Below are 65,184 nucleotides of genomic sequence, written 5' to 3' on the forward strand. Positions count from 1 at the left end.
AATGCGTATCCTATTTACTGCTGCCCTGGAGTAGCTCTAATTTATTGTACACTTTTTGTCTTCACAATATTTTTCTGAGCCAACAGTAAAAAAAGTATCACATGGAACAGTACACCATTAAGGAAAATATAACAAACCCTACAGCCCACCCCCTACTACAGCCAGTGAGAGCCACTGTCCTGCCCCGACTGCAGATGTTCTGAAATAAGTACCCCTCCTCTGATGTGCCTGCCCTGTTGCCATTACTGGCTAACAGTTTTTAACCATTGGCTGACAAAATGAGCAATTGGCAGTGCTGGACCTGCAGTAAAAAGAAGAGTATCAGCCTAAACGTTAAAATGCAGATTTTAGTGAGCACGGGAACCAGCAAGGAAAAGGTCAGGGAAATCTAGGACGAGGAGTCACAGGCAACTGGGCGTTGATGGAAGCCCTTTGACTTTGTGAAGGGCTTCAGAAAGAGCACTGCAGCCTGGGAAGGCTGACCTCAGCTAGAGGACACAGTAGCCGCACGCCAGGAGGGACCTCACGGGGGAAGAGCAATTGCCTATGAAGATGAAGGATGGATGTCAAGGACTGGGGTGCCATGGGCTCAGGAAGCACTCACTGCCCCCGTTCGGTTTGAGCTCTCATTTCCAGGAGGGAGTCTCTTCATCCCCAGGGCAAATTATGAATATGGGGACATTATTTCAATGTTGAAATTTCTTCAAAGTTAAATGCAAGCATCTTTGTTTTCCATATTCATTTGGTCACCTAATATCCACTGTGTCCTTGCAAAACATGGAGGATACCAAAGCAACAAGACAAAGAATCTACTACTCATAAGAAGCTCACAGTTCCGTGGCGGCAGGGTACTAGATATTTTCCTCTGCCCTCTCCACCCACACTCCACCTTTCTCCACCCTGCCCAGGGCCCCTGGAGGCTGACTTTTATGGACAGCAGTGACTAGGCTCCCTTGCCCTCCAGCTTCAGGTTGGGCTCAGTCAAGAAGGTAAAGGACAGGAGGAAAGACTGGTAAAGCTTGTTATTGGCTCCCTCCTTGCCCTGCTGAGGCTCGATGGTGGCTGCATCCCCTATGGCCACAGCCACTGAGGAGCAGCTGTCTCCCAGAGCCATGGGGTGAGCCAAATACCAGTAGCCATTCCTTCCCGTTGCTCCCTCAGTCCCAGGGCCGACAGTGGCTCCCACCCTGTCTGGGAGTGCTTCTTTACCCCCCTCTTGGTCCTCCTTGACCCTTCATTAAACTTCCATTTATTTCCTGCATGCTGATGCAGAGAGGCAAGTTGGGCAACAAGTCAATGTCACAGAGTCAAATGTGCAGTGAAGGCTCACGGGAAGGAACCATCAGTCCTACCTGGGGAGGGCCAGTGGGGCTGTGGTTTATAAAGTCCTGTTCCTAGCTACCCTCGCAATTGCCCATTGAAGTTATTTTCCAGCAACTGCAGCGGAAAAACCTAATGACAGCACTGGGAAGAAAGTTCCACGGCCGTGTGACTGACTCCATAATGATGTTCTATTTATCAAACAATGGTACTTTGTTTTACTTACATGGATGCATCTAAGGTTATGTGAGATACACATAGAGCAAGGAAAGCTATTTTCAAGATTCACTTTCTAGTTGACTCATGACAAAAATGGCTAACAGTTATTGAATTCTCACTAATTATATATAATACAGTACACTATAGTAATTATGTATGGAATTACACATATAGATACTTTGCATAGGAGTTTCTTACCACATAACCATGGGATAGTACTGTTATTATTCCTTTACAGCAGGGGAAACTGAGGCTTAGAGAGAGTTAGTGACTCATTCAAAGTCAGACAACTAGTTGGTGACAAAGTAGGGATTCCAAGGCCGTCTACCTCCATCTATGCTCCCCAATAAAAATTTTTCTCAGGTTGTATGTATATTAGTTAAGGTAACATTCAATGCTATAACAGATAAGTTCCCAAATCTCAGGGACTACCCATACTGGCAGCGTATGTCACTCATCTCCCACTCATCTCAAGTCCAGCTGGCAGTGGTTTATGCGAGAAGGGTCTGTTCCATACGCCGTCGAGGACCCAGGCAGATGAGAGGTCTGACATCTTCAACATCTACTTCCAGAGCTGCCCTGGATGTTGAAGTCCAGGCAGCAGACAGAGGAAGTGAGGCAAAGGGAAGACTGCTATGGATCAGGCCCGGATGTGCCAGGCAGAAATTCTTTCTGCATTCCATTGGGCTGGTGGCAAATCCATTACGCGGCTGGAAAACGGAGCCTGGCTGAGTGTCCGGGAGGAGAGAAAAAGGATTTGATGGATGGTTAGGCACCCTTTGCTTCAGGTCATAGCTACCCAACTGAATAGAAGTGTTCTCAGGTAACAGGAAGCTCTGTCTGAGTCAGAGGACTGTAGAATTCAGCCGAAGATCAAGTGAATTCCACAATATTTAGTTTTCACTATGCATGTTGAATCCGTCAGGATCCTGTCAGGAGAACAGAAAGCATTTTAGGTCTTTCAAACTGTGAGAATTTAATACAATGAACTTATAAAAGGTCTTGAGAAGCCACATAGGGGGCAGAGAGACTACCCAGAGTTTAGAGAGACAGGAAGTCACCATCATCCCCAGGACGAGGAGGGCAACAGGAAGAGATGGTGTTATCAGAGCACTGAAGCTGGGGCTTTCCAGTGGGAGATGCCCAGAGGAAAGAGGCGCTGATGGGCAGGAGGCAGAGACATAGCTGCCACTGGAGACCCCACCAGTGACAGAGAGAGAGAGACACGGAGGGAGGTAAGGTAGGAGGAAAAGAAGGAAGAAGGAAGGGCGGATGCTCACCACACAGAGAGAAATGCTCTGGCTTCTCTCCTCCTCCTTAGCCCCAGTCCTTCCTTTCTTGCCTCCCTTTAGCTGAACGTATCCAGAAACCAGTCGACAAAAGAGCCTGAGAAATATAGGCGCCTACAATACAAAGCAGAGCAGGGAGAGGGCAGAGGACAAATCTAATAGCAAACAGGCAAGTGAACAGCAATAACACCTAAACTCCCTCCAATGTACCCTTTAAACCTAAGAGCAGAGAGATGTACTAAAATTGTTTAGCTGTATCTATACAGATAAGGCAATACGAAGACCTAGTTAAAGCAAACTGCCAATAAGTCTGGGTTTCTTTTTTTGTCCTGACGGCTCTGTTGTGTCATACCTCAAAGTCATGCAGAAAATCAGATTAAGTTATTATCAGGGGAAATAGTAAGCACAACTTTCCACCTTTTTCTTCTAATAAATCAGAAATATAGAAAACTGTATGGAAGGAAAGAACCCATTCAACATTCATCCATGTATTTATTAAGGGCCAGGCTCCCTGCTATGGGCCAGGGTAGGTCTACGACGTAGACTGTTACCTCTTTCCTATTCCTGCCATTCCTAATTTTCTCCTGGTTGTCGCTGATGCATAACGATAACTACATCCATGCTTAGAAATCTACGGTGCTCCACGTTTGAAACCTTAAACTCTAATGTCCTACTCTCTGACACTCTCCTATCTTCCCAACATTCTCATTCTTGACATTTGAAGATGCAGCAAAACCTCCAGTACCATTATCCCTCTCTTTGCTCCAAATTTTTCAACTACCATCTTTTCCCACAGCTTCTCCTATAATCCCAGAACCAACGGTTCAACCCTCAACCACTCTCTCTTACTACAGAGAATAATAGGGTTTGTTGTTGTTTGTTTTCCTATTCAGTGTCTAAATCCCCTTCTAATTGGGAGGAAGCCCTAAGGTGAGACTCTGCTGGGACATAAAGACTCATTCCCAGTATGGATGCTGAAGGAGTCAGATACTTATCCCTTCTTCCTGGAAGTAGATATTGGACACATGACCAAGGGTTAGCCAATCGGATGCTCCTGCCTGAAGACTCAGCGCTTGACCGCTAGGACAAATGGAGAGTTTTGTATGTTTTCATGGCTGCCGAGTCCGTGTATGGCAGGTGTAGAGGCAGGGGAGGAGCCCCGCTGGGCATGGGGCCCCTTGGCAACAGTGGCAGCCACTCTAGCAGGGCATCCTGGTCATTCATTCCTGTGTTGGCTGTCTGATCTCCCGTGGTTCCCATCTGTGGTTTTTAGCTTGATTCTCTAAACTTCCCTTTGATCTATGAGCTATTCATTATTTACTGAAGTTAATGGTTCATTTCCATTACATTCAACCAAATGACTGATACATTTACCATACTTCTACTCACTTGTTCCTTTGTCATTCTTTTCACCTCTCCACAAATTCTAACATTTGTTTACTGACTCAATCCCCACTTTTTCGCTCCCACATTCTGACTTTGTATTAGTGCCAGGAAAGAAAAAATCACTATCTAGACTGGAACAAATTCATGGTCTATAACCTCAGCCATAGTCCTTCAAAAATATTTGGCTCCTTACCTCATTCCCTCAAAGCAGCTACTTCAGTTCTTAGAGATTCTTCCCAAGTTCGCCCTCCATCATCTCTTCTCCTCCTCATTCCCAAGTACTTTCAACAAACAACTGAAGTCATCTGCTGCACAGAAGAAAGAGAGGCCATGGGATGCAAACTCAGCTGAACAAACAATCATTTCCTAAATGGTTACAGAGGCAATCATTACATAACTACTATCTCGTGCTTCTCTTTTTCACCTCAAGATTATTTTCAAAAAAATTCCAAGTATTTACAGAGACCACATAAACTTTTTCTGCCTAGAGAATATGTCAATATTCGTGTATTATGTGTGTGTATATACACACACACATATACGTACACTACATACACACATGTATGTATATACACCAACATGTATCAATATTTTTTCCTTGTTGTTGGAATAAACTCTTTCCCTTTCTAATTTTCTATTTTGTAATATAAATGGAGCAGCTATATTTGGGCTTCTGCAACTGATGTTGTTTCCTTTATGTTTATTTCCTCAGGGTATACTTTCAAAATAGAATTAGTGGGTTAGCGAGTATGAAGTTTTTAAAGAGCCTGCGATACATTGGAAACTTATTCCCTGGAAAGACGTCCCTTCTGCAGTGAGAAAGCATGTTCTGTTTTCCCCTGGTGACCATGTAGCCCTGGCTCCATTAGACATTATACGAGGATGAGTCAAAAATTATCCACACTCAGGTTATATTAAAACTTCTGTTGGCTTCACTGTCTTATCAGTGCTTTCTGTTCAAGGCTACTGTCTCCCCAGTCACTCCCCAGTCATATGTGCGGGTGTGAATGTATTACATCAGTTCATTTGTAACTGCGGGGCGAGCAAAAATGGATGTCCCATTTGTGATTTGCATGAAAGAAGAGCAGTGTGCAGTGACTCTTTTTTTGTGCTCTGAGGGTGAGCACGTCCACACATTTCTGCCCATGCTATCGACACTCTGCAAAAACTTCACTTTGAGGTGTTAAAGCACCCTCCCTATAGTCCTGATCTTGCTCCATCAGACTTTCACCTGTTCGGTCCCCTGAAAACAGCCCTCCAAGGACAAAGGTTCACTTCTGATGAAGAAGTGAAGACAGCGGTGCATTCATGGCTTGCAGCTCAGCCTAAAACATTTTTTAATGAGGGAATACGAAAGCTTGTTGACAGATACATGAAGTGTATTGAAAAGCAAGGAGATTATGTTGAAAAATGATGTATTTGTCTTTTCTAAAAGTTAATTAAAATAAATTCTACAGCCAGAGTATGGATAATTTTTGATGTACCCTCATAATTTTTTTAAATATTTATTTATTTATTTATGTATTTATTTTTTATTTATTGGCTGCATTGGGTCTTTGTTGCTGTGCACTGGCTTTCTGTAGTTTCCGAGAGCAGGGGCTAGTCTTCATTGTGGTGTGTGGGCTTCTTATTGTGGTGGCTTCTCTTATTGCAGAGCATGGCCTCTAGGCACACAGGCTTCAGTAGTTGTGGCATGTGGGCTTAGTACTTGTAGCTTGTAGGCTCTAGAGTGCAGCCTCAGTAGTTGTGACTCACGGGCTTAGTTGCTCCACAGCATGTGGGATCTTCCCGGCTCAGGGCTCAAACCCGTGTGCCCTGCATTGGCAGGCAGATTCTTAACGACTGTGCCACCAGGGAAGCCCTCACCCTCATAATTTTTGATAATTTTTGCTACCTTATTTTATGTTCCTTCTTTCTGTTGGCCCATAGACTCTTTCCATGAGGCAGTGCACTATCTTCTGTTCTGGAGGAGCTTTAAAGGCCACTAAAGGAATTCTACCTGTTGACTTTTCCATTTGTATGCTTGCTGTATTTGAATAGTAAACCTTTTACCAGATGTCATCATTACATTTGTTTCCTCTATACTATTAGTATCTTTCAATATTTATTTTGATACATTGTGTGTACACAAATTTTAGTTTGACCCCTCAGGTTTGAGGGGTCATACATTGCATACGTACATTGCATCTCTGGTCATAGCCTATACTTCTCGAGATTCAAAGATGTATTTCTCCTCCACCGCTGGATTAAAATGTGGCATTCCATTTTTCCGAGGATTTTTTTCTTTAATAGATTGGTTTTAATATTTAACTCTTTGACCAATCTGAAGTTTACTTCGATATATAACATGAAGTACAGATCCAAGCTAATTTTTCTCCCTACTGTTTTCTGCTTGCCTGATAACATTCATCAGACAGTGATTCATCCCTCATCTGCACCATCAGCATCTTTTAAACTCCTGACAATGATTTTTCAATCCAATATTTTTCACTGTGTAGAGTAGTGACTTAGTGTAAGAAGATAATGTAGATAATTCAGACCTGAAAATTCCCCTCTGAGAAGCTGGGATTTTTGGCTTCAAAAAACCACATGAGGAGCACATGGAAACTTAGGGCTATGAGGAATTTTAAAACTATTTTGTCTAACCCCTTCCTCGTAATACAAATGAGGAAACAGAGGCACCAATGAATTACATGTGATACAAGGGGCTCTGCTAAGGGCTGTGGGAAAACGTAGAAATTTTAAGAATGTAACTAGAAATTGAGAGGAATTTCAGATGAAAATGCCTGTAAGCATTAAATAATAGCACTAATACAGGTATACAGCTAATAATATACAAAAATACACAGGCAAGGATAATTATAATAAATATACAGCTAATAAAAATATACAGCTAATAATAATGACCGCTGCTATTCATTGAAGATCTGTTGTGTTCCAAGCACTGTGCAACTCTTTTAAGCCCCATGACAACCCTAGAGGGTATGTATTGTTATTCCCATTTAAATACCTAGCAATTTGCCCAAAGTCTGCCACCAAGTGGCTAGAGCCAGCTCCCAGCTCTCTCTCTGACTTAAAGCTTTTTCCTCCTACACAACACTGCCTCCCAACTACCCAGAGGTAAAAGCCTAGGCATACCAAATGACTGCTAAAGAAACTATCACTTAAGATAAAAGTCAGTCTTCTACTTAAGTTCATTTGCAACTGATTAAGAGAGTTGCTTCAATTACGAAAATTGTATGATTTGGGGAAAATGAAGTGACCACTTTAGAACTCAGTTTACTCAGCTGAGGACAGTTGCCCTCAATAGACAGCAACAGACAAGATGATCTCTAAAATCTCTTCCAGTTTTAAAATTCTAGGATTCTAATTTCTCCTGTCCCCTTTTCATTACTCCATACAAATTAAAATGATACAGTTTTTTAAAAAGAAGTACAACCCATTTTTTACTCAATTAGCATGTTTTTCTGTAAAACAGTTTTAGGGCCAATAAAACCTCTACTAGAAATTAAGTTTTGATAACCATGAAAGAAAAGGAAAATAATAAATTAACAAATATTTTATAATTTTTTAAAAACTAACAAATAATGTAAAAAAGGAATTCTTTTGAAAGTTTACTTTTAATACAATGGTGGTATAAGATGATCTGGGAGAATAAATACTATGTTTGATTTAAGGTTATAATAATAATAATAGGGCTTCCTAGGTGGCACAGTGGTTGAGAATCCGCCTGCCAATGTGGGGGACACGGGTTCGATCCCTGCTCCAGGAAGATCCCACATGCTGCGGAGCAACTAGGCCTGTGTGCCACAACTATTGAGCCTGCGCTTTAGAGCCCGTGAGCCACAACTATTGAGCCCATGTACTGCAACTACTGAAGCCCACGTGCCTAGAGCCTGTGCTCCTCAATAAGAGAAGCTACGGCAATGAGGAGCCCGCGCACCACAACAAAGAGTAGCCCCCACTCACCGCAACTAAAAAGAAAGCCTGTGTGCAGCAAAAAAGACCCAACACAGCCAATACAATAAATTAATTAATTAATTAATTTAAAAATAATAATAATAATAATAATCAGTACCTGTTTAGTGAGTTAACAAAGGAACAAATTTTATTTAACTAAAATGCAATGCCTGGGCCAAAAAAATAGATTTTTATTAATTCCACTGTATTTTTAGCATTTGCTGACAATGGTAATTTTTGTATAAATCATTTTCATAGACTACTATAATATACACATTAAATGAAGGCTTATGTTAAATATTTGGGCAAACCACAAGATCTTAGATCTGGACAGAGGTTTTCTCTTTGAATGGAAATAGAATTCTGAAATACTTGCAAGAAAGTGTAAGTTATTGCCAATGACAAGAAACTCAGCCTTTCCCACCTATTGGTGTTATCACAGGTCCAGGAAGGCATCCTAAGATAAGCATTTCTGTAGTTGTACCTTAAATCTTCCAAGGAAGGAGTCAAAGGAATTTTACATATTGGTAAGAAACAGAAATTAGGAAATAAAGGAAACAGGGATTTTTTTTAATGAAGGCAAGTCATATTATTAAATTAAAATAGACAAAAATGCTTCCCTGGAGACTTCCAGAAATAAAATACTTTGTACTGGTTAAGATAAGACATAAAACACCTCACAAAGTGCCTCTTAGTCCTGTGATTCTATTAGTTTCTGATACTCATTTTTACCACAAGTCCTATTTTCTATTCAAAATCTTTTAACAATATCGGACATATTGCCTGAAGAGGGCGCCCTTTCCCATAAAACTAAGATTCATTTGCTAAACCCCTAATATGTAAACAAATCTGTGAAATAAAGCACTATGCCAACTTCAAATTTTCAGTAGCGATCCTTTTTAAAAATTAGTAAAACGTACATTTATAAGTGTATATTATTTGTGTACACACCTTAAAGCATGAGAAGAAAAGGCACTCCTACATGCCCAGCATGGAAATTTAGGAAATAGGAAAATTCCAGTAACTTGGAAGCCTCTTTATGCTTTTCCCAATGTATTTCCATCTCTTCTCATCCCTAAGGGAACCATTTTCTTGAATTATGCATTTATAATTTCCTTTATAGTTTAAAGCCTTACTTTATAGTTTTATCACCTATGTATCGTTTAATTCTGCCTTTTTTTTTACCCTTAATATAACTGTATGAATTCATACTGTATGAATTCTGTGACTTGATTTTTGGTCAAAATTAAGTGTTTGAGATCCATTCACATTGATACATGGAACTGTATGTAGTTCATGCATTTTCAGTGCTGTGCAGTGTTCCACGCTATCAGTATATCACAAACTATCCCTTATTGTCTGTGCTTTGGCGGTAGACTTTTTATTTTGTTGCAGTTACAAGTTGCACTGCTGGAATCTTCCTGTACCAGAATCTCACTATACCTGTGCAATAGTTCCTCTAGGACGATCTGCTGTTTGTTTTTGTATGGCCCACAAACTGGGAATGATTTGTATATTTGAAATGGTTGAAAAAAAGAATATCTGTCACATGAGACCATTGTGTGAAATTCAAATTTCAGTGTCTACAAATAAAGCGTTATTGGAACATAAACACACCCATTCAGTTCCATACTGCCTATGGCTGCTTTCCAAGCACAGCAGCAAAGTTGAGAAGCTGTGCCAAAGATCTTCTGGCTCACAAAACCCCAAATATTTACTATCTGGCCCTTTACAGAAAAAGTTTACACACTCCAGCTCAATCTTATGTACCTAAGAGGGAAATGCTGAAGCTTAGTCTGTGTGCATTTTCTATTTCCCTTGTTTTCCAAGGTGACTCTACCCATACACACTCCCTTCACCAGTGTGTGAGCACTCTCAAAGTCCTCATGGTGGAGACAGGAGAAATAGACCTGCTACAGAACTACAAAATCTACCTTTGTGGGTACATGTGAGTTGTGGTGGTAATTTGCTACAATTGTGATAAGCCAATAATAATAATTTTGTCTGTACCTTATATAACCTTCTTCAGTTTAAGCTTGTTTACTGAAACAAGGTCTTGGACCATTGATATTTTCTTTTTAAAAAATCTAGACCACATCCTCACATGGTATCTTTGCTGCTGTTGTTGTTAAGACTTATTTTGTTATTTATTTATTAATTTTATTTTTGGCTGTGTTGGGTCTTCGTTGCTGTGCACAGGCTTTCTCTAGTTGTGGCAAGTGGGGGCTACTCTTCATTGCGGTGTGCGGGCTTCTCATTGCAGTGGCTTCTCTTGTTGCGGAGCACAGTCTCTAGGCATGAGGGCTTCAGTAGTTGTGGTGTGTGGGCTCAGTAGTTGTGGCTCACGGGCTCTACCGTGCAGGCTCAGTAGTTGTGGCACACTGGGCTTTGTTGCTCCGCAGCATGCGGGATCTTCCCGGCTTAGAGATTGAATCCATGTCCCCTGCATTGGCAGGCGGATTCTTAACCACTGGGAAAGCCCCTCTCATGGTATCTTGACCAAGACCATGCCCTGGAGTTCCCAGCTCCTCCACCTAGGGAGAGCTTATCTGGTTAAGACCGGTCATGGGCCTCCTACAAAGCCAGGATGGTACAATGTGAATTGCATGTGATTGACACAACTGCCACGTGCTCCATGTGTTTAACCTGCAACCTTCTGCTTCTGAGATCTAGTAAAAAGCTCTAAAGTGCCAAGTCCCCGCAGTGCTTGTTGCAACTGATGTGTCTTCGTGTAGCAAGGATGTTAACAGGTGATTGCTGAGCACTTGGAATGAGGCTTGTCCAAATTGAGATGTAATGTCAATGTAACAGACTCATCAGATTTCGGTGACTTAGTACGATAAAAAGAATGTAAAATATGTGTTGGTAATAGCTGCTCAACTCAGGTAATGTGTTATCCAACAATAGAAAACTAATACAGTGGGAAAAAAGAGGAAAATGTGATGTTTCAAGATACTCGTAAGTTATTTTATTAACATTCTCTTAACGTTTATATTTTTATTAGCTTGGCCAGCACTTAATTTTTTAGTAGATATTAAGCATATAAAACTATCTTCAGACATTTAAAAAAGAGCTGTTTTAGTTCTGGAGATGGTTGTACTGGTAGCACAACAATGTGAATGTACTTAACACCACAGAAATGTATACTTGAAAATGATTTAAGTGGCAAATAATGTTGTGTATATTTTACCACAGTGAAAAGGAGCTGTTTTTAAATAATTATTTTTACTTTCAGAGGGGAGAATAGTATTACCAGGTTGCCTAATAGAAATAGATAACCATTAGGGCAAGAAAAATTATTACTTATTTTTACTGTTTCAGAAAGTCTTTAAGGATTAAAAGATGGCTACAGGATTAATAACTGAATCAGAAACTTCACTGTTTGCTAAGTTGTTCTTTACAAAAGCCATTGAAAGAGAAGTTTTGCCTCCTGTCTCAATACACATCTAATGCTGTTATTAAGAAGAAACTAAGTCTTCAATATCTGAATAAGTGGGGTAATGCATAAGAATAGACATCACTTGTAATAATGTGAAACTCTAGAAGAAAAATCCCATATGAGGCACAGTCCATTTACTTTCCTTAAGGCAAAATGAATATTTTAAAACAGAATGCTCAAAACCTTGCTGGATATGAAGCCAATATGAATGAAAGCTTCAATATGTGAATTATTGTTGAGGACAAAATAGGTGACGTTTGAGAAGGGGCAGGAATCGTAGGCATGGTCAGTGCCCAGATGTCAGCTCCTGTTCTGGATAAAGTCTATCTAGCTCGTGTTCCCCAAGCTTTGCTGATCATCAGAATCAGAACCACAATGTCTTGAGATGCACATTCCAGTCCCATAGAAGGCAATGATCTAACTCTAGCTCAGTTTTGAGTGGGTGTGTATGTGCCTGTGTGTGAGTGTGTATGTGTGTGAGAGCTTTGTTTTCAGGGCTCCAGGTTATTTTGGTTTGGGAATCACTAAACTAGGAGGCTAATGGCTTCTTCCTGTAGACTGGAAATCTCAGGCAAATATCTGGCATTTGTGTGCTCTTTATTCCAGTGGTCATTTCTGAGCTTTCTTACTTTCTTCTCAGCAGCCTTGAGAAGGCTCACCATTTCTCCTGAAACACTTGCCTCCCTGGCCTCCAGGACCCCCACACCCTGGGTCTCCTATAACAGTTCTGGCTGTGCCTTCTCAGGTGTCCCTGAAGACTGGGGTGCCCCAGAGCTCAGTCCTTGAAAGGAAACTGAGTCAGCTTCACCTCAAAGCCTCTTCTTCAATACAGATTTTTTTTGTTTCATTTAGTTTATGTTTGTATCAAAGGTACACATGTATGTAGTTTAAAGAGTTACATAATTCTACCAGGCTTATTATGAAAAACAGCAGCCTCTGCAACCACCACCATGTCACAATAATGCAACTTCATTTAACTCTTTTAACTGGTTTTGTCTTTCCCTCTACAGTTCCAAATAACATGCTTATATAGGTACACTTTGATTTTTTTTTTTAACTTTTAAACATAAAATGATTTCTCACCATAGGAGATGATGGTTTTACGTTTTTTAAACACACAGGCAAATACACACACACACACACACACACACACACACACTCCTCTCAATATCCCACCCTCCCAATATGTTGTAAGTTTGGTGAGATCAGTATTTGGAGTTTCCATTTATGGCCACGTAGAATGTAAACTCTGTTGACAGCCAATTCCTGTAGTATTACTTTTTTTTCTGTACAATTTATTTCCCTAGAGCTTCTAATTACCTTTCTTTAAATTTGCTTACATTTCTAAGTATTTGTCACTAATTTATTCCCAACTTTTCCTCCAGTTGAGTAAGTCTCCTTTCAGTACAATACAACGGGAATTTTATCACTTTCACCTTTTCGAAGCCGTCTCTCCTGGTGCCTTCTGACCTGATCTGGTCTGGGTGGATTAATACCCAGGCCAGCGGCACAGAGGGCATTCTCACGGCTCCCTCAGTGTCATCCTAGAGATAACTTCCATCTTTCCCTCATGGGTCACCTGCCTCTCGGATCCCACATCTTCCTCCAAATGGATTCACACCCTTGCTTGGGCAGAACATGCAGAAATTTCACTATGATGTGAAGTGTGGGTCTTTTTAGATGTATTTTATCAGGAACTCAGTGGGCCCTTTCAACCTGGAAAATCGTGTCTGGGAAATTTTCTTGAATTATTTCTTCAGTGATTTCTTTCCCTCCATTTTCTCTTCTTTTCTGGAATCCTTAAAAAATTTACTCTTTAATTTCTCATTTAATTTTTTTTTCCTTCTCTTTGTTTTTTTGTTCTACTTTTTGGGAGCTTTCCTTAAGTTTTACTACTAGCCGTACTCTGGGATTTTTTTTCTCCTATTGCGTTCTTTTTGGGGGTTTTTTTGGTTTTGTTTTTTTTGTTGTTGTTGCTGTTGTTTGTTTGTTTTGACTGTGTTGCATCTGCATTGCTGCACACGCGCTCTCTCTAGTTGCGGAGAGCGGGGGCTACTCTTCTTTGTGGTGCTTGGGCTTCTCATTGCCGTGGCTTCTCGTTGCAGAGTATGGGCTCTAGGGCAAGTGGGCTTTAGTAGTTGCAACACACGGGCTCAACAGTTGTGGCTCATGGGCTCTAGAGCACAGGCTCAGTAGTTGCGGCATACAGGCTTAGTTGCTCTACGCCATGTGGGATCTTCCTGGACCAGGAATTGAACCCATGTCGCCTGCATTGGCAGGCAGACCCTTAACCACTGCACCACCAGGGAAGTCCCCTCCCCTATTATGTTTTTAATTTCCATATTTTCTGGTCCGTAAATCTCTTATTTTTAATCATCCTGGTATGACTTCATAAATGCAATTTTTCCTTATGTTTTATCAAGATATTAATCCCTGTTTCGTATAGGGTTTTTTTTTGGTTGGTTGGTTGGTTGGTTTTACTTTTTCTTGTTTATTTTGGCCTCTGTCTTTCATATTGGAGGATTGCTCAAAATCTGGTAATTCTGGGCTGACATCTGATATTTAAGAGCAGGGAACAAGAAACTAACTGGAAGTTCTATGCGCTACATGAGTTTCATCATAACGCCACTTAGCTACCCATCTCATTGGGGAAAGCTCTCAATATCACTAGTTCTTCTTCTTTCTCCTTGATTATATTCTCCAATAAGACTCACCATTCTGGGAAGACAGATTGGCAAGATTCCTGGATCAATATCAATATTCAGTAAATCGTTTTTTTTGAAGTATAGTTGATTTACAACAGTGTGTAACTTTCACGTGTACAGCAAAGTGATTCAGTTATATATACATGTATTTTTTTCAGATTCTTTTCCCATATAGGTTACTACAAGATACTGAATATAATTCCCTGTGCTCTACAGTAAATCTTTGTTATCTATTTTACATATAGTCATGTGCATCTGCTAATCCCATACTCCTAATTTATTCCTCCCCCTCCCCTTCCCATTTGGTAACCATAAGTCCTTTTTCTATGTCTGTGTCTGCTTCTGTTTTGTAAATAAATTCATTTGTATAATATTTTTAGATTCCACACATAGGCGATATCATATAATATTTTTTTCTCTGTATGACTTACTTCATTTAGCATGATATTCTCTAGGTCCATCCGTGTTGCTGCAAATGGCAGTAATTCATTCTTTTTTATGGCTGAGTAATATTCCACTGTGTGTGTGTGTGTACCACATCTTCTTTATCCATTCATCTGTGGATGGACACTTAGTTTGTTTCCTTGTCTTGGCTGTTGTAAATAGTGCTGCTATGAACATTGGGGTGCATGTGTCTTTTCAAATTGAAATGGAGCAGAACTCTATGGTACCTCCCCATACATCCTCCACCTGCCTTTTGTCTCTGGAAAAACTTTAGCCAAAGTAAGTTGAATCCGAGAAGTGAGAAAATACAGAAGCAAAGGAAAACTGTCAAACAAGATCAAATAATAATAGTTTAGTCATTAAGCAAAGTCAAGGACCTTTAGCTCCTCCTCAAGGGCTATAGATAATATTCTGAGCCATATCCTTTGAGCTGTCTTGTAGATACTGAAACCTCTAGTAGGTGGAAGAAGTTAACTACATGATGACTAGACTGTAGCCATGACACAAGCTGCCACAATTCCAAGAACTATCAAAGAAATGGAAACAAACTGCCCCGGGAACTGAAGACTAATAGCACTTAAAACAATCAAGTCAGTGGTTGAGAATCCGCTTGCCAGTGCAAGGGACACAGTTTCAATCCCTGGACTGGGAAGTTCCCACATGCTGTGGAGCAACTAAGCCTGTGTGCCACAACTACTGAGCCTGTGCTCTAGAGCCTGTGAGCCACAACTATTGAGTCCATGTGCCACAACTACTGAAGCCCACACACCTAGAGCCCATGCTCCGTAACAAGAGAAGCCACCACAATGAGAAGCCCACTCACTGCAACAAAGATTGACCCCCACTCGCCACAATCAGAGAAAGCCCATGCGCAGCAAAGAAGACCCAACACAGTAAATAATTAGGTGATAGATAGATGATAGATAGATAGATAAGTAAATAAATTTAAATTTTAAAAAAATCAAGACAACACTGATCAGACAACTGCATGAAAAATTTCAAAATAACTGTCAGATCTGATGTGCTATTTCTGCATGTAGTGCCCTCCCTCCATCTGTAAAAGCTCTTGCCCACTGACTGTCAGTGGCGGGGAGTTGGTCTTTGGATGTGAGTCTGCCCTGCCCCACGATTGCCGGCCTCCAAAGTAAAGCAAGCTTTCCTTTCCACCAACCGTGGCTCTTTATTGGCTGTAGAGCAGTGAGCAGCAAGACCCCAACTTTCGGTAGCAGAATTAGTTTTAGTCATTTCCAGATATATGTCCAAGGAATGGGATTGCTGGATCACACGGCAGCTCTATTTTTAGTTGTTTAAGGAAGCTCCATACTGTTTTGCATAGGGGCTGCACCAATTTACATTCAAACAGTGTAGAAGGGTTCCCTTTTCTCCACACCCTCTCCAGCATTTATTATTTGTAAACATTTTGATAATGGCGATTCTGACCAGTGTGAGGTGATATCTCTTTGTAGTTTTGATTTGCATTTCTCTAATAATTAGTGGTGTTGAACATCTTGTCATATGGCTGTTGGCCATCTGTATGTCTTCTTTGGAGAAGTGTCCATTTAGGTCTTCTCCCTATTTATTGGTTGGGTTTTTCATTTTTTTGATACTGAGTTACATAAGCTGTTTCTATATTTTGGAAAGTAATCCTTTGTCAGTCCCATTATTTGCAAATATTTTCTCCCAGTCTGCAGGCTGTCTTCATTTTGTTGCTGGTTTCCTTTGCAGTGCAAAAGCTTTTAAGTTTGAGTAGGTTCCATTTGTTTATTTTGCTTTTATTTTTTTTACTTGGGATACTGATGTAAGAAAATATTGCTACAATTATGTCAGAGGAAGTTTTGCTTATGTTTCTTCTAGGAGTTTTATGGTGTCATGTCTTCAGTTTAGGTCTTTAAACCACTTCGAGTTTATTTTTGTACATGGTATGAGGGAATGTTCTAATTTCCTTGATTTACATGAGGATGTCCAGTAAGTAATTTTTTACTATTCGTCCTACCTTCACTTTGGTATCTTGATTTTAACCCATATCTGGGTTCCTCAGTCAAGAGATTTTAAACACCAGAAAATAAACCTCCTTGCTTGTGTATGTGGCAAAGGGCAATTAACATTGGCATGGAGGGCAAGATGTAGAGACATCTAACTGCTTCTTTTTTCTTTTTTTTTTGTTTGGCTGCACTGGGTCTTCATTGCTGCATGTGGGCTTTCTCTAGTTGTGGTGAGCAGGGACTACTCTTTGTTGCAGTGTGCGGGCTTCTCAGTGTACGGGCTCTAGGCCCACGGGCTTCAGTAGTTGCAGCACTCAGGCTCAGCAGTTGTGGCATGTACGCCCTAGAGCGTGCGGGCTCAGTAGTTGTGGCGCCTGGGCTTAGTTGCTCCACGGCATGTGGGACCTCCCCAGACCAGGGGTCAAACCTGTGTCCCCTGCATTGGCAGGCAGATTCTTAACCACTGTGCCACAGAGAAGTCCTAACTGCTCCTTAAACAGACTTTCAACCAGTCTTTTCTCTTTTTAGCCCCATTTTTATTTTTATCTGTAGAATTATCTGGGTCTAGCCATTCCTGAGTCTTTAGGGTTCTATGTGAAAACTGGGTTATTCCTGGCTATTTCCACTAGTTTAGAACTCAGATGCCTCCAGGCTGCTACATGGGCCACAGTCTTCGAGCTGCTTTCCAGCTTCCAGCACGTGTTGGTGTTTCGCACCCCTCTCAATTCTCTTTGTCCTGGTAGATTTAGGGCCTCCTAAAAGTGTCCCTTTATTCACACCTTAGTGTGGTTTTAGAAGGTGTGGGAGTAAAGTATGTGGCCAACCCGCTATTCTTGGTGCAAAGCCTCAATCTACTTCTTACAATTAACAAAACTAATATTTTAATTTTATTTGTCAGGTTGAGCCTGTGATCTGAAGTTTAGTTACCTTTCTGAGCCTTCTTTATTTTCTTTTTCTTTTTCATTATAACATCCCCAGCATCTAGCCTTCCATGTGTTACACATATTCATGTTTTACATAAATTAAACCATTCACTATTTTAGCACACTCTTGTGAAAAATAACAACATTTTAAAAGGTAATTTTACTGTTGAGCATGGAATTTTTTCTCCATTACTAAAACCAAAAACTCATACATACATACATAGAATTGTAAATGAACATTAAGACATAAAACCAAGCAATGGGAGATTTGATATACAGAAATCATAAAATTCACTGAAAACCTTTAATTATTTAGGTATCCAACTATATAATTATCTAGACTTTAATTTGAAAAGGAGCCTGTCTAGAGCAAATTATAGTTGTCAAACCACATTTTAATGATTTCATCCAGTCAGACTATGGCACAGTGTTTTTCAGAATGTGATAATTACCAGTATTCAAGAACTGTGGAATTTTTTTCCCTTTGTGCCTTTTGCAGAAGTCTTTTTGTCTGTCTGCTAGTCTGAGGGTATTTTAAAAAGCAAAACATGAAAAATTTAGTAGTCAAAATGTTTCGATTATTTAGGGTACATGGTGTCTAGAGTTTGTTGAGAAACATTGTGGTTTTGTTTTGTTTTGTTTTGTTTACCATTAAGAGGAAGCTAAAAGCTCTGATTGTCCCTCATCAAGCTAATGACTTGGGGGAAATGTCAAATATGATTAGGGAACGTTCTCTAAGTACTTTTATCTTCATATGGTATGGAAAAAGTTAGAGGGGCTATCTTTTAAAATCCAAACATTCCTTTATTCCAGCCATCCTCAAAGCAGACAAAGGCCAGGGTGGATTAGTCAGTTTTGCTGCAGTAGCAAATGACCCCACAAATCCCAGCGGTCTGCAAATATTTCTCTCTTGGCCACATCACATGGCAGGTGATGGGCCAGGTGCTACAACTCGCTGCTGTGGCTTCTCATCCCCAGATGCAAACGGAAGGAGCAGCACACTTGGGACATCTGCTCAGTGGCAGAGGGAAAGAGAACTGCCTGAAAGAGATGGTGTCTCTTCAAATATTGTTCAGATGAGACCCATGTCTCATCTCCTCACCTTCCACTGAGCAAAGCAAGTCACACAGCCAAGCCCCACAGTGATGGGGAGGGGAAGTTACTCCTCCAGCAGGAAGTCCCTGCAGGTTGCAAAGTAAAGGGTGGATACATGATGTTCCTATAAGGAAGGGGAGGCATGAGTCATCGAAAATGATAACCTAATCTCTACAGGTAGAAAAGGAGGGGGGCTAAAATCATTGAAGGAAGAAAATGAGATTAGATTAAAACGGAACAGCGATTAGGATGGGGAAGTTTATAAATGAAAAAAAATTTTTTCTGGAGTTAAACACAATGGTACTTCAAGGAATTTAAGTCCAGATTGTCCGCCTTAAACTATGATTTGTGTGTTATCTTTGCAATATAATTTTACTGGGGGCAAGTACTTCTTTTATCATATACTCTTGGTCTCCTTTCTTATATTGTTTGCTTCAACAAGTACAAACTAAATTCCATATTAATGCAGGGAGAATTAGAAATAACTGAGGTGAGAAGGCAGTAGATAAAAGTAATCTTAATGAAAAAGAAAAATCCAGTGTATCTGCAACTTCTTTTCGAACACAATAACTTATCTAGTGGCTACCCAAACAGAAACTGTGGATTCCCTGCGTTCTGACTTAAGAAGGCTGAATGTTCAGTTGCCAAAACAGTGGTTGTTTCAGAAACATCAGGAATTATAGGATGTGCGGGAGAAAAAAGATACAACTTTCCCTTCCTACTCATTCTCTTAAATTCAACACTTCCTAGAGATGCAGTTTTTAGTATAAGGTTTGGTCCTAAGTGGAATGAGTATACTAACAGTTTAGAGGATGCTGAAGTTTTCAAACGAGAATCTCTTAGGAGGATTTATCCTCACACACTCTGATGACGTGGTCAGGTGTCTCCTCCTCTGACCAAGGCAGAAACCAAGTCACATAACACTTCAACGACAGTGCCTTCCTAAGTTCACCAGCTCACTAGTGCCTGGTCAAATATCCAAACACCCGAGGCAAGAGGATGCAGTGATGCTGAACTAGTCACTAACCATGTGATGAGAATAATGCCTCATCCCCTGAGATGTGGTTGTGACAGGTCGGGGGGGTGCAAGATGTGCTAGACAACTGGGCAACACGAAAAGGAAAAGAGAAGCGGTTAGAGGAGGCTGGGCTGAGGGAACACTAACCAGCCCTGACATTAACTGTTTAATGATTGGAAGGCCTAGTGGGAGTTCAAGTGCAAAGAATTATTAAAATGAGTCATGGGAGAAAACTAGCCAACTTCAGGAATTTATTTAATGAAAATAGGCATAAACAAGAGGTATTTGCATTTTTTTCACTGAGACAAACTCCAGCTGGTCTGCAGAAGTGTTTGCTGTTGGTGTACTTTGAGTTTATGGCCAGTAATGAGCATATTGATAAAGTTTATCAACACATCTACTCATTTTCTCATCAGCCTTGAAATCAGGGCCACTTTTCTTGGTTAAATTCAGAAACGTTAGTTTGTTTTAGATAAAAAGTTTGTATGGGTACTATATCTGTATCTTACACCTATCTGTCTTTTTTTCTTCATAAGTGTAAGGAGACCCAATGATTTATTCTTCAACAAACACTTATTGAACATCTATTATGAACTAAGCACTGTTCTAGGTGCTGGGGACTCAGTCGGAAAAAAAGAATTTACATTATAGCATGGTTGACAGACAGTGTTAAAAATCAAATTTATAATATCATAGCAGGTAGTAATAAACACTTTGAAGAATAATAAAGTGAGATAAGAGAGGGGTGCAGACCCCATTTTAGGAGAAGCAAGGTATGTTGGTGACAGCTTATACTGATTCATTAGAGGTGACCAGCAAATTTTTAAGAATTTTGCTAGCCAGATGTTAAACACAGCCATTGTTAGAATTTTAATTTTAGAAACTTCCAAGTAAATACATTATAATTAAAAGAGCGTAATAAATACTCAAAACTCACCATTTTCTATTTATTTCACTGCTTGTCACTACTATCTATGCTCTGTAAGTTATTTTTTTTTAATTTTATTTATTTATTTATTTATTTATTTATTTATTATTTTTTGGGGGGTACACCAAGTTCAATCTGTTTTTATACACATCTCCCCGTATTCCCTCCCTCCCTCGACTCCCCCCCCACCCTCCCTGCCCCAGTCCTCTAAGGCATCTTCCATCCTCGAGTTGAACTCCCTTTGTTATACAGCAACTTCCCACTGGCTATCTATTTTACAGTTGGTAGTATATATATGTCTGTGCTACTCTCTCTCTTGTCTCAGCTTCCCCTTCACCCCCCACCCCCCTCATATGTTCTGTAAGTCATTTACGTCTATTCTGTCTGTGCATGGGAAACGTTACATTATGACATGCAACTCCACATCTCCTCCCAACTCTTTGTCCAGTGGCATCATGTCGGTAGTGTGGAAACAGCCATGGTGAGTGTACTTACACCATAGACAATGGCAAATACTACAAATCAGGGCTTTTTATCCCAGGAGCTAGTTGTTAAACATTTATCAGCACTATACAGAGGAGAGTCTTTCTAATGAGGTGCCAATTGAGCAGAAACCTGAATTAAATGTGGATATTTGTCATTGGGGTATCTGGGGGAAAGCAATGCAGGCATAGGCCTCAGATCAGCTCTTGATTGATACATTTTCAAGGATCAGCAAAGAGAATAGCATGGCTGATTGAAGTGAGTGAGAAAAGTGGCAGGAAATCAGGGCAGGGGGATAGGTTAAGCACAACTTTGAAACCCCTGGTAAAAGATACGGTTTTTTGTTTTTTGTTTTTGTTTTTGAAAGTTGTAATCTGTATTTTGATCGAGGACCATATAGTGTATTTTGAAAGGCTTTATTTAGGCTATGTGATAACTTAATACATACTAATAATACTGGTTTCTAATGTATTTTATTTTTTTATGAATTTATTTATTTGTTTATTTATTTATTATTGGCTGCGTTGGGTCTTCGTTGCTGCACGGGCTTTCTCTAGTTGTGGTGAGCAGGGTCTACTCTTTGCTGTGGTGTGAGCGCTTCTCATTGCGGTGGCTTCTCGTTGCAGAGCACGGGCTGAAGGCCCGCAGGCTTCAGTAGTCGCAGCACATGGGCTCAGTAATTGTGGCTTGTGGGCTCTAGAGTGCAGGCTCAGTGGTTGTGGCGCATGGGCTTAGTTGCTCCACGGCATGTGGGATCTTCCCGGACCAGGGTGGGCTTAGTTGCTCCGTGGCATGTGGGATCTTCCCAGACCAGGGATCGATCCCATGTCCTCTGCATTGGCATGCAGACCCTTAACCACTGTGCCACCAGGAAAGCCCCAAAGATATGGTTTTAATTCCAAGTACATTATGAAGCCATGGGATGACTGAAAACAGGAGAGGGATGTGATCTGATTTCTATTAGAAAGAAAACTCACTCTACTATATGGAGGAGAACAGACTGTTCTAGCAGGTGGTGGTTCTAAATTCCAACTGAGTAATAGCTAAGAATTACTCCTTGCTTGTTAGAAATACATCAGAATCATTGCTATTTGCAACCATCGTAACATTTAATCACAGGTAACACTGAATGTGTGGTAGTGCCCATGAGCGTTCATCCCTATCCAACTTTCTTCTCCTTCCTGGGCATGTAGATAGTCTACACTTTCCATTACTCTGGCAGTTCAGTGGGTACATATGATGCGTTCTAGCTAATAAAATATGAGTAGGATGATATGTGCCACTCCCAGACAGAAGCATTTAAGAGCCATGAGTGAACCCCACACTCTTCCATAGTGACTGCGAGGCCACAACTCGGGATAGCGAGGCCACAGCTCGGGATGGAGAAGCCACAAGCTGGAAACATTCTGATCCCCGTGTGACTACATGGAGTACAGCATCCACTGACTCATCCTGAACATGAACATGATCCGGAAACAGAAAGCTTTGTTTCACTAAGTCCTGAGATTTAGGGATTAATTTATTACTTCAGCTTAGCCTAGGCTATCCTGATTAATACAGATTGTCAAGTTAGTAAAACTTTCATGATAACAGCTAATCTTTATTGAGTGTTTACTCCATGCCAGGCACTAGGCTAAGCATTTTACTTGTAGTTCCTCATGTAAGCCCCACATCACCCCTATGAGCTGGACAGTATTATAGCTTCTACTTTAGAAAGAAGGAGACTGAGGCCAAGAGAGGTTAAGTGACTTGCCCAGGGCCCCAAGAGAACAAAGGGTAGAACCAAGACCCAGTCCTGACTCTAGAGTCTTCCCTTTTCCTACATGAGGGAAGAATAAACAGCCTCCTGACTGCAGTCATTTCTTCACCCATTTATTGGGCATTTGTAGTGCTGGGCTCTGGGTAGGCAAAGATAAACAAAACACCATTCCTATCCTCAAGGACACTAGTGAGGGAGAGATGACAAAGAGGAAATTATAATGTGATGAATTTACAAGCAATACAAGAGACAGAGGAACATGTTAACAGACACCGCAGAGACGCAATCAGCAAAATTCAGACTGTGGGAAACCCGACAGGACAAACAATCCAGTTTCTTCAACTAATAAATTACAAAGAAATTTAGTCAGAACCTACAGATTAAAGGAGATCTACAAGCCTTATTAACCAATGGCAAGATTGTTTAGCTCCTGATTCAAGCAAACTATTAAAAAAAATTAAGACACTTACTAGATAGGTGGAAATTTGAACACTGAATGGACATTTAGTGATTTTAAGGAATTATTAACTTTAACTTTAGAATGTTTAGGTGAGGGACTTCCTAGGTGGTGCAGGGGACAAGGGTTCAAGCCCTGCTCCGGGAAGATCCCACATGCACGTGGAGCAACAAAGCCCGTGTGCCACAACTATTGAGCCTGTGCTTTAGAGCCTGTGAGCCACAACTATTGAGCCCGTGTGCTGCAGCTACTGAAGCCCATGTGCCTAGAACCCATGCTGCGCAACAAGAGAAGCCGCGGCAATGGAGAGCCCACACACCACAATGAAGAGCAGCCTCTGCTTGCTGCAACTAGAGAAAGCCCGTGTGCAGCAACGAAGACCCAACACAGCCAATAAATACATAAATAAATAAGTTTATTAAAAAAAAGTTTAGGTGAGATAATGATTTTGTAGTTGTTTTTAATGTGTCCTTATCTTCTAAAGACACACACTAAAAAACTTCCAGATGAAATTATATGACTTCCGGAATCTTCTTCAAAATATGGGAGATGTGGGTACACGAAACAAGATTGGTGTGGATGATCATCGTTGACCTGGGTTGATATTTACATGGGGATCAATTTTAGTAAATATTTGAAACTTCCCAAAATAAAAAGTTTTAGAATAGCTGTTCCTGGGCTGGATTCAAAAGAACTGGTAGAATTGCTGACCAGGTGTCTGGGGAAGTTGGGAAGGTTTCCAAGGAAAAATGGGACATCCACGAGAGAAACAGGTCTTAGGCAGCAGGAGAGCATGCACAAACAAATTAAATTATTTTAAGTATCACCTAACGTTATCGATGCCAGAAATGGTTAATATTTGTTTTTCATCAAGGAACAGATGCTATCACACGGAAACAGGTTACCAGAGCTCAAGGAACTTCCTTCTATGGACATGTGTAGAAATGGGCTGAGTGGAGCTGGAGATCAAACATTGGATTAGCAAATCAGGAGACCAGTCACGAGAATCCTGGCTCTGTCAGTGAACAGCTGTGTGTCTCAAAGAGGGGCTTGGAAATTTTCTGTCTCTGTTCCCTCATCTATAAAGCAAGATCCAAATTGTTCCCAAAGAACTCCTCCTGCTCCAACATTCTATTATTCTATATGGGCTTCCACAGACATGAAATGTTAATTTTGGGATCATGTGTGAGAATCAGCTGCTTCAGGTCACTGTAGCATCCTTGTCAGAACCGAAAAGACCTCCAGTGTGGGCATCTTAGTTACAGGAGACCCTGGGAAAGTCTCCTGGACATAGAGACCCTATGACACAACCTCAAGGGACTTTTGCCGCTTCGCATGGGAAGCAGAGGGAGTAAGAGTGAGGCTGTTGTGCATTGTTTTCAACACAGTACCTGAGATCTTAGTGCCCTGCATAAGTTAGGGGAGGAGGATTTACTTACAACTTGGCAATTTCCTTGTGAAAAGTTCTCCTAGGCTTGAAAACTCCTACTTGCTTTCTTTCCTTGAATATTGAGCACTGAGAAACCTGCCGTTTGGTGTCCCAAATGGAAGTTGAAATAGTTCTCATGGGATGTCTCCATGGGCCCATAATTTCTGTGCTGAGGAATATAACGAAAAGTGTCAAAATATCCCCTGGCCACCCCATTCCCCACACCTTTTGAACTGTAGCAGACACTCAGCTGCAGCCACCCCCATTATGGAGGGTGTGGTTGGATTTCTGAGGCCCAGAACCCCCTCCCCACCCCTACCATGGCAGAAGGCTGGAAGCTTCACAGCCGGATCTGGAAGAGCTCTGGGATTTGGAAGGGAAACAAGGGCAAGTGAGACCTAAGTGGAAAGGGAAGGCTGCCTGCCATTCCAGTAAACAAGGAATGTTGCCCGCCATCAAGCTATTAGCCATTTCCTGCCCCCAATCCCCCAGAGGGCCCCCTGAGGGGAATTCAGAATGGAGAAAACCAGGAAACCCTTTGTGCTTTGAATACAGGCCCCAGACAGTTAAGATGCATATCTAAGGACTAATTTCAATGAGCTCAGACTTTTGCATCTTCCCGCTCAAGCGCTAAAATCAGTACCTTGAGATGTCTGTTTCTTGTGATTAGCAAAAAACATTCAACTATGTGTTTTGTTTTGTTTCGTTTTCCCGCAAATTCCTACACATCCCGGCTCCCCTCCTCACCGAGTCGGAGCAGGTCCTCAGAGCTATCTGAGGTGATATCGCCTGGGCTATTGTCCTCAGTAAGGTCCCCAAATAAAACTTAACTCACGACTTTTAGGTTGTGCGTTTTTCTTGCGTTGACACCTGTCTGGTCTCAGACTCTTTGTGTCCCACACTTTCTGTCCTAGGATGTTGAAAAGAAGGTTGGTCTGGGGCAGAGAAAGGAGACAGCCCGAGTGCGGCAGACCCGCAACAACCGGACAGATGGAGAGACGGAGGCTGCCTATCCTTCTTCTCTTTCACATCCCTGTGCTCCGGTTTCTTGGGGCTTTCTGTTGGGGGAAGCAGCACACTTAGAGGGTCTCTACCTGGAATGCGTTTTCCAGTCTGCCTCCCCCAACAGTAACTGCCTCTTTCCTTCCTGTTTCCTCACAAGCTTCAGGTGCTATGAGAAGCTTCCCCCACCAGGACAGCCCCCTAACGTGCACCCTCATGGAATCTCCCTGCTTTCTTTCCAGCATTCTTATCAGTTTGTAATTACATATTAACTGATATGATTACATATTAACTGATGTGATTATATGATTATATGACTCATTAGACTTTGACAGCTATCATAGATCCTGGATATATATTGTTTTCTTTTTTAAGATTGAAATAGAATAAATAGGTAAATAAATAAATGAAAGAAATAGAATACACAGAAGATGCACAAGTCACAGGTGCCGCCCAGTGAATTATTACAAAGGGAACACACCTGAGCAACTACTGGACAGTCCCAGCATCCCAGAAGGCACCCTCTTCCTTCCCAAAGTAACTACTCTCCCGATGTCTGCAGATTAGTTTTGTCTGCTTTAAAAGTTTTAAATCTTAAGACTTGAAAAAAAAAGATATAATTTACAGTGAAATTTACCCTTTAGCATGTACAGTTCTACGAGATTTGATAAATGTGTGTTGTGTTTATCATAACCTTAGCCAAAATACAGAACAGTTCTACCATTCCCCAAATTCCTTTGTGCCCTTTGTAGGCAACCCCTCTCCCCACCCTTAGCTCTTGGAAACCATTAACCTGTTTTCTTTCCCTATATTTTTACCTATTCTAGAATTTCATATATATGGTATGAACCAGTTTTGGGGGGTGGGGCCCCCTTTCATTCAGCATAATGTTTGTGAGGCTCCTCTATGATGTGTGCAATAAACAGTTGATTTTCACTGCCATGTGAATGCACAGTAATCTGTTTACATCATTGTGTGAATCTACTACAATGTATGTATCCATCATATTGCTGATGGACATTTGGGTTGTTTCCAGTTTGGGGCTGTCACAAATAATGCTGCTAGAGACATTCTTACACATACCTTTTCATGCCCACTGCATGCTTTTCCTTTATGGCTTAGTGATCCTCAAGTCATGAAGATGAACTCATTAGTTTCTAGAAGTTTCATTGTACCTTTCACACTTAGATCTACCATTGACCTGGAATGCATATTTATATGAGATGTGATGTGAGGTAGGGGCTCAAGTTTCTGTCTTCTTCCTCCATAGATGTCCGGTTGACCTATCACCACGAATTGAAAACGAGCCCTTTCCCCTTGCTAGGCAGCGCCACCGCTGAAATAAGTGAACTGCCCATATACTTGTAGATTTGTTTCTGGGCTTTGCATCCTGGTTCACCATCTGTTTGTCTCAGCCCTCCCACTTTTTCAAGATTTTTCTCGGTTATTCTAGACCCTCAGAATTTCTCCATAATGTTTAGGCCCCTTTATCTGTGTTTACCCGTGCTCGGATCCCAGCTCCTGACCCAGTGCCTGTAAGAACTGCACGCACAACTGCTGTACGAGTGGGGGAGACCTCGCGACCTTTCACCACCCCCACCTCCACCCCGCGCTTGCACGCCGCTGCCCCCAGAGGCGCGCGGGTGCGCTGCAAGGAGGCGTGCCCCCGGGCGGAGCGCGTCACTTTCCCCCTGCAAGCGGCTGGCTGCCCAGCAGGTTCTCCCCGCCCCGCCCCCGCCTGTCCCCGCCCAGCCGGAAGGACGATCTCGGCGCCTCTTGAACTTGGTGGTGGCAGCGCGGGGATGGCAGTGGAGACGGGGGCTCCGGGAGGCGGCGGCTCCGGCCTGGGCGCCCGGCTGGACCAGGAGACCGCCCGGTGGCTGCGATGGGACAAGGTGAGGGGCGCCGGGGGCGGGGGCCGGGAGCGCCCGGAGGCGGTGCGGGGTCTCCTGCCGGCTCCCCGGGAGCCGCGCCGCCTTTCCTGCGGCGGGTGCAAGTGCCGGCGCTTCCTTCCCTCCCCTCCCACCCAGCCGGGCCGCGCGGGTCCGACCGGAAGACCGAGGAGGAGGACTGGGCGGCGGCCGGGGCTCCTCGGTGCGGCCGGTTTGTGACACATGTGAAGTTTGTCCGGGAAAGGTTGTTCCCGGGACGAAACCAGTCATCCGGCGTGTCGGGATTGCAAACTCGGGAGCGGGGAAGCGAGCGGGGGTGGTCTGAACGCGGGGGGCGCTTAGGGGTCTCGTCTAATTGAGGCGAGCGCGCGTTCCTGCCACTCAGACCGCGGGCTCGTTCTCTGCAGTCCGCCGTGCATCCCCCACCGACCCCAAATTGTTCCCACCTATTCTTCAGACTCCTGGGAACTTGGCAGATCAGCATTCCCAGGCGCTTGGTTGCAAACGTGGGTCCGCTTGGCTTCAGGCGTTTTTCTCAGGTCTCTGACTTTGTTGGGAAGAAGAGGGGGAACCTCCTGGACACAGCACCCTAGCTTTCCACTCTCTTAGATGTTGGAGCAAAGAGAGAAGCGGGGAGCCAGCTCCGAACATCACTCCCTGTCTCCTTTCTAACCCGTCCCTCGTTTCCTGCTCGTTCCGTCGTGTACCCTATTTGTATTACCGGAAAGTTCCTCCCTGCTCTCTTCTGCTAAACTTGTTTCTCGTGTCGTTACTCACGTTTCAGGTCTGAACTTAAATGTGGCTTATGTAGAGAGGCCTTCCCTGGCTTCCAAGCGTAAATTATTTCTCCCTAATACTTTCCCTACACAGACTGTTATTTTCCCTCAGAGCTCCTAGCAATTGGCCCAAAACAAAAACACTTGCTTGTGGGTTTGTTAATATGTCTCCAGGACTGAGATCCGCTGGCTCGCACCTGTTTTCCTAGGAGGGCCCAGCACTTAGTTTAATATTCTGCTGTCCTGCTTTGAAATTCTTAAAAAAAAAAAAAAAAAATTGAACGAGGAGTCCCTTTTTTTTTTTTTTGCACTGGGCCCCAGCACATCGTGTAGCCAGTGTTGCTCACTCTTTTACAAACTTCCATGATCCATTGTCCTGCACAGTGCATAGTAGAGACAAATACTTGAGTCAGTGAGGAAGATTGTAAGCCCTGTCTGCAGGGTCCAGGCCTTCCTCTTCACCCTCGGGCCCCCCACTCCACATGAAATGCCAGCACATCCTGTTTCTGGATGCTATTGGCAACTACGTGGGTGGGTTTTTTTTTTGTAATTCTTTAGCAGAGGAGAAGGTCTCCATTACTGATAACTCATTGACTGGTGGTGAGTAGAAATCTTTTAAAGCCAAAGTTGGTAATGATTAGTTTAATAAAACTTTCCCTTTGAAGAAATAAAAACCCAATTTCCACAAAATATTGTATCTGTGTATACAGAGAGTACCTCACTGGATAGAGGTGAGGGGGTGTTGTCATTTTCATCTTCTTTTGGGGGGGGGGAGCTGCATTGGGTCTTCGTTGCTGCACGCCAGCTTTCTCTAGTTATGGTGGTGGGGAGGGCTACTCTTCATTGCAGTGCATGGGCTTCTCATTGAGGTGGCTTCTCTTGTGGAACATGGGCTCTAAATGTGTGGGCTTCAGTAGTTGCAGCATGTGGGCTCAGTAGTTGTGGCTCTCAGGCTTAGTTGCTCCTCCACATGTGGGATCTTCCAGGACAAGGGGTCAAACCCTTGTCCCCTGCATTGGCAGGCAGGCAGATTCTTTTTTTTTTTCTTTAAGAACTTTTATTGAGATACAATTGACATACAGTAAACTGCATATATTTAGAGTGTACAATTTGATTTTTTTTTTCTTATTAGTGACGTATATATGGCAATCCCAATCTCCCTATTCATTCCCCCCCAACTCCCCCTGCTTTTCCCACTTGGTGTCCAAATGTTTGTACTCTGCATCTGTGTCTATTTCTGCTTTGTAAACCGGTTGATTTGTACCATTTTTCTATATTCTGCATATGTGTGTTAATATACGATATCTGTTTTCCTCTTTCTGACTCACTTCACTCTGTATGACAGTCTCTAGGTCCATGCATGTCTTTACAAATGTCCCGATTTCATTCTTTTTTTTTTTTACAGCTGAGTAGTATTCCATTGTATATATGTACCGCATCTTTTTATCTATTCATCTGTTGATGGGCATTTAGGTTGCTTCCATGTCCTGGCTATTGTAAATAGCGCTGTAGTGAACATTGGGGTGCATGTGTCTTTTTGAATTATGGTGTTCTCTGGGTATATGCCCAAGAGTGGGATTGCTGGGTCATATGGTAACTGTATTTTTAGTTTTTCACTCCATACTGTTCTCCATAGTGGCTGTATCAATTTATATTCCCTCTAACAGTGCAGAAGAGTTCCCTTTTCTCCACACTCTCTCCAGCATTTACTGTTTGTAGATTTTCTGATGATGCCCATTCTAACCGGTGTGAGGTGATAACCTCATTGTAGTTTTGATTTGCATTTCTCTATTAATTAGTGACGTTGAGCAGCTTTTCATGTGCCTCTTGGCCATCCGTATGTCTTCTTTGGAGAAATGCCTATTTAGGTCTTCTGGCAGGCAGATTCTTAATCACTGCACCACCAGGGAAGTCTCCTTTTCATCTTTCAATTGCAGCCACTCTTGTTCTTTCCTCTCTCAATTTCTTCTTTGTCTTGAGACAGGCACCCAGAGGCAACTTTCCGCCAGCTAAAAGCATTGCAGCCCTCTGGTCTGATTGCCCAGGGGTGACAGGGCACCCAGCAGGTACCCTCTGAGCATTTCCACTGTGCCCTGTTCCTCTGGGTGCTGATAGATGTGTCACTCCCACTTAACGAATCTGATCTCTGCTGACCTTTTGATTTTTTATTCTTATCTTTCTGCCTCCTTTGGTTTCTCGCAGGCTATTTGGTCTTTTATAGATATCAAAGGCCAATTAGGATTTTCCAAATCTGCACTGTGAATGAAAGAATCACCGTATGTTGGGTGTGACCTTGAAGTCCCTGTGTTTTCTCACTCACTCAGCAAATACTTATTGAACCTCTTTTACATTCCAGATCTGAGCACTAACTTGTGGGCACCTGACACTGTGATAGGTCAGATAGTTCTCTGTGGTCAGTGGCTATTGCTTTTAACCAAAATGGTGGGCTTTTACTTGTTTTCCTCTTGAATCTGGAACAATCTGGAAATGTGGGCTTAATTCCAGAAAGCCAGTGTTTTATTGCAGTAGCATTTCAGAGTTTAATTATGTGGCCACTTTTTTCCTGCATGGTCATTTCCTGAGGTGATGACTGTAAGATAGAAATAAAGTACTTACTCTATTGTTACCCTGAATTCTTAATTTAAAAGTTTGATATGCAATTGATGTAATTGTCATTTTTCTCCATTCTTAACATTTTCTGCAACTATTGTACAAAAAAAGGGCAGTTTAAAATGAACTTAAATGATTCATGTGTCTCTTTGAAACAGTTAAGGTAATAAAAAAGGTACTAAGTTAATGCTTATCATGCAGTTTAAGCAGGACACAGTCTCTTGAGGCTTCCCCATCTATAAAATGGGGTTTTTGTTATTTGCCCGCCTCTTATAGTCATTGCAAGATTCAAATTTGACCAGTTACGTGAAAGTATTGCACAACTTATAAATCACTACCAAAGTAAGGTTTTGATTTAAATTATATACGCTTATCACTCTGGGAAAATTTAAAGACATTAGGGAAGAAAATGAACTTTTGATTACTACTAGGTGCCAGACAGAAAAGGGTGTTTTATAGTAATTTAATGTAAACCGCCTCAAAACCACCTTGTAAGGAAGGTTATAGATTGTTCCGCTTTTAGAGAGGAGGAGGCTGAGAATTCAAGAAGCTAAATAATCTGCCCAACAGTATAGCGTTGGTGAGTGGTGGCGTTGCTGGGATTCCATTCTATGTCAGACCCCGAAACCTGTTATGTTCATTGCATTTCTCCAAAAGTGCTTACCTTTGTAGGGAAGAAGATAATACTTACATTATATAGGAAAAACTATTTGCTTTTACTCACCAATACTTCTGACACCAAATGTGTAAGTTTCCATTTCTCAGTGGATGCCAACTGGGTGTCCTACAATTAAACTCAATACAGAGTTAGCGCAAGCGCTGCAGCTTCAGGGTCAGTCCCACAAGATTGTCCCCACTTCAGATACCCACGAAAGTCCCAGGTTGTCACCTCTACTTCTGACCAACCAGTGATAAACCTGGGGTCTCGTGACCCCCTTCTTGGGTTTTGCGGTTGGCTAAGACAGCCCCCAGAACTCAGGAAGGCACTCTGCTTACTATTACCAATTTTATTATGAAGGACACAACTCAAGGACAGCCAGATGGGAGAGACCCACAGGGCAGAGTATGGTGGAAGGGGTGCAGCGCTTCAGTGCCCTTACATAGGCATGACTGATGGGTGACTGAACTTAATCTCCAGCCCCTTGCCTTCTTGGAAGTCAAGGGGTGGGGCTGAAAGTTCCAGCCATCTAATCACTTGGCTGGTTCTCAAGAGTCTCCTGATGAGGATAAACTCAGGTATGAATGAAAAGGGTTTATTATGAATAACAAAAGATGCTCCTTGCATCCAGATCATTCAGGAAATTTCAAGGGTTTTATGACCTCTTTACTGGGAACTAGGGACAAAAACTAAGTATGTATTTCTTATTATATCACAGTATCACGCACTGTAATTTTTAAAAGACCAACTTTGTGTTTCAAATTTCAAAAGCATCGGAAAATTGAAAAGCATTTATATGTATGTATATAAGTATGCATATATGCTTTTCAAATACATACCTATACATATACATATACATATACATATATATATATATATACCTATACATATATATATATATATTTTCTCCTCTAAGTTAGAATTATTGTGGGTTGTTTTTTTTTTTTCCTGATTTCTCATGATGTTATCCACCTGGCTATACTTGGTGTATATATTTCTGTTTTGCAGAACCCTTTAACTTTGTTGTCAGTGAAACAACTAATTGCAGACAGTGATAAAGAAGAACTACAGAAATGTTTTGGGGCTCGAATGGCGTTTGGGACAGCAGGCCTCCGAGCTGCCATGGGAGCAGGAACTTCTCGTATGAACGACTTGACCATCATCCAGACCACACAGGTACCACATTTTTATATTTCTTAATTATTCTTAACATAGTCCCAGTGCTAAAAGATAAACTGAAGTATATTTAAAAATTTAAGAGTTCATTTGAGCGAAAGTCTATTTGAATGAGGCAATTCCAAATTGGTTAGGAGCTGTTGAAGAGAAAAAAGTTTTCCTCTACCCTTACAGATTCTTTGGCTGGTCTGTTAATTAAAGTGGCATAAGACAGATTAACAGGAGAAAACAAATTTAATTACGTACTTATGGGAGCCCTGTAAAGATAGTGAGACCCAAGGGTAAGTTTAGCAGTTGAGGCTTCGAAGTGAAGAATGACAGTAGAAGGATTTTTCAAACATAAACACACACACAGACACGTATATGTATAAATGTGTGTATATGTATGTATAAATATATATGTATATGCGTATATGTGTGTGTATAAATATATATGTGTATGCATATATATGTGTGTGTGTGTATATATATAAATATATCTGGTTTTATAGCTCTGTTTTTCACAGGACAGTAGAAGAGCGGATGTTTGGTAATTAGATGTCCGCCTGCAATAGAGATAGGTCTTTCAGATTAAAAGTTATCTCTGATAGTAGTTCTCGTTCTGGGTCAGGCTCCGTATCTAAATTCTTCTAGGTAGTTAAGGAAGAGGTGAAAGTTTCTCTTCAGTCTGCTGAGTCTTGATTGCCTTCAGTTCAAAACAATCCACATGCCAGAGCGACGTGTTTTGGGGTCACATATCCTGCTCCCCGTCAGAGCGCTCCACTAACAAGAACTAGGGGAGAGACTTGTAGAAAAGAGGCAGAAGCAAAGCAAGGAAATGAATCGATTGGCTACAGCTCAAGCGAGTACCATATTTGGGAAAGCCTAGCTGGCTGTTTGTGGTTGGCTGTCCTTAAGTAGCGATTTCTTAACCGTGAGGCTTTTATAGGGTTAGCTTTTGGCTTGCTTAGTAGGCTCCTAAGGCATTCAGCCTATCTCAGCCCAATGGCCTCCTTGTTCAGTTAAAACTCCAGGCTCCCTTTGTATTTGACAGACTTAATTTGTTGTAATTAAGGATGAGTCTTGTGGGTTTGCCTGGGCACAGGGAGTCACACATTTACTCCATGAAGTGAGGCTTGCGCAGTCAGCTGAAGCAGTACGATTTCAGAACTCAGGCAACAGTTCGTTCATTCATTCATTTATTCATTCAGCAGAGATTTAGTGGGTGCCAGGCATCGGGGATATAATAGTGATTAAAACGGTTTCCCTCACGGAGCTTTCCTTCCAGTGCAAATCCACCAGCTGAGCTGACCGACTCCTGTATTCTTTTTTTTTTTTTTTTTTAACAATTTGGCATTTTTTTTCTTATTAATAATGTATATATGGCAATCCTAGTCTCCCAATTCATTCCCCCCCAACCCTTCCGACTCCTGTGTTCTTATTTTTGTTATGGTTGTACAGATGCAAGCATTGAAAAGCTTTTCTAACAGCCAAAGTAACCAAGAGTTATTGGTTCTCTTTAGTTTTAATTTATAGTATAGGCGGAAATTATCGCTGAGTTCCCTTGCCTTCATTTGTGAATTTTACTATCAGAGTTTAGACCCAGCTTTTAGGAATAAAGATGAAGCCTTTGATAAAACAGCTGCCACTGAGTGTCGAGAGTTCTGTTTATGAGGGAAATGAAGTGGAACACATTGTTCTTCAACTGCTTAGACATGAAGGTCACTTTAATTCTAGGAAAGAAAAGGCTGGGAAAATTGACTACTGGTGATTACGTGTACTTGAGGTGTACCTCCCAGCATAAAGGCAGAGATGGGCATGTTCCAGCAAAACCCTAAGAAGGATATCTTGCATAAGGGTACAGATTTTTTGTGGGAACCACTGGCTACACATTCCTGTTAAGCATTAGGGCTCCCTGAGACCTTTTTGGAGGGAAGGCTTGGAATAAAGCAAGCCTGGGAACCCTGTTCTCGTTTATGGATGACATGGGATCATGCTGATGGATAAGGCTGTCCTCTGCTCTGGCGACTAAGGCTGTACGACAGATCACCCAAAATATAGTGGTTTTAAACAATCAGCCACAGTTATTTTGCTCACAGATCTGTAACGCAGGTAGAGCTCAGTGGGGACGGCTCACCTCCACTACATTTGGCATCACGTGGGCCAGCTTGGAACCTGGAGTCTTCAGAAAGCTCCCTGCTTGCTGGTCTCTGGTGTAGACTCTCAGCCTATTGGTGCCCCAGATTCATCTGGTTGTATTTAAGAAGCAGATGAATGTGAGTCAAGAACAACCCAGTGGGAAACAGGATATAGACTAGAGGGAAAGTTTTGTATTGTTTGCCTCCCTGACAGACGCTGTAATTTCCTGTTAGGTTACTTAACTGAGCCATGACACATCAGTGGCAGAGAGCTCATTGTCTTCCGAAATAGCCATTCTATCTTAGCATCCTTCTCATTAAAGAATGGTTTCTTTATTTTGAGCCAAATCTGTCTTTCTGTGGCTTTTGCAGAATGATCGTAGTTTGACCTTTTGAAGCTACGTGAAGTGTGTTTCTTGTGCTCTACGATAACATTTCCATCCCTCAGTGAGTCTCTTCTCTGCAAAAAGCATGCCGCCTTCCCTTTGCCATGATCTCAGGTCCTCAGCCTCAGCAGGCCCCAGAATTTTTTAGAGCAATTTGGAGATGATAGGGATTTTAAACTAAGGCTGAATGCTTTTTTGCCCCCTTGAACACCGAGGCCACAATGCAGGGGTCGACCAGGGCCAGGGAGAGGGCCTGTCACTGTTGTAAGCCTTAGAGTGTGAGCATCTCGGTACCTTCAGGGGTATACGTGTGTCCTTATTACCTTGTATCCCGCAGCCTCAGAAGATATGCCCAATGCAGTATTTTTGTACAAGAAAAACTGAAGGCTTTTAACTTTGGCACCACTCTGGCAACAGAGCTGTGAGGTATCGCCCTGCCAAAAATGAGTTACAGTTACTTTTTATAAAACTTCCTCAACCAAAGTGAAATGCGTAGTATGAACCATCATTATAACCCAATCAACCAAAGTTCTTTTTGTTCTGTATTAAGACCTATTTTGTCCAGTAATCTAAACCTCTTGAATTCAAAGTTCACTGTTTTCTAATCCTCCATATTTCAGACTGATGTGATGTTATTGCACCCACCAACATGCAGGAATTGTGTGTTCCACCACTTCTAAGAAGGTGGGAATAGCCCAAACTGTGCAGTTTTTGTTTGTATAATGGTGGACTGATAGAACTTCCTTAAGACCTACCTGCTTGAAAAACAATATCACAAACAAACAGAACAAGTTTAGATCGGTTAACTGTCAAAATCTCATCAAGTGTGTTGAATTTCTTTTACCTACTGGTGTACAGAGCAGGTGGAAATGTCTGAAACACCTCTCCGTCCTTAGACGTGTTAGACTAGTGCAAAATGAATACAGGCTTTGAAGAAAAATGACAGTAAAAAATAATGTTCATAACAGCAGACACGTAGTGCTTCCTTGGTGTTGGATTCTCAGCTCTTGGCATGTTTTAATTCATTTAACCCTCATACAGCCCTTTGAAGTAGGTACTGTTTTTTTAAAATAATTTTTTATGGTTTATTTATTTATTAATTCATTTATGTATTCATTTATTTTTGGCTGCATCAGATCTTTGTTGCTGCGCGGGCTGTCTCTAGTTGCGGCGAGCAGAGGCTACTCTTTGTTGCGGTGCCCTGGCTTCTCATTGCAGTGGCATCTCTTGTTGAGAGCATGGGAACTATGCATGCGGGCTTCAATAGTTGCAGCTCTTCGGCTCAGTAGTTGTGGCACATGGGCTTAGTTGCTTCGCGGCATGTGGGATCTTCCTAGACCAGGGCTTGAACTCATGTCCCCTGCATTGGCAGGCGAATTCTTAACCACTGTGCCACCAGGGAAGTCCCTGAAGTAGATACTGTTGTTATTCTCATTTTACAGAAGAGGAAATTGAGGCACTGAGCGATTAAGGAACTTGTCATTTGCTCATAGCTGTTGATGGAATACAGACCCACAGAGTCTGTGTGCTTTTAACCTAGCAATGAACCACCTCTAACCAGACCCAAGCACAAATCTAGGCTCTGTTATTTGTGTATCTGAAACTGGGCAAGTCACTGAGCCTCTCTGAGTTCTAGCTTTTCCATTTGTAAAATGGGAATTCTTGGCCAAGTTCTTCTGAAATTAGTGCTAATAAAAACTGTCCAACACATTACCTGATACATGCAGATATAAAATAAATAAAGCTGTTATTTTCCTCTTGTTCAGTTTGCTTAGTTACTAAGGGATTTCTCTCCTCTCTACTACAGTGTTCTCTTGTGGAAACAGAGAAAACTTGAACAATATTTGGTGTATATATATGTATATACTATATATACAGTATATATATATACACATATAGGTGTATTTTGGGTGTATTTATATATACAGTATATACAAGTATATATAAATACATATAATTCTTGGTGTGTGTATACACGCACACACACACGTACACAGTTATATAGTGTGTGTGTTAAAACATATAGTATACTCTTTTAACCCATGGGGTATTTTTTAGGGATTTTGTAGATACCTGGAAGAACAATTCAGTGACCTTAAGCAAAGAGGAGTTGTGATCAGCTTTGACGCCCGAGCCCATCCAGCAAGTGGAGGCAGCAGCAGAAGGTATGTAAAGATATTTAGGAAACTGATTTTTTGTAGTGTATTTTGTAGTTTTATTTGTAATCGCCATTTCAATATGTTGACTTTAAATACATCTGTCAGCTACATTGCTTCACTATACCAATGATGGGTAAATCCTGTTTGCCACTATTAAAAATTCTAATTTTATGTTTGGGTTAAGAAGATGAAATTATTTAGACAGTTTAGAACTTATTACCTATCTAAGGGAATTTTTTTTAATGGCAATTTTATTTCTCCCTCTCACTTTCTTCCCTTTGTGTACCTTTTTTTTCTTCCATTATTTATAAGCCTCAAGAGCTCCTTCCCATTCTTAAATGCCCATTGCAAGCTGCATTCTTGTAGCATTCCCACAGCAGTAAGACTGTCTTATGTAGCTGTAGGCAGATGGTGATGGTGGGGGTGGGGGTGGGGGTGGGGATGGGGATAGACTCATTTGAGGGCGAATGTGAGTTAGGTACCTAGGTATTCACGCATGTAGCACTCACAAAATCTGTAGAGTATGTACTTTTATCTCTGCTCTAAGACCATAAAGTGAGTGAAGGCACCCCAATTTAGCCATAACCCGGGGTCAGCAAACTCTTTCTCTGAAGGGCAAATAATAAATATCTTTCCCGTTGTGGGCTGCACAGTCTCTGTCACAACCACTCAACTCTGCCACGTAGTGTGAAAACGGTCATGAACAATTCATGACTGAATGGGCATGGCAGTGTTCCAGTAAAACTTTATTTACAAAATGTCTGCAGTTTGCCGATTAGTGCTCTTAATCACGTTCTATGACTCTCTTTTTTTTATTTGAACACTTCCTCTATTATGATGAATTTTTTAATCACTCCAGAGTATAAGTATTAGTAGTTTCTTAGATTGGAAGAACATACCAATGTTTAATATTAATGGAGAGTCTCATGACTTTACAGTGTTGGATGAGTTCCTAGAGTCCTGATCTTTGCGTCTCAGTAGCTTCTAATCTAAGAGAGAAGCATTGATGGGAACATGTGTGGCTGTGAGGAGGAGAGCATGGCCAGGGCGAAATACCAGATGACATCAGCTCCTAGATTGAACTCAGGGTGATGTAAAATACTGGGTCTTCAGCTGCAGGCTTAAAAATGTGATTTTTGTCAATAAAACGAGAGAGAAGCTGTATCTCTTAAGGACTGATGCATATGAACTACATTCACGAGAGAGTGATGTAATGTAAACCACAGAATACAGTTTGTCAGTTTCAGTTAGTGAATTTGCAGTTAGAATTGCATCATAAGCACACTTTACCAGCAGGTCAGACCATCTGGTCAAAGCATGCGCAGAGCATATTGTGGCTAACTGCCTGTTTAGCTTCTCAGATTTCTTCTTTTTAGGCTGACTACCCTGCTTTAGGTTGACACATTTTTCATATATGTTAACATTGTCAATTAAGGTGCAGATGTTTCTTGCTCTGGCCTCTGGGCTGTATCAGTTCCTTAAAGTGACGGATGTTACTGATTCTGTTTGTTTATGGTTCAGGTCTCAGAGTTTGATGGAATGGGATGGAGTGGAGCTCAGCTTCGCTCCCTGTCACCTACAACAAGCAAGATATTTAGAGGTTGTAACAAATACGAGTACTAACCAGTGTATGGTAAAACACTCATGGTGAGCAAATGGACATTTTCTTAAAGAGTTGGAAAGTATCGCAGGCTCAGAATTTTACCTAAGGAAATGTTGATTAGTTCTTTAATCTTCCAGTTTTAAATATCTTGTGGGGAACATAAGCAATAACTGTTAAGCATGTGCAAGGACCCGTTGAATCTTTTTTGTGCACATTTGTACCTTAGTTCATATATATATCATGTGTTTGTCATATATATGTTAGGTGTCACCTTTGCCAACTTTAAGAAAGAGCCTTTAAAGTCAGCCTGGGGACTTCACTGGCAGTCCAGTGGTTAAGACTTTGCCTTCCAATGCAGGGGGTGTGGGTTCCATCCCTGGTCGGGGAGCTAATATCCCACATGCCTCATGGCCGAAAAGCCAAAACATAAAAACAGAAGCAATATTGTACAAAATTCAATAAACGTTTTTAAAATGGTCCACATCAAAAAAATCTTAAAAAAAAAAAAAAAAAAGGAATTAAAAATAAGTAAATAAATAAAGTGAGCCTGAACCCATTATACACATTTCATGAGGGTAAAAGTAACTTCTGTAACTTCTAGTGAATACAGTGTGGATTTAATTCAGATTTTTATTAAAGTTGTTTTTGCTAAATTTGGTTATTTTTATGACTTTCCCCTATGAGGATGCATTTTTTTTGAGGCATTTTTTTTTAATTGTCAATATCATTTTTCTGTATTGCCCCAGCCAGCTCCCAAAATAGCATTCCATGAAGTCAGTGCTTGAGAAATATTTGAGAGAATGATCAAATATTTTGTTTGTTTAATCCTGTCATGGTGTAGTGATGTTCACTGAAAGTAAATTGCCCATTTCTTGTGATGAAGTACTTTACTCCATGCACGAAGAAAGACTTGATGCCGTGTTCTGTGTCCTGCCCTAAGTCAGGTGCTGTGGAAATGGAGAAATATGTCAAAGTGTCAAAGATTTAAGTCTTCTTCTAAGGGCTGAATGGAACCAAGATGTATATATGTCATATACATGTCATATACATATATGTGTTACACATATCTCACACACACACACACACACACACACACACACACACACACCCCGTGTGTCGTATGTTTTGTAGGGGACAACATCAAATCAAATACTAGTCTTCATGGCATATACTGGATAGTGACAGCTTTAGCCTGGGGTTTCTCTGTCCCTGCACTGTTGCCATGTGACTTGGTGCTGGACCAGATAACTCTTTGTTGTGGGTGCTGCCCAGTGCATTGTGGGATGCTGGCCTCCATTCACTAGCTGCCACCAGCACTGTATCCTGGTGACAACCAAAAATGTCTCCAGATAATTCCAATGTCCCCTGGGGGCCGCATCACCCTTGACTGAGACCCCCTGAGATGGAAGAGAGCTGAGAGACCTGGGTGCAGGCCTGGCTCAGCTGCTCAGTGGCTGGTGGACATGAGACAAGTCGTCTGGCCTTTCTCAGCTTTAGTCCCATTTCTGTAAAACAAAGGAGTGTTGTGAGATACCTCCTAAGTTTCCTCCAGCCTTAATGTTCTCTGCCAGCAGAAGTATAATGACGTTTTCCTCGATCTGGCTGCCGTTCTCCATCTAAAGAAATGGTTGAACCTTCATTTCCTTTTTTATTGTCACCCACGGTCCTGATGGCTCTACTCTCCTTTTCTCCCCGTCTCTCTGCATTTCCAGATTTGCCCGACTCGCTGCAACCGCGTTTATCAGCCAGGGGATACCTGTGTACCTCTTTTCTGACATAACCCCAACACCCTTTGTGGTAAGTAACTGTTTCCTTTTATAAGTTCCTATCATGGAATCAGGGATGAGACATGGCCGGGTTTCACAGTCTTCATTGCTCTTGGGATTCAGGTTTTTTGAAAGATAGAGGGCTCCTTGCTTTTTATCAGGATTTCTCCCTCCTCTCCAGGAATGATCCTCCCACATTCTAGTAATATTTCTCTGGTTTTCAACTTTTGATTCATCAGAATTGATTTTTTTTTAAGTGTAATTTTTCTTTTGCTTGCATTCAAAGGATATTTTAGCTAGTTAGCAAAATGCCTTTTGTTTGCTTGTCTGTTTCCTTTTTAATTTGGTTTGTATTCTTTTTTCCCAGCTATTGCAATTAGGAAACTTCTTGGGTCTAAATCTCAATTCACCACAAACCATGTCTTATCATGAAAATTTTTGACAAGTTGGTGCACCAGCTTTTTATATAAATGTTTCATTCTAAATCCTATTCATGGCCAGTACAAGAAGCATACTTGGCATGTTTTAGTAAGATTTTTATCCAAGTTTTATTGTAGCAGAATCTGAAGAAAAGGACAATAGGGACTTCGACAGCTGATGCTTTTAGGTAGATAGAACTTTTAAGAGCGGGGCCAGATGCTAAGAATACGTTTTTAGAAATTAAACCAAAAACGTGATTTGAATGCAGTTACTTTCATCAAGGAGAAATGAGAGCGTGTAAGTAAAAAAGTAAACTCCACTAGCTTTGTGTTTACTGTCTCTAGTGCACTGACAGGTAGGTGCAGCCCCTCCTAGATTGTAAATACCCCAGTAGACACTCAAGGCCACATCCAGACGTGGCTCAGGCTTTTTTGTTTGATGGAAAAATTGCAATGTGTTCAAGCATCTTTGGTCTTCTGTATTGTATGTGTTGATAGCTATTATTTTTAGACATGAATTAAATGAGTGTCTCCTGGTCATTTGCCAAGTCGTAGAATGATTCTCCCTTTTCCTTTGCTCCAGGAAACCTGGGGGATGTGCGATAACTCCTAGGGGAACAAGTGACCATAGTGATTCTTGGTGGGAGGGTGGAGGGGGACAGACGGGTAGAAGTTCAGGATGCCTCTGTAGAGTAAATCTCATGTGCGGCCTATAGGGGGCATAAGCCTACCCTCTCCCCATTTGGGGATGTAATCGTGTAAAGATGGGAGCTAAGTAGGAATACAAGAGAGGGACAATTAGCCTTGGAGTGGGGGATAGAGGACAAGCTGTGAGAGCCCTCTCCATTTCTTCCACATTTTCCTCAACCTTTTCCTTAAAAGCAAATCAAGGGAAGAAGAGCAGAGGCAGTTGGAGGGAATAAACTGAATCCCTAAGCTGCTGTCCCAAGCAGAAGGGGTAAAAGCATGTGCAATGGAGAATCAGGCCACCATATTGTTTGGAGAGTTTTCTAGCTCTACCAAGAAGACAGAACGAGAAGACACCTAGGGAAATACTCACCTTTCTTATCTGAATTCTGAGCAGTGAGTTAGTTCTAAAGGTAATCTGAGTATACTGCTTGGATGTGGCACAAAGATATTGTATGACCCAGTGTGATGTTTATATACTATGTTTATTAAAAGGGAACACGGTACAACGTGTGATAGACCTTTTAAGTATATCTGATTTTTTGGTTTAAAACTGTTCTCCTTTCCTACTTTATCACAGCCCTACACAGTATCACATTTGAAACTTTGTGCTGGAATCATGATAACCGCCTCTCACAATCCAAAGCAGGATAATGGTTATAAGGTATTTTTATTTTTCTCTCCACACGTATGTCCTTCTATATGAATCCTGTGCCTTTACGGTTTGGGAGCATAGTGAATGGACGAACTCTAAACCATCTGGATATGTTCCTGCGTTCTCCAGGTCTATTGGGATAACGGGGCTCAGATCATCCCTCCTCATGATAAAGGGATTTCCCAGGCTATTGAAGAAAATCTAGAGCCATGGCCTCAAGCTTGGGACGATTCCGTGATCAGTGGCAGTCCACTGCTTCATGACCCAAGTGCTTCCATCAATAAGGACTACTTTGAAGACCTTCAGAAATACTGTTTTCACAGGTAAATGGATTCAGCCAAATTCTGTTTTCATTAAATTTTCCTCCTCAATTGGTACATGTACTGTAGCTGCATCTGACTTTAGAGGCTGTAGTTGCGGGGTTGGCAACTTTTCTTAAAAAGACAGTGAATATTTTTGGCTTTGTGAGCCACCGTGTGGCAACTACCCAACTCTGCTGTTGTAGGAAAGCAGCCATAGACCACACGGAAATGAACGAGCGCAAACATAGCTGTGTTCAAAAAAATTGTTATTTACAAAAGCGGGTGGCTGGCGCGTAGGCCGTGGTTTGCTGACCTCCGTCGTAGGTTCATATACATATATGTGTATATGTGTGTGTGTGTGTGTACACATGTGTATGTACATATTTATGTATGTAAAGAAAACTTGTTGAAAGTTGTCAAATAGGAAACACTGAGTTTTTTTAATCTTTTCAAAAATTTTCTGTGCATATGCAAACATACATACATGTAATATATTTCAAAACCATAAATAAGAATATAGGGTATGTGTAGCTGGTTCTCTGCCTTTCTCCCCCTGGTTCCGTTGTCGTGGGTACCTTTCTGTATTAGCCCCTGTTAGTCCTGACTCTTGTTTTAATGGCTGCTGTATCCGTCTGTTTAACCCCATGATACAGACGTGATGCTCACAGGTGGTAAGAAGAGAGGACCTGAGTAAAGGGTTGCCTGCCCTAGCATGCTGCGGGTCCCACCGCCCCTGACTGTCCCCCTAGCAAGAAACCACTGATGGGAAAGCAGCAGAATTTCTGGGTTCTCTCTGATACTGCATTTGTTGGGATGCCTGGGAGTGGCGGCTCCCGTGTGGAATGTGGGACCCCTGTACCACCTGAAGGGAGCCGCCTTGCCAGATCATCTGATTTTTTTTCTCCTAAGCAAACTAGAAACTTAGATTTTTGTATGTGAAATCTAATTTTTAAATGTTGGGGACCATTTTAAAATGGTCTGTCTTCCAGACAAAACACATCTGTGCACCTTCCCTCTGTCCCTCTGATCAGACTTCACAAAGACTAAGGGTTTCAGTGTTCTGTTACTCCAAATAGCACTGGATGGAGTCAGCAACTTTGAGTACAGTTCCTTGAGTGTGTGTGCGTGCGCGCACGCGCACGTGCCCACAAGTGTATTCATAAGATACATTGCAGGCATCAGAGTTACATATGCATTTACGAAGTTGATAATGGTTAACAAATTGCTCTCCAGAAATGTTGTACTAGCTGAGATTCCCACCAGCAGTGTATGATAATAGTATATGATCCATACATTCTTACCTACATTGAGTATTATCCAGCTTCTCCTCTTTCCCAATTTGCTACATGAAAGTAATACCTAACTTTATTTGCATTCTTTAATTATGAATATTTAAAAAAATTATTTAACCTATATTTTTCTATGTATTTCTTCATCTTTTGCATTTGTAAAACCTCTTTGCTTGTACAAAATACTAGCCCATTTATTTCAAATATTGTTTTCCCTTCTGTTGGTACCTTTGGACTTTTTCATTGAAACCTTTAATTTCTGACTTCTGGGTTTTGTGTCACTATAGATAGATTTCACTATACCAAGATTATTTTTTTAAAAAAGCACAACTGTTTTTGCTTTAAGACTTTCATGTTTACATTTTGCAATGTTTAAATCTTTCGTGTTGTTGGTGATTTTTAATTTTGTATGAAGCATAAAGTGGGAAAGCAGATTAGGTTCTTTCTAAAAAGTTTGCAATTGTACCAACATATTAAACTGAAGAATCTATTTTTCTTTGAGTAATTGGAAATATCACCTTTAATCAAACAGTTTCTAACATGCTTTGAGTGCTTATTACGTATCAGATAACTGCTACAGGCCCTTCACTTGTACTAATTAATTTAATCTCATTTAATCATCACAGTAATGCTGAGGGTAGGTTTTGGCATATTGCCATTTTATAGATGAGAATACTGTGACACAGAGAGGTTAAGAAAATAACCAGTAGTCACACAGCTAATAAGTGACAGAGCTCTAAGATTTAGCGTCTGTCTCTAAATCATGTTAACCACTAAGCCTTACTGCTGCTCATATATATTTCCCATTTCAAATTGGATCAACTTCTGGACTCTCTTCTGTTCCTTTAACCTGCCTTTATATATCTAGGACTAAACCATTCTCATTGTGATAGTTTTATAATTCACTTTAATATCTAAGAGATTTTTTCCAGATTTGTTCTCACTCATCTTGCATATTTATTTTTCTAGATGCATTTTATTTTCAAGGGTAAGTTTGTTTTGAACTACTATTGGCTTAAGGAAGACCTTGTTCATTTACTCATTGCCAGAAGAGGTGGATAATAACCTAAGAATCTAGCAGTCAGATCATTGGAATTTTAATTAACACCTCGTGTTTACTTTTCCATAACGTCTGCTGTTAATTTTTTTTTCTCTTTTTTCAGGTTTGTTAATAATTTATTCATCGCCAAATTGGTTATAAATCATGCGTCCTTGTCTAACACCTCCCATGGCTGTGGTGTTGCTGCCCTTTCCCCTACAGATTAAGGTTTTTGTCTCATAATAGGGATGCGGGAGGAACATCTGGGTGGGGTTTTGTGTCCCTCCCATGGTGGTGGATGTTCACTTCCCCCCAGCCCAGATCACAAGAGAGACTTTCTTTTTTTTTTTTTATCAAACACACACACACACACACACACAACTTTTATTTATTTATTTATTGGCTGCATTGGGTCTTTGTTGCTGCCTGCAGGCTTTCTCTAGTTGTGGCGAGTGGGGGCTACTCTTCATTGCGGTACTCGGGCTTCTCATTGCGGTGGCTTCTGTTATTGCAGAGTACGGGCTCTAGGCGCACGGTGGTTGCTTCAGTAGTTGTGGCATGTGGGCTCAGTAGTTGTGGCTCACGGGCTTAGTTGCTCTGCAGCATGTAGGATCTTCTGGACCAGGGATCGAACCCGTGTCCCCTGCATAGGCAGATTCTTAACCGCTGCGCCACCAGGGAGGTCCCAAGAGATGCTCTCTTAAGGACTCTCCCCAACCGTGGGGTCTGGAGAAGAATCTGCTATTAATTTTGATGTTCACTTTTATTCTACATCAAGTCCCTAGATCAGGGCACTTTGCCAAACAGAATTGTTACTCGACAAAGAAAATGTTTTATTTTATGTGCATCCACGTATGGGATGTTCCATCACGTTGTGTTAAAAGGGACATTTCGAAAATCATGTATGAAGCTAGTAAAGAGTATTTACTGGCACTGCCATGGGTGGGTACTGCCACTGGGCCAGCTGTGAAAGCTGTAGCATGAAATAAGATCCAAAAGTAATCAGATTGGTGAAAAATAACTGCAGAGTAAAATTTAAAACTTGAATGTGTTGGGGGACTGCGTATGTTTGGAATACAGTGAATGAGTTTTTTGTGTGTGTGGAATTAAATATTCAATTGTCTTATACATTCTTATTTCTTCGATATCTTACATTCTTAAGAATCTAGTTCCTTGATGTTTTGCAAACCTTCCAGTTTTGAGAGCCAGATATTTGTGTGTTTTATCATTTTCCATGTGTCTGATTCTAGGGCTGTGAACAGGGAGACCAAGGTGAAGTTTGTGCACACCTCCGTCCATGGCGTGGGTCACCACTTCGTGCAGTCGGCTTTCAAGGCTTTTGACTTTGTTCCTCCTGAGGCTGTTCTCGAGCAGAAGGATCCCGACCCTGAGTTCCCAACAGTGAAATACCCGAATCCCGAAGAGGGCAAAGGTGTCCTGGTAACCTGGTTTTGTTTTTTTGTTTGTTTATTTGTTTGTTTTTTAATTATAAAATTTACCTTGAATATAATTCAAAACTATTACTATTGAGTAAAATAAATATTTATGCATTTTCATTGCATTGAACATAAAAGTAATTTGATCATTGTAAATATTTATATTTATTAGTCATGCATTTCTTAAAGGAATTTTCCAATCAGATATCTTAGCATCAGGATGTGAGAGCTGAAACTGCTCTCAAATTTCAAATGATGTTTTACATTCAATTTAATTAATTTAATTTTAATTTAATTTACTTAATGCCAAAAAGAAACAGTAATAGAATGAAGATTTATCACATGATTTTTATTCCTCAATTGATATTCTTCTGATATGAAGAAGTACTATTTAAATTATGGTTCCTTTAGCCTTTTTAAAGGTTAGGGTAACAGCGATATTCAGAGAGTCAGTTTATTTTGGTTTGTCTGTTAGGTTGATCACAGGGCCAGGCCTGGAAATACCAGTCCAGTCACACACACTGTCACATGTGGGACGAATCCCATGGGCATGTGTGGGTCATGAGTTGATGCTTTCATTATTGGACCTCTGAGTTAAGAAGTAATATGTGACCAGCCAAGACCAGCTCCAGAAATAAAATTCAGCCTTGGTTTGGGGAAAGACCTCTTCTAGTTCCTAAAGACTGAAATGTGCTGAATTCTTGATTGGAGTGATCTTTTCTCTTCTTACTCTTTTTTCAGACTCTGTCTTTTGCTTTGGCTGACAAAACCTCGGCCAAAATCATTTTAGCAAACGACCCAGATGCTGATAGACTTGCTGTGGCAGAAAAGCAAGACAGGTACAATTAATTGTGATTACCTACATAGGGGAAATATAAAAGGTGACATCTTGGGCAGTAAAATGTTTCTGGAGAGACCAGACCTATTTGGAAATATTTCCCATTTATTTTGCAAATGACCATCTCACTGAACCTCAGTCAGATCTTCTAACATAGAGCAAGTACTGATCCCGGGCCACACGATGGTCAAGCGTAATGCAGAGGAAATCAGCCCCATATTGTGTTTGGAACTGAAATCACTATTTGTTACTGCCCCCGTTTTATCATTGCTTTTATGATAAATAATGACTCAGTGCCTAATGTGGGCAAAGTACTTTGTGTGTTGCTGGCTTTACAGTTCAGCATTTGACAAAAGGTTTGGTGAGGAACTGGACCTTCAAGGCAGTGTTGAATTCAGGTTGAGCAGACTAGAGAGGATACCTGAGGGGCGCTGACGATGCTTAAGGCAAGTGAGACTGCAGAGTTTGTTCAGAGCCGTGGTAGGTAAGGGTGGGGGAGTTGAAAGCAGTTTGGGGTGTCAAACAGCATATGTGATGTTTGGGAGATGGTGGGGTGCCACCAAAGGGTTAGGATTTTCAATTATGACAAAACAGATTCACTTCTATATCAGTTTTTAGAAACTTAAGCTAAGGTGCTACATGCTGAAATGTAAGGTGCCACCTCGACTGCAGACAGGAACATGAGTTGCAAGGCTGTTCTCTGGATCTTAAGGAATGCTAAGCAGTCTCTCTCTCAGGATCAGCAATGCTGAGCAGAAAGTTGAGATATGCAAACTATTACACGTGGGGGGCATCTTGCCAGCATATTTCTGTTATGTTTGAAACCAAAGCCTTTGCCAGAAACTGAGAGAAAAGCATTTCTGTGTCGTCTCTGATGTACTTATTTTATATACTCTTCAAAGATAGGGGGTTTGTCCAGGCGAACTGGCTGCTCAGATGTTTGTGGAGTGACAGTCACACTCCTGGCCTGTTACTTAAACAAGATTAACAAGAACGGTCCTGCAGAGGCTACTTTGAGCCTTGTTTGGCTTAATTGTTCTGTCTTTGTCACTTGCAATTAAGCAGTCTCTCTTAAGATCGCTGCTGCGGTTGTTTTTTCTTTCAGTGGTGAATGGAGAGTGTTTTCAGGCAATGAGTTGGGGGCCCTCTTGGGCTGGTGGCTCTTTACTTCTTGGAAAGAAAAGAACCAAGATCACAGCGCCCTCAAAGACACATACATGCTGTCCAGCACCGTCTCCTCCAAAATCCTGCAGGCCATTGCCTTAAAGGAGGGTTTTCACTTCGAGGTAAGGTGCTCGTGAGACTTGCTCTTTTCCCTTTCTTTTGCTCTGTGCAAGGTCTAAGGCATTTCTTTCTCTCTTGGATTATCCTTTTAGGAAACATTAACTGGCTTTAAGTGGATGGGAAACCGAGCCAAACAGCTAATCGACCAGGGGAAAAATGTCTTATTTGCATTTGAAGAAGCTATTGGTAAGAGCTGATCACGATGGTCGTGGGACCAGTTAGTTTTTAGAACACAAATGAATGGGGAAAGATTTGGGTTTGGATTTGGGTTCAAAAGATTGACAGTGAAACAGGAACACACAGTTCGTTTTGCTACTGTGATGCTCAGCAAATGCTGAACTGTCCTACCCCAAAGTTGGTGTCGCAGATATTTTTTTTGGCTGAAAAGAATGTCTCACAAATAACCAAACCATTCACGTGAAGAAGTGAATCCTTTGCCCAGGTAATTGTGAACAGAGATGTTCTGTACACGGCTATAGTAGCTTCACGATCCTCCTGTTTGGGGCGGTGTGGAGGTGTGATATTTCCTTACTATGCTGTTGATATCCAGGCCGAATAGAGTTCCCTCCCCCTCAGAGAGTGCCCTGCAGAGATCTGTCCAGAAGAAAGAAGAAGGCACGGTTGTGGGACTTTTATCATAGTGATTTTCACCTTCACCTGAAAGAACCAGCCAGGATGATGGAAAAACACTTGTCTTAAGTGATCACTATAAATGAGCAGAAAGGAGAGCTGCCAATGGAAACGTGAACTGCAGATGTTTGTGCTGGGGGTGTTTTAGCCCTTTGTTTAGGAAAAGTTATTATACATCATGCTTATTAGATAATATATACTCTTCTGGTTCATACATTCCCTGCAGCATAGACACAGGCTCATCATTGAACGAATTCATTAAATTTGTTTCACTCTTTTGCTGTCAGAACTGGCAATCTGGCCTTCCTGTAGCTTTTTATTAAAAAAAAAAAAGATTTTCTTACATTTGTTGATCAAATATTTATTGCATATCCATTGCATGCTGACTCTGAAAGAAATGCATGACACTGACCTTAGCCTACAGCAGTTTATATAGATCTGGTTAGTAACCACACAAAAGAGTGTAGGCTTGGTGTCGGGATGGATCATGTAACTCGTAAGAACTATGGAGATTCGAAAAAGACAGAATAAGCATTGACTAGAATAATTGCAAACAGTTCTGTGTGAGCTGGAGGGATTTCGGCCAGACCTGGAAAATGAGCACGATTTGTCTAGGAGGGAGGCTCTCCTTACAGGTTATTCAACAAATACTTCCTCTTCTTTTTCTTTTTTTTAATTAAACATAGTTGAATTACAATATTATATTAATTTCAGGTGTACAACGTAGTGATTCCATGTTTTTATAGATTATACTTCATTTGTAGTTATTATTATTAAAATATCGACTATACTCTGTGCATTGTACAATACATCTTTGTATCTTATTTATTTTATATGTAGTAGTTTTTACCTCAACAGATACTTCTTGAAGGCCCGCTATGTGCTAGGTACGGGGCTGGATTCTTAAATGTAACGGTGGTGAGTGAGAAGCATTTACATACTGGACAACCTCGTAGACAATAGTCAGGGTGCATACAGACATGTGCACGCACAGTGTGTAAAGGAACCCACTCAAGGTGTGTGTACAACATGTGTTTCTGCAGGATATATGTGCTGCCCTTTCGTTCTGGACAAAGATGGAGTCAGTGCCGCAGTCATAAGTGCAGAGCTGGCCAGCTTTCTAGCAACCAAGAATTTGTCTTTGTCTCAGCAGCTAAAAGCCATCTATGTTGAGTAAGTTGCTATTGACTCTATTTAATTGAAGTAATTTTTTTTATCGGTTTCAACTGTACAACACAGTGATTCAATGTATGTCTCCATTGTGAAATGATCCCAATTAGTACACTTAATGTGCATCCCCACGTAGTAATATTTTTTTAATGCTTTACTCTGTTCTTATGCTTGAGATACTAATATTCTTTCTGATGTTCTTTCTTTGGTTATGAGTTCTGTTTCTTATAAAAACTAAATAAGGGATCACCTTTTCCTTTTGATACTTAACTGCTTAGTAGTAATCACCATTCGTGATGACATTGATTCTTAAGAAATGAGAACGTTAGTTGCAGAAATGGCTAAGGGAAGAATATGATTTTTAAGTGTCCAGTGTCAAAAAAGACTAAATGTGTTCACGAAACATCTATTTAGTCTTCATAGAAATGATTCAACTCTGCCGTTGTAGTGCAGAAGCAGCCAGACACAATACATAAGGTAGTGGGTGTGGCGTGACTATGTTCCTGTAAAGAAACTTTTACTTACAAATACAGGCTGAGGGCCACACAGCAGTTCAGCGATCCCTGGGGTAGATTGTTGGGCCTCCTTTTTAATGTTGGACCTCTTTTTTAATGCTGAATTATTATTTTTAATGCTGAATTATTATTTTTAATGCTGATTCCTTTGAAATCAGTCGTGGTTATTTGTTTTAGAATATACTGGTTGATACATGTTCAGTGTACACTGTGCAGAATTATTTGTTCCTTATTTGGCATGTAATTGTGTTTGTATTGATAGGTATGGCTACCATATCACCAAAGCTTCATATTTTATCTGCCACGATCAGGGCACTGTTAAAAAATTATTTGAAAACCTTAGGAACTACGATGGGAAGAATGCTTATCCAAAAACTTGTGGCAAATTTGCAATTGCTCACGTTAGGGACCTTACAACTGGCTATGATGGTAGCCAACCTGATAAAAAAGCTGTAAGTAATGTTTTTTATCAATTAAGCTCTTCTCTGTTTACTTTTTGACTATGAATAGCTCAACTTATTTCATCATGTAATTAATTGAAGCTGATTTTAGGCATTTTTATAAATAAGCTATAAAAATATATGGATAGTTAAAAATCATGAGCTGAAACTAAAGGGGTGCTCCCTAGTCATCTAAGCCAATGCCGTCATTTAACACAGCAGGAAATCGATACACGTCATCCCTCGGCATCCGAGGATTCCACATCCGCAGATACCGAGGGTCGATCGTACTACACTATTTTACATAACGGACTTGAGCATCTGTGGATTTTTGTATCTGCGGGGGCTTCCGGAACCAATCCTCCACAGGGAGGAAGGGACGACTACTTAAAAGTGTAAGACCTACCTGCAGTCACACAGCTAATTGGTGATGCTGGGGACAGACTCTGGGTCTTCTGATTCTAAACCCAGCTTTTCCTCTCGTTCAGCAGTTGAACTTGAAAAAGCATCAGAATCACCTGGCGACCAGGTCAAAGCACTGAGTGCTACGGCCCACGCCTTGTTTGCCTTTCTAATAAGCTCCCTGCTGATGCTAACGCTGATGCTGCTGGTCCAGCTTTGAGAACCACTGCTTGCTTCCTCCTTAGCTTTACCCTGTTCTCTCTCTATATAAGAGTTGTCAGCTGTAAAGCATGAGTTTGCATGCTTCCTACCATGTGGATCCCCCCACAGGAGTCAAAAGAAGGCTCAAATATGGCAGAAGAGTATTGCCAACTGTAGCAGGGGGTCGGAGGAAGGAGAGTAAAAGTATCCTTATGAGATGCTGGACATTTACCTTGATATTCACCTTTTCATATTTTTAAATTTGCATCTGCACACAATATGTTTTTAAAGGCAAATAGTATTAAAAGAGTTCTGATGAAACATGGCAGTTCCAGCTCCTGCCATCTCATTGCCATGCGCCAAGACAGCCACCTTCCCTCTTAGGTGTTTCTCCTGGTATTCGCCACCTGATTTCTAAAGAATGTGCTCATGTGGTGATGCTTTGACTTCTCAGGGTTAGACTTTATTCATTTTCTATTATGGAGATAGGGATTTAGTTCTTACGCTTCCAGCATTCACGACTCTTCTCCCCTGTCCTCACAGTACATGTATACCACAGCTCTTGGTGACATCAGATTCCATGCTTGTGTTATTATGACTAGTAACGATGGCTTTTTTGCTTAGCCAAGTGGTGTACTATGATCAGTTTCCCCTTACTTTGTATAAAGAATTATTTTTCCTGTCATTAATAGCTGCTTTGTTCTTTCACTTGCATGGATTTCTTTGTAACCCTCAGCAGTTCTTCCCACGTCGTTCGAATACCTCCCAGTAGGATCTTCCACCGGGTCTGTTGGTTCCCTCTTGTGTCCAGTGGCCTCCCTCCTGGTCCCTTCCTCTGGGGCGGGCCTGCCACTCTCTGGGGTGAACGCCCAGCTGTCATCCTGGGGATGCCCTTCGCCACTCTCTGGGGGTGGATCCCTTGCTCCTGGACCCCACGATTTCCTCTTTTTATATTTGTCTTCCTAAATCACATCCTCTAGTAGCTTCCTAAGAAGAGGTGGATGGGAGGTAAAATTTTGGAGGCGTCGAGGTCTGAAAATGTCTTACTCTACCCTCACACTTTATTGACTCACAGTTTTGAAAGCATTGCTTGCTCCGTGTCTGTCAAGCCGTCGAGCATCCATCACTCGTTCACTCAGGAAATAGTTGGGACCTGCTGTGTGCTGCAGTCAGGGATGAGGACACCATGCTCATTCAGTCCTTTCCATGCAATTTGTTTTTTTCTTTATGGGAAGATATTAGGAACTTTCTGCTACTCTTGGGGTTCTGAGATTCCAGTGACATGCTTTTAGTGTGGGTTTCTTTTCACTCATTTTTCTGGACACTTGGTTCGTCTTTGTTGGTCTGTGGAGTCATTTCTTTCAGTTTTGAGAAATTCTCCTGATTTTTGTCAAAGAAGGATGCTGGATGGTTGTTTTTCAAGTAACCTCTTCCCTTGCCTTTTCTGTTCTCCCTTTCTTAGTAAGTCCTTCTTGACAAGTTCTTAGATGCTGACTCTCCTAGAGTGATGTTCTACTTTCCGTGTTTGTTTTTTCCCACTGTCCATCTATATCCTTCTTTCCTACTTTTGGGGAGATTATCTCAACATTAACTTTCACTGCGGCTTTGAACATTTCAGCTCCTTTTCTCTAATTTATTAAAAGTAACATTTTAGTCTTGCTTCATGTGTATTATATCTTATCTCTCTTAAGGATATTAATTATAGCTTTTTAAAAATATAGATCTTTCTTCCTCCGTATTGTCTTTATTTCCCTCAAGGTCTTCTGGGGCCGCCTCACCCTCACCCTAATCTCCTGCCTGAGGGTAATAAGCACTAGAAGTGATGGAGAGGTGCTTCGGACCTGGGAGGAGGGCACCGAGCATTCAGTGTGTGGACTCTTACGCTAAGTTTTCTCTATGCCCTGCCCTCCATAGTGCCTGGTGTCCTCAGCTTCTGAGCCCTTCTGGTTCAGTTGCCCCAGAGATGTAAACCATCTCCTGATGAGGTGGTTGGTTGACCTCGTGGGCAGAAGGCGGGGATTTGGGAGGATCTGATAGCTCCTTTGTCTCACCCCTGCCCTTTGCAGTACCTGGTGCCCCAGGTAGTAAGCTTTGCCAAGGCTCTGCAGAACACACTGACTTGGTTCTTGTCTGCCTGCTGCAGGGGCTCCGCGGTCATTGTCCTGAGTTCCAGCAGGTCACTTCTGCCCCTCCGTCTGGTTTCTGATTGCCACGATTAGTTGGCAACCCCCTAAACTGCTCCTGCCTCTTTGCCCTTGTATGTTTTTTTATTTTAATGCTTCAGTCATTTTAGTGGAGTTTGGAGAGCAATCAGCTGTGACTACATCTACCAGAGGCCCTTGAAAGTGAAATAAGCCTAACGTTTTGTGGGGTTTTGATAATGCAGTATTAATCGGCTTAAAGCAATTTCTTGTGAAATGATGTGTTTCCATTTTAGTAAAACTTTAGTAGCTTTAAGAGAGCTATGGAGGTAAAAGGTAGCATAGACAGTTAATTTTCACAAATTGCCTTATTTATTTCATTTATACAGAGTACATTTTCTGATTTCCTCAAGAATATTCTTCTTTTCTTCTTTGTTTTAAATTTAGTTTCTTGCTTATCCAGGGGAAAATGTTACTTAGGTAAGAACAGCTTATGTTGCTACTTAAATTTATAACGTGTAGATTAATTCCTAGGTTCTCCCTGCGAGTCAAAGCAGCCAGATGATCACCTTTACCTTTGCTAATGGAGGCGTGGCCACCATGCGAACCAGTGGAACAGAGCCCAAAATCAAGTATTATTCGGAACTGCGTGCCCCCCCTGGAAATAGGTATGCATGGATGGCGGCTGCTGGGATTTTTTTTTCCCCTCAACTTCCTAAATTCTATTCAGACGCTCAGTAAAATATTTCATCTCTCTAATATGTAGTGTAATTAGGAATGTTGTCTCAGAACCTGCAGCACTATTGTGATATTAACAGCCGCTTGACACATCTATGGACAAGAGTACTTACTTCCTACTTAGTTATTTCCTTCTATCCCAAATTTCCCTGTGGGAAAATTTCATTCCTAATTTCAGTAATAGTAGTAAAATTTTCCTTTTTGTAGTGCTTTTTATTTGAGCATGCCACCAATGACTTTTTCTCTTTTTCTCCATGTCTCTGATACAATAAATTAAAATCCATTACACATCCCATTCAACAATATCTTTGAGCAGCTATTTTGTGTAAGTCATGCTGGGTCTTGGGGCATTTAAAGAGACGCAGCAGAAAGAGTCCTTGCCACCAAAAAGTTGATGGTCTAGTAGCTTCAGTGTCATGTTTTGTGACCTTTGGTAAAAGGTTTGAGTTGGTCACTTTCCAACACCTGTGACGTTTTTGAACTTTATCAGCTGTGGTACATGTAGCTAGCACGTGTAAATGTCATATTACACACCTATTGAACAGTCACTTAGCTATCACTTCTCTATTCAGAATACAGTTCAAAATCAGGAAATTTTTTTTAAAGGTGAATTAAGTTAGTGCTGTCCAACAGAAATAAAATGTGAGCCATATAAGCAATTTGAAATTTTCTCCTACACACAATTTTAAATAGTAAAAAGAAACAGATAATGTATTTATTTAACTTAGTGTTTTAAATATTAACATTATAACATGTAATCATTATAAAAATGATTAATGAGATATTTAAATTCTTTTTTTCACGCTGTCTTCAAAATCCATACAGTATTTTATACTTAGCACGTATCTCAAATTCGAATGCTGTATTTTTTTGGAAATACCTAATCTGTATTTAGATTTCGTAAAATTTACAGTTGAAAAAGTAGATTTTGACACCCAAGTTGTTGCAGACATACTTGTTTTCCAATAACTGAATCAAGTGCCAGTTTTCAAATTTGTTTCAATTAATTAAACTTAAATGAAATTAAAAATTCATTTCCTCAAATTAAAAATTGGGTTGCACTAGCCCCATTTCAATTGCACTGTAGCCACGTGTGGCTAGTGGCTATTGTAGCAGACAACATAGGTCTAGGTAGTAATGACACGTATACTTCAAAGCTTTGTTCATAGGGTTTCTCTGGCTGGTGAATCAAATTTACATTCTGTGGAAATAAGAGCAGAGGAAATTTTCTGAGCATCTTAAATTGGCAAGCCAATAGCAGATTAAATGTAGCAGATTAGAGGGGCAGGGAAGATTTGTTACGGGTGGACTTTCCTTAGACATGAAGAAGTGAGGACTAATAGCAAAGCTAGAAATATTAAAACAAAACTATAAAACATGGATACAAGAACTCAGAATAGTCACCTGTCAGAGAGTTTATCATAAAGGAAACAGCAAGCCACACCCAAATCAGCCCTGAATTTTATTCTGAATAATTCTCATTTCTCACTTAGTGTTTTCATATTTCTATGTCTCATTCTTTTGAAAACAAATGGACATAAGTCCAATTTAAAGATCTATTTTCTCTCTCTATTTTTTTCCTTCTCATTATCCTGTGAAAATATAGGTAATATTTTAGAAAACTGTCTTTTATAATAACAATACAACTCACTGTTTAAGGATCTATGGTATTTACATTTTTCACATGGCTTATTGAGTGGACTTAAATTCAAATATTAGTTTCTAAATTACTGAAAATACTTTGAAAATTTGTCCTTTTGTTATAGTCATTGAAGTGTTGCTGCCATTTATTAAGTGGAACATTAGGCTCTAGGTCAGTCCGTAGATACGCTGTCAGGGCTCAAGCGAGGCATCAGCATACCTAACACACAACAGCAATAAAGCCATGGCTAAGGTTTCCTTATTGAGAACGTTAAATATTATTAATACATTTTATGTCATGAATTTCATTCATTGATTGAATTCTACAGCCCACTAACCCTTTAGAATAGAAAATCTTTTTCAAATGTAAGTCCTGCGTTTAAAAAGTACTGCTTTGTTGGGATTGATATCTTTAGTTGCTTTTTTGTTTGTTTGTTCTTTGGTTTTTGATGCGTTTTTTTGGGGTTTTTTTGGCCACGCCATGAGGCTTGTAGGATCTTAGTTCCCCGACCAGGGATCAAACCTGTGCCCTCAGCAGTGAAAGCACAGAGTCCTAATCACTGTACCACCAGGGAATTCCATTGATGTCCTTAGTTTTGTCCAACTTTTTATTCTGAAAAATTTCAAACCCATAGAAATGTAAAAATAATGTAGTGAATACTCACATACTCCTCACATAGACTAGAGGTTGGCAAACTTTTTCTGTAAAGAGCCAAACAGTAACTATTTTAGGGTTTGCAGTCCATACAGCCGTTGTTATAACCACTCAGCTCTGCTCTTGTAGCTGGAAAGCAGCCACAGACATAAAAGAATGGGTGTGACTATGTTCCAATAAAACTTTATTTACACAAATAGGCCACAAGCCGTAGTTTACCTACCCCAACCTAGTTTTAGCAATTGCTAACATTTTGCAGTATTTACTCTCACTCATCATACATATCAATATTATATATTTGGGTTGGTTTATTTTGTTTCTTCAGCTATTTGAAAATAAGTTGTAGGCTTCAATACTCATCTCCTAAGAACAAGGACACTCTCTTACTGTCTCAAGATTTAGGTAATAATTATGTCAAGCAAGGTTCTAACAGAGAAACAAAACCAGCAGGAGATATGTAGTAAATTCATTGATGAGCTTTAGTTTTATGTATATTGTTTTAAAAAAAAAACCAGTAATTAATAGTCAATGTACCTTCCTGAGAACTGTTATTTTCTTCAAAGCACATTTATGGAGAAGGGAAAAAAAAAGACTTGTGTAATTCATATATTACTTATGAAGCTTAATTACTTTATATGTTACCACTGGGGGTAAAAATAATTATAATGATAGCTACATTTATTGAGGTTTTTGGGCCAGATTCTGTGCTAATTGCTTTATATAATTTATCTCCATCTCTACAAGAACTCTCTTGAGAAGATAAAGTCTTTATCTCAATTTTACAAATGAGGAATCTGGGCCTTTGAAAGGTTAAGTCATTTGCCCAAGGGCACACAGCTAGTAAGTAGTAGAGCCAGAATTAATGGCTGTAATAAAATGGATTGTTTTAGTTGTACTGGTTAGCTATTACAGTGCAAAAATGATCTTAACTAATTACAAAGCTTGCCGTAATTGTTAAAATTAAGTTTGCATGTATTAAAGATGGTCAAGTATGAAGTATTAAAACTTTGAATTGAAGGATTTAAGTTTTTTTATTGAGTGCTTTGGTTTTAAGTACTTATAGTAACTCACATCATGCTAGTAGCCTGATACATAAGCCTGCCACATAAATTAGACACCTATCTAATTACAGGTCCGTTTTATCTGTTATCAGCATTCTAATTGTTGGCACATAAATGAGTGTTTTCCGCATGCTTGAAAACTTTATTTCCTTAAAGGGAAAGTTCCCAAGATTTTTGTTTATACTTCAGTTGTAACTCTCGTGTTCCCAAGGTAGGATAAAAAAGTTAGGCGGGGGTCTGAGTTCCTGGTGAGTGACCGTCAGGCCCACTAGGAGGCTCCCCATCTCTTCCATCCTGGGAAAGCCTTACACAGGAGGCTGTAGCCGAGCTCCCAATAGCCTGAAGAGGAACAGGATCAAGGACAGTCATATCCTTGGAGACCGAAGACTTGCCCGCGATGTCATTTGTAAAAGTTCAGCAGGATTTAATGACAGCTGGAGTCATGAAAGTTTTCTCTGCACTTATAGGTACAGGCGGAGCTTTTAGGAATGCTAGGCTACACACTGTGTTTCTTAAAAATTCATGTGAGATGTGCAGAGAGGTTTTGTTTATAGTAGAGATCTTGGGGAAAATAATGAATATGGTCACGTGCGTTTTTTGTCCATGTCACAAGATCCATTCCCATGCTTAAGTGACTGGAGTTCTGTTTTGTCTGATATAGCCCTCCACTTAAGGGTACATGTCAGTGTTACTTGATCAACGTGGGGAGTCTTTAAAATATGCTTTGGGGGGCTTCCTAGGTGGCGCAGTGGTTAAGAATCCGCCTGCCAATGCAGAGGTCACGGGTTCGATCCCAGCTCCAGGAAGGTCCCACATGCCGCGGAGCAACTACCCGTGTGCCAAAAAAAAAAAAAAAAATAAAATATGCTTTGGAGTAATCCAATGACCTGGAATTTTTTTCACCTTTATTTTGCAGTGATCCTGAGCAGCTGGAGAAAGAACTAAATGAACTAGTCAGTGCTATTGAAGAACATTTTTTCCAGCCACGAAAGTATAACCTGCAGCCAAAAGGAGAGTAAACTACCCCAGCCTTGGGCATAATTACATTTACCTACAATTAAGCCAAACTTGATTTCGTAAGCATTATTTTTGCGGGCCAAATAATTTAAACTATTGCTGCAAGTATTTATATTTTTTTAATAGACCTACCTTCCTCCTTGTTTTATGTTTGAACTTTAAGGATGATAAAGAAAGATGGCTAAGTCTAACAAACCAACATTCCTATTAAAAGGTTGAACCTGGACATCATCTGAATCTTAAAAATGAAGAGTTTAGAAATAACTAACCCTCAAAAATGTTATAACTATTACGCTTTCATTAGAATAAATACCAAATATGTTTCTTCTCTAAAATTCATTTCATGTGTTAAGTAAAACAGCCAGAAAGCCTATACATTACTAAATTCTGGGCTGTCACATGTAAAAGATAGCCACTTTTACATATATGTATATTTACATTTCTATCAGTCATTTATAAAGTAAAATAAATGAACAGATCGAATGTTGTGTTTAGGGAAAATACAATTCACAGGAATCTATAAAGTGGAGCAAATACACTTGAAAAAGATAAAGTTTTTTGACCTAAAACTTTAGTTCTAATGCACCGTTATACAGCATGTATGTGCTAGGACAAAACAGCTTAACCATCTTTGTTCAGTGTGTTAACATTCATTTTATCTCCTTAAATCTTGAATCAAACAATTGGTTATTTGAAACTTGCAAAGTAGATTATTGTAGTTTTTCGCTTTAACACAATTTAATGTAGTCTTGGTCCTAAAGCAGCAAGGACTATAAGCAGTCAAGGACTGACCATGATTTTTTTTTTTTTGCCTTGTTTCTCATGTGATCACAATCTAATATCAGACTTTTCCAGGTTCATTGTTTAATCTGTGCCTCCTCATAATTGATGGCCTTACAGCTTCCACAGTGACTCCCATTGAGTACCCATGACCGAGGACCAAACTGTTCTTTATATACTTTATATATTTTGTGTGATTTTTTATTTCTAAAGCAAATGATTGCCTGTTATTATTATTAACTTAAATGGTTATTAACAGTTTCAGAACATTGAAAAATCGCAGTTCTGTCGACAGTCATGTTTCTAATATAAAGGGAAGAATATTTGTATATCCTGGTGATACATAGTTTGTCCCCTACCAGAACTCTTAAATATACAATATTAAATATATTCTATCAGCTGCTTCATTGCAGAAGCTACATTTACTCATATTTTTGTTCGATAATGTTTTCTAGCCTTAAAGTATACTCTCGAAAAGAGAAGTTTTAGATTTGTGTCCTCTCTACATTTTTTTGAGCGCATAAATTATACCCCATCACAGAGTTTGTTTCTGGAAATGGGAAGGTACATTAAGATCCAGTCCTGTCTGATGGAGCTCAGGGTCTAATTGGAGGGCTGCTAAGTAACTACAATACTTAACGCATTCTAGAATTGAGTTAATTCTATAATTGAGTTCTTTGCTAAGTACTCAGAGTTGAGGAATGTGAGAGACAGATTCATTCTGCCCAGAGGAAGCTTCACCTTCAGGGGCAAGTAGCAGCTGAAGATGAAGGAGGAAGCCTTCCAGGCAGAGAGCACAGCATCCACAAAAGTGTGGAGGCACTGGCGTGTGTGTCGTCCAGGAGGGAGGTGGGGAGGTGGTGAAACGGAACCTTAGACGTAAACTTCAGGACCTGCCCCACTTCTCTCCCGTGACCAGGTGATGCAGTTGGACCTAAAGGAGATCCTCCATTAAGTATTCTTGACTTCTTCTTGTTATTATGGGATGCAGGGTAGCAATGTGGATGCATCAAGCTCACAGCATGAGGCCCCTGCGTTCTAGTCTTGGTCTGTGACCTTGGTCAGTTCACTTAGCCTCTCAACGTCTGCATTTTGTTATTTTTTAAGACTTTTGTTTTTTTAGGGCAGTTCTAGGGTCACAGCAAAATTGAGAAGAAGGTACAAAGATATCCCGTACCCACCCTGCCCCGCCACATGCACAGCCTCCCCCATTATCGACACCCCCCACCAGAGTGGGGCCTTTGTTATTGATGAACCTGAATTAACACACCATTCTCATCCAAACTGTGGAACCAAGAAGAAGATCAGTGAGTTGCCAGGGGTCAAGGGGGAAGGAAAGATGAATAGGCAGAGCACAGAGGATTTTTATGGCAGTAAAAACAATTTTCCAATGGTGCTGTAATAGCGAATACATGTCATTATACCTTTGTCCTCATCTGTAGAATGTACACCACCAGCAGTGACTACTAACGTAAACTATGGACTCTGGGCGACAATTTTGTCATTTTTAAAATAAAGAGATTTTGCTAAATAAAGAGGTCATTTCATGCTGCAGATCTTTAAATTATATAAAAATCCATGAAGGGCACCATCAGCAATAATAAACTGCTGGCAACTCTCTTTGGCAGAAGGCGTCACTAGCCCTCTCACAAGACCTGTCATCGGAGATGGAGGAAAAATACTTTGTACCAGAGACAGGCAGCCTTGTGTTCCTATCCTGCCTTACCTTGCAGCCTGAAGGGAGAGGTGCTGAAGTTGGGACCGAGGAAGGCAGGGCCACGTGACATGCAGATGCCAGGAAAGGTTCTGCAGGGGAGGAAGGCAGTGATGGGGACTGAGGGCTGTGTGGCAGCCCCCCTGCCTTCTCATAGCTAAACCTGCCTGGGGAAGACGGTCCGACTTGAGTGTAGAGGTGGCAGCCCATTTTCTCTTGGTGCCTAGAAAGAACAAATCGCAGATTAAGTCTGAGAGATTGACTTGCAGGAGGTAATGCAGGCCAACTGTTTCAGGGGGTTTTGTTTTGTTTTTTTTCTCTGTGGTAACTCTATGAGATAAACACATCTTTATTCTTCTTTCCTCTAAGAAACATTGGCAGTACCTCTTATTAATTTATGTCATCAATTTAACTCAATGATGCTATTAAGAGAAGGTATTATTTCCTGACGTTGGAAACATGGTTTTAAAAATGAATGCTTTAAGTGACAGAACAAATGGTATTGTCCTGCTTTGAAGGGATTTTGAAAGCATGGCATCTAATTCATATTTATAATTTCTACTTCCTAAAAGACTGCATCCTGAGCTATTTGTGCATTCGTTCATATGTTCACTGATTGAGTCATGCTTGGATTTTGCTGTGCGCCAGGCACTTTTCTGGATACTGATAATAAACAGGTGTTTGTGACCTCAAACTTAGTCTAGCAGAGGAAATCACACGTGCACCGATGATTGCCGCATTGCAATCGTGAAGTATTTGAACTATGGACAAACCCTTAGTTCTGTAATGTCCCCTTTTGGACTTGTCTTTTTCAAGAACATCAAGTTCAAGCTCCTGACATTTTTGTTCAAAACAGTTTGACTCTATTTGAATACCATTTCCTGCATCATCCCTCTGTCCTGTTCCTGCTACCAGCATACTTTGTGTAGAGTAGCTCCACTATTGACAGCAAGATGTCACACTCTTAGGCGGACGGGAAGCCAAGTGTAAGATAACGCCACTTTGATAGACTTCTCCGTGTAAACGCAGTGCAGTATCTACTCAGATTCACTGGAGGAGAAAGACAGCTGTCTGGAGAGATGGGGTCCTCTGATGTGAGTGCTGGGTGAGCAGGATGGAGAGCACTGTTGGGGAATCTGGTTTCTGTTGACCTGACTTCCTTGTGTAGGTCCCTGAAATTAAAATTTTCGAAACAGCTAGCAGCCACTTCCTGTTCATGTGCAGTGAAAGCCACTTTGGTGTTTGGCGCAAACCTGGTCCAGAATGGAGTTGGGCACCAGACCAAAGAGCCAGCTCCAGGTCAAATAAGCGTCTGATACCATTTCAAAATAGCATTGTGCAACTTCCAAAGGGAAGTTAGGGTTGCAGTTCACAGAGATGACGAGGCCTGATTGTGTCCTTAAAGTACATTGTTCAGAACTATTTCACCTTAACCATTTTTAAAAAACCTCTAGCTGGCAAGAGTGAAATATAGCTCCATATCTGATAAGTGTTCCTAAAACCAAAGTACAAAGGTGGAGGCTTGAGCTAACTATCTCCTTTGCTGGTTCAGCAGGCATCCTTATTTTTTCCTTCTGAGCCCTAAGTCGGTTCATTCCCCGAGGTGGAATCATCGATTCTCTGCCCTTTGAAAGTTCAAAGCTTTCAAATATGTTCAAGGCTATAATTGTCCTAAGTGTAGGACTACAGACTTCTCTCCCAAGTTCCAACCCTATGTTACCACCTGTCTCCACGGACTTACCTCCTCGGTTGTTCTCAAATGGCATTCAGTGTATGTAGCCCAGCCCCAAATCCATTTTCCCGCTTCAGTTAGTTCCCCAGCTGTCCTTCCTGCAATCTACTCTGTACACCACCACTTCAAAACCAGGCACTTCCCTGGTGGCGCAGTGGTTAAGAATCCACCTGCCAATGAAGGGAACACGGGTTCGATCCCTGGTCCAGGAAGATCCCACATGCCACAGAGCAACTAAGCCCATGTGCCACAACTGCTGAGCCCGCATGCTGCAACTCCTGAAGCCTAGAGCCTGTGCTCTGCAACCAGAGAAGCCACCACAATGAGAAACCCGCGCACTGCATCAAAGAGTAACCCCCACTTGCCACAACTAGAGAAAGCCCGTGTGCAGCATCGAAGACCCAACACAGCCAATAAATAAATAAATAACTTTATTAAGGAAAAAAAAAAACCTGCCCAGAACCTTCGGTGATTTTAATATTTGACTTGTACCTTTTCCTTTTTAAACGTACAGAGAATTTCAAATGTACGCAAAGAATCATACACTGGGCCTTTAAGTACCCTCCCCCAGGTCTAGCAAATCCTGCCTTCATGGCCAGTCACCTTACATCTAAATCTCTTTTACAGGACAGTTCTGAAGCAGATCCCAGTCCTGCCCGTTGTATCTATAAATATTTCAGTATGTATCTGTAAAAGATAAAGACATATTCACCACACACAGAACACCATACCACACTTGTTACGTTTAAAAATGTTTACCAGTCCTCATCAATTAGGCAGTGTGCACAGTCTCCTCCTTTGTCTCATGTGTTGTTTACTCTTTGCTTGAATCAGGGCTCAAATCGTATCCGCTCATTGCATCTGGTTGATAGTCTCTTAAAATCTCTTTTAATCTCTACATTCTTCATCTCTTTTTTTTTTTCTTTTTAAATGTATTCCCAACGAGCAAATCATTTGTCTTGTAGGGTTTCCCACACTTTGAATTTTGCGAATTGCCTCCTCGTGGTCTGTTTAAAATGTTTCTCTGTGCCTTACATGTCCTGTAAGGTGGTATGGAAGATGGAGATGTGTAATCTGATTCAGGTTTGATTTTTTTGGTGCTACGTGATAGGAGTGGGGGAGGGGTGGCACTCCCACCTTCTCTAGTTGTTTTCCAAGTGCCTGGACTAGTTATCACTGGTCAGTTTGCTCACCCCTGCTCAGCCCGTATAAGAAAAGGAGAATCAGGTAAGTGGCAGTGGGGTTCCGTTAAAAAGGATGAATGGATGTATCGAGTGTCACACAATTCTGCAATACTGCCAGAGTCAGGCCTCCCACAGAAGGGGGCAGGAGAAGCTGGGAGCTATTTCAGACAGAACTGGCAGCTCATGTCAACCTTGATGAAAGCATACTTGACTCTCTCAGAGAGCTCTCCTGG

The 65,184-nt window shown here is 41.0% G+C and overlaps 1 protein-coding gene across 1 annotated transcript; it reads left to right on the forward strand.

Moving 5' to 3' along the window:
- Nucleotides 1-27,596: 27,596 nt before the first annotated feature.
- Nucleotides 27,597-60,740, forward strand: PGM2 (phosphoglucomutase 2). The gene is made up of 14 exons (XM_057726583.1): nucleotides 27,597-27,733; nucleotides 32,783-32,950; nucleotides 37,512-37,618; nucleotides 40,928-41,012; nucleotides 42,668-42,751; nucleotides 42,872-43,065; nucleotides 46,623-46,812; nucleotides 47,550-47,647; nucleotides 48,752-48,932; nucleotides 49,023-49,116; nucleotides 50,604-50,733; nucleotides 51,508-51,697; nucleotides 54,964-55,097; nucleotides 59,441-60,740. The coding sequence occupies exons 1-14, from the start codon at nucleotides 27,641-27,643 to the stop codon at nucleotides 59,541-59,543; spliced, it is 1,851 nt and encodes a 616-aa protein (XP_057582566.1). The 5' UTR covers nucleotides 27,597-27,640; the 3' UTR covers nucleotides 59,544-60,740.
- The last annotated feature ends 4,444 nt before the right edge of the window (nucleotides 60,741-65,184 follow it).

Source organism: Hippopotamus amphibius, chromosome 3, assembly GCF_030028045.1.
Source record: "Hippopotamus amphibius kiboko isolate mHipAmp2 chromosome 3, mHipAmp2.hap2, whole genome shotgun sequence".
NCBI classification, from domain to species: domain Eukaryota; kingdom Metazoa; phylum Chordata; class Mammalia; order Artiodactyla; family Hippopotamidae; genus Hippopotamus; species Hippopotamus amphibius.

Bases quoted from the DNA above. Each gene is read 5' to 3' on its own strand.
- PGM2 (XM_057726583.1), top strand. From the start codon at position 27,641: ATGGCAGTGGAGACGGGGGCTCCGGGAGGCGGCGGCTCCGGCCTGGGC. The intron at 51,698-54,963 runs GTAAGTAATGTT...ATTAATTCCTAG, and splicing joins GCCAACCTGATAAAAAAGCT to GTTCTCCCTGCGAGTCAAAG. The intron at 55,098-59,440 runs GTATGCATGGAT...TTTATTTTGCAG, and splicing joins CGTGCCCCCCCTGGAAATAG to TGATCCTGAGCAGCTGGAGA.